Genomic DNA, 70673 nt, shown 5'->3' on the forward strand with positions numbered 1-70673 from the left:
ACCAAAACTCAAAATTCTTCCTCGTTTTGGAAGAAACAAGMCTGAAACCTTAAACAAAGACTGTTGACATCTAGTGGAAGCCATAGGAATTGCAATCTGGGAGCTAGAATTGCATAGGACCCATAGCTTTCCATTATAAGAGCCTGGGACCTCAAAGAAAAAAGATTCTGGTTGGTTTTCGCCTACCATATCAATTGTGTTATAGTCTCATACATTATTTTAACATTTCTACAAACTTCAAAGTGTTTTCTATCCAATGCTACCAATTATATGCATATCCTGGCTTCTGGGCCTGATTAACAGCCAGTTTACTTTGGGCACATCAGTCAGGCTGAAATTCAGGAAAATAGAGGTTTATTATTATTACATTTACGTCATTTAGCAGACGCTCTTATCCAGAGCGACTTACAAATTGGAAAGTTCATACATATTCATCCTGGTCCCCCCGTGGGGAAAGAACCCACAACCCTGGCGTTGCAAGCGCCATGCTCTACCAACTGAGCCACACGGGACCGTTATTGTTATTGTTATTATTGCTAAAGGTACTGCATAGATGTAAACATAATTTTTTAGCAAGAGATAGCACTTGTATAGCCTAAGAAAGTAGCAGAAATGTGCAGAAGGTAGTTTGAATACATTTTATTGAAGGGAAACCATAACAATATTTAACTTTTTTGGCAACATAGTGATAYATTCTTATATACTGTACAATGAGGAATTCAACTACAAAATACTAGTCTTCTCCCATTTTTTTTACCATTGCCCCCACCCAAAAGGTGTATAAACAACAATAATAAATAAGAATAAAATAAGATAATAGATACAAAACAAAAACGTGAAGAACATAAATCAATCACCTCTAATTAGCACATGTAGGACAGTATGCAAGTGTGTGTGCATGGACTTTGCAGATGTATTTCYCACAAGTGCCGCACATAGTATTTGTTTCACAGTCCTTCTTTTGGGGGGGCAGAATTGGCATCCCCTCCTCTTGCCTGCCCCAGCTGCAGCTTCAGGTGGATCAGGACAATATTCAGCTCCTGAACAGCTTTACAAGCGCTGCAGAGGCTGCTGTGCAGGGAAGGCACTCCCTTCTTTGAATATGTGGGGTTAAAAGTGCCTTTCCCAGCTGCTCCAGGAACACCCTCCTCTTGTTCCGCTTACCAGGCATCCAGGTAGGGTTGATCTGTTCCATATCACGAAGGCATTGTATGAGGACACATGAATGATGTTATGGAAGATGACCAGGGGCCAGCGGACAGTCATCCTCCTGCAGCTGTAAGTTCCAATCACCTTGTTCAGGTTGTCCACGCCTCTCTTTGTTTGTGATTGTAGTCCTGGATGATGGCTGGCTTCCTGTCCTCACGATTACTGATATCAGCCGTTTTGTGCAGTGTGCTCAGGAAGACACATTCTTGTTCCTCTTTGGGACTAAGAAACTAGAGGTGGTGGTGGGGGTGAAGACAAACTTTGATGAGAAGGCTCTCTCCCCTTTGTTGTGAGGAGTGCAGGGGGAGCTCAGCTTGTTCTTTCTAACTGTGCCACCATGGTGATCTTCCTCTTCAGGAGCTGCTGGCTAGTTCAATCAGTAGCACACACAATTTCTCATTGTGTGTGTGTGTGTGTGTGTGTGTGTGTGTGTGTGTGTGTGTGTGTTGTGTGTGTGGTTTTTGTGGTGTGTAAATGACCCTAAGACAATCGTTGTACCCTGGTGGTGTACAGCTTTCATGGAAATATGAACAAAGGAGATGTTTCACTTTTTCTAATGTTGGGGTCACTCTAGGAAAAGTCATCAAATTTCAAGTTGAAAAAATACAATTTGGGGGGTTTTCCCTGCTGTTAAACATAGTGACGGGTCATGTTTTACCCTTAAGACAACAYAAGGGTTAAGGTTTTGTCGCGTTTGGTGGCAACTCAGTTGTCACTAGTTTTGGTGTTACAAAGCCATAGCCGCGGAAAGTACTTTGAGGGTGGGGGTGCTGCAGCACCCTCAGCACGCCTACTTCCCACGGCTATGTACAAAGCACTTCATTTTAGCAACGTCAAATCAAAGCAAATCAAATTGTATTTGTCACATGTGCCGAACACAACAGGTGTACCGTGAACTGCTTACTTACAAGCCCTTAACCAACAATGCAGTTTTCAGAAAATAGATTTAAGAAAATATTTGCTAAATGAATTAGCGTGGGGGGTGGGGTGTCAATGTAAATAGTTCGGGTGGCGATTTGATTAATTGTTCAGCAGTCTTATGGCTTGGGGGTAGAAGCTGACTTTGAAGTCTGGTGCCGTGCGGTAGCAGAGAGGACAGTCTATGACTTGGGTGACTGGAGTCTTTGAAAATGTTTTGGGCCTTCCTCTGACACCGCCTACTATTTAGGTCCTGGATGGCAGGAAGCTTGGCCCCAGTGATGTAATGGGTTGTACATACYACCCTCTGTAGCGCCTTACGGTCGGATGCCGAGYAGTTGCCATGATGCAACCGGTCAGGATGCTTTCGATGGTGCAGCTGTGGAACYTTTTGAGGCTCTGMGGACCATTGCCAAATCTTTTCAGTCTCCCGAGGGGKAAAAGGTGTTGATGTGCCCTCTTCACGACTGTCTTGGTGTGTTTGGACCATGATAGTTTGTTGGTGATGTGGACACCAAGGAACTTGAAACTCTCGATGTTAATGGGGGCGTGTTTGGCCCTCAGTCTTGATCACGTTGCGAAGGAGGTTGTTGTCCTGGCACCACACTGCCAGGTCTCTGATGTCCTCCCTATAGGCTCTCTCATCGTTGTCGGTGATCAGGCCTACCACTGTTGTGTCGTCAGCAAATGTAATAATGGTGTTGGAGTCATGCTTAGCCACGCAGTCGTGGGTGAACAGGGAGTACAGGAGGGGACTAAGCACACACCCCTAAGGGGCCTCCGTGTTGAGGATCRGCGTGGCAGATGTGTTGTTGTCTACCCTTACCACTTGGGGGTGGCCCGTCAGGAAGTCCAGGATCCAGTTGCAGAGGGAGGTGTTTTAGTCCCAGGGTCCTTAGCTTAGTGATGAGCTTAGTGGGCACTGTGGTGTTTAACGCTGAGCTGTAGTCAATGAACAGCATTCTCACATAGGCGTTCCTTTTGTCTAGCTGGGAAAGGGCAGTGTGGAGTGCGATTGAAATTGAGTCATCTGTGGATCTGTTGGGGCGGTATRCGAATTGGAGAGGATCTAGGGTTTCCGGGATGATAGTGTTAATGTGAGCCATGACCAGCCTTTCAAAGAACTTCATGGYTACCGACGTGAGTGCTACAGGTCGGTAGTCATTTAGGCAGGTTACCTTTGCTTTCTTGGGCACTGCTGGTGATGTGATGGTCTGCTTGAAACATGTAGGTATGTTGAATCTCAAATATAAAATATATTTTGATTTGTTTAACACTTTTTTGGTTACTACATGATTTCATGTGTAGTTTCATAGTTTTGATGTCACTATTATTCTATAATGTGGAAAATAGTAAAAATAAAGAAAACCCTTGAATTAGTAGGTGTGTCCAAACTTTTGACTGGTACTGTCTGTTCAAATGTGAAATGTCACATTTTAAGTGTTCCAAAAACACGTTTTCACATGTGAAATATCACGTGAAGTGTTACAAAAAAACGTGTATGGTACTTGTTTAGATGCTGTGGTAGACCGTGGGGTGTTGGGTTGAGCRTGCAGAGATTGACACAGAGGTTTTAGTCCAAAAAACAACTTTACTAAGACAGAAAATAAATATATCAAAGAAATAACTTAGGTTTTGCTCGGTCGTCCTTCTCTCTCTTGCTCGGTCGTCCTTCTCTCTCTTGCTCGGTCGTCCTTCTCTCTCTTAACCGGTCGTCCTTCTCTCCCGCGGTGTGCCATCGTGCTCATTTTATTTAACCTCCACGGCTGGTTGGCACTTTCCTCTAATTACCTCCACTTAGCTGTCCGTGTCGGGGTGCCCAGCTCCCGTATTCCCAGCAGAGGGAGCCAACGTTGCCTCACGTACCTCCCCTCTATTACCATCCCCCGGGGTAGACCTCCTGGGATACCACAATGCGCTGATGGCTTAATATTTTTTACTTAAATCCTGTAATTTTATTGTAAGTTACCGGCTACTGAGTTATGGTGAAATAGTGTGAACAACTTTAATGTATTTCTACAGCTGAACTGTATTTTGAATATAATGTACAACAACTAACTGTATTCAGGAAGTTAACAGAAATTCTAATTCCACTTATTTTCAATTACCAGTTGTGAAGTCGTAAATACCAGTTGAATGCATTCAGGTGATTTGAACTCGTTGAGAAACACCAATTGGCTAATGGCCAACAAGCTGCGTCAACCATAAACTAAAAGTACAGCTATCACGCTTGTAAACACATGATAGAGTTCAAAAACCATAAATAAAATAATTTTGAAATGTACGTATGTGATCATTAGCATATTTGGGGGCATGGTAAAAAAAAACATCCGTGGAAATGTTTTTAAGCGTTTTTATCATTATTTTGATAATGGTTGAGCACCTCTTTTGACACTGTCAGTTATACAATCTGTGTACAAACTTGTGGCAATCAAGAGTTGCAATGTTAAGAGATTATTGTGCTTCTTCCAAAAGCTTAATGCCAGTTGGTTCACAGGWTGGTACCGTTTTATTCTCAGTAACTTAATAACAACTAGTTGCAAGTGGGTTATTGTAAAATTCACAGTAATTTACTGTAGGTAACCTGTCACAGTCACTGTGGTCTGGTAGGTAAGAAGTGTAACAATAACATGTTGGCTTCTATGAATGAAATATCATATGGCTCTTTAGTATAACATACACTTTACAAGGCTGCAGACCTGACAGTATGCAAGCTCAGTATTTTCTAACAGAATACAACAGACCAGATTAGCTGGGATGACATTCCCTTTTGTCCGTTTCCTGAAAAGTTTCTGTTCTGGAGATAAGAGGTTTTTGTCTGACAGCGATCTACAAGATGGCGCCGAAAGATATTCTCGCCCTGTTCCTAGCTCATAGCCAACTTGGCAGCATTTTATTTTTTTTGTGATATTTCTTACATTATTTGCTYAGAACGTTTCTTGCATTATTATCTACAGCCGAAAATAACTTTGGGATATTCGCTCGGCAGTCACTCACCAGCATTTTGACCAGAAATGTAACTTTCTTGAATTGAATCCTTTGTTCGTAGCCCCTAAGGGGCTGCTACAAGACGCCGCAAATGGAGAAGAGGAATACGGAGTGGGATTTTAGTCAGACTCAGGAGGCATGCACACCATCTACTGCTTCYGAGTATATTACTCACTAATGTTCAGTCCCTGGACTTTAAAATAGACGAGCTCAGGGCGAGGATCTCCTTCCAGAGAGACAGTCTGTTTCATGGAGTCATGGCTCTCTCCACATATACTGACCCCGTCAATACAGCTTCTCCATACATTCTGTGGACAGGAAGAAAGAACTCTCCGGGAAAAGGAAAGGCGGAGGTGTATGTTGCATGATTAACTACTCATGGTGTGATTGTGGTAATGAACAGGAACTCAAGTCCTTTTGTTCTCCCGGTCTGGAATATCTCACTATCAAATGCCGACAGCATTACCTCTCAAGAGAATTCTCTTCTGTCATCGACACTGCTGTGTATATTCCCCTTCAAACCGAATAAAGCGAAATTGATGAAAACACTACTGAAGTTTTATCAACACAACGCCTGCGCTACTTGCTCATCAACAATTTGGGACCATTTCCCCCTTCCGGGATGGCTATAAGGCCCTCCCTCGCCCTCCATTTGGCAAATCAGATCGCGCCTCCATTCTGCTCCTCCCTTCCTATAGACAGAAACTTAAACAGGAAGTACCTGTGGTAAGGACTATTCAACAACTTTGGTCTGACCAATCAGAATCTATCACATGGACTGGGACATGTTCAGGGTTGTCTCTGAGAAAAACATTGACGTACATATACACTGACTCGTGACTGAGTTCATCAGGAAGTGCATAGAGGATGTTGATCCCATTGTGACGATTAGAACTTATCCAAACCAAAAGGCGCYGATAGATGGCAGGATTTGCGCAAAACTGATGACGCATCTGGAATACTGTAAGAATGCTGTTCACCAGACTACAGCTCAGCCTTTAACCCCATAGTGCCCTCCAAGCTCATCACTAAGCTCGAGGTTCTGGGTATGAACCCCGCTCTGTGCAACTGGTTCCTGGACTTCCTGATGGGCCGACCCCAGGTGGTGAAGGTAGGCAACAACACCTCTGCTTTGCTGATCCTCAACACGGGGGCCCCACAAGGGTGCATGCTCAGCCCCCTCCTGTACTCCCAGTTCACCCATGACTTTATGGCCACGCACRTCTCCAACTCGATCATCAAGTTTGCAGACGACACAACAGTGGTAGGCCTGATTACCAACAACAACAATACAGCCTACAGGTAGGAGTGGTCCATCCACATGGACAGTGTGGAAGGCACAACAGYGCTTCTTTAACCTCAGGAGGCTGAAGGAATTTGGCTTGGCCCCTCAGACCCTCACAAACTTTTACAGATGCACCATTGAGAGAGCATCCTGTGGGCTGTGTCACTGYCTGGTACAGCAACTGCACCAYCTGCAACCGCAGGGCTCTCCAGAGGGTGGTGCGATCAGCCCAACGCATCACTAGGGGCACACTGTCATCCCTCCAGGACATCTATAGCACCCGGTGTCACAGGAAGGCCAAGAAGATCATCAAGGACCTCAGCCACTTGAGCCACGGCCTGTTCACCCCGCTACCATCTAGAAGGCGGAGACAGTACATGTGATTCAAAGCTGGGACCAAGACACTGAAAAACAGCTTCTTTCTCCAGGCCATCAGACTGTTAAATAGTCACTATTAGCTGGCCTCCACCCAGTACCCTGCCCTGAACTTTAGTCACTGTTACTAGCCAGCTACGAYCTGGTACTCAACCCTGCACCTTAGTACTGCCCTATGTACATAGTCACTGAACACTGGTCACTTTAATAATGTTTAYATAGTGTTTTACCCACTTCATATGTATATACTGTATTCTAGTCAAGGCTCATCCTATATAACTACTACTGTGCATCTTTTTTTTATTCATATACTGTCCATCATTTCTAAACAACCACAGGAGGTTGTGGCACCTTAATTGGAGAGGATGGGCACTTGGTAATGGMTGGAGCGGAATCAGTGGAATAGTATCAAATACATTAAACATATGGTTTCCATGTGTTTGACGCCATTCCATTGACTCCGTTCAAGCCATTATTATGAGACATCCTCCCCTCAACAGCCTCTACTGATACACACCATCATATACATATAAACTCAGCAAAAAAAGAAATTACCCTTTTTCAGGACCCTGTCTTTCAAAGATAATTCGTAATAATCAGAAAAACTTCACAGCTCTTCATTGTAAAGGATTTAAACACTGTTTCCCATGCTTGTTCAATGAAGACAGGACGGACAGCTGATTGTGCTCGCAGTTGCAGACCACGTGTAACAACACCTGCACAGGATCGGTACATCAGAACATCACACCTGCGGGACAGGTACAGGATGGCAACAACAACTGCCCAAGTTACACCAGGAACGCACAATCCCTCCATCAGTGCTCAGACTGTCCGCAATAGGCTGAGAGAGGCTGGACTGAGGGCTTGTAGGCCTGTTGTAAGGCAGGTCCTCACCAGACATCACCAGCAACAACGTCGCCTATGGGCACAAACCCACCGTCGCTGGACCAGACAGACTGGCAAAAAGTGCTCTTCACTGACGAGTCGCGGTTTTGTCTCACAAGGGTGATGTCAGATTTGCGTTATTGTCGAAGGAATGAGCGTTACACCGATGCCTGTACTCTGGAGCGGGATCGATTTGGAGTGGAGGGTCCGTCATGGTCTGGGGCGGTGTGTCACAGCATCATCGGACTGGGCTATTGCAGGCAATCTCAACGCTGTGCGTTACAGGGAAGACATCTTCCTCCCTCTTGTGGTACCCTTCCTGCAGGCTCGTCCTGACATGACACTCCAGCGTGACATGGCCACCAGCCATACTGCTCGTTCTGTGCGTGATTTCCTGCAAGACAGGCATGTCAGTGTTCTGCCATGGCCAGCGAAGAGCCCAGATCTCAATCCCATTGAGCACGTCTGGGACCTGTTGGATCGGAGGATGAGGGCTAGGGCCATTCCCCCAGAAATGTCTGGGAACTTGCAGGTGCCACGGTAGAAGAGTGGGGTAACATGTCACAGTAAGATCTGGCAAATCTGGTGCAGTCCTTGAGGAGACGCACTGCAGTACTTAATACAGCTGGTGGCCACAGCAGATACTGACTGTTACTTTTGCCTCCCCTCCCTTTGTTCAGGGACTTGTTCAGTTTATGTCTCAGTTGTCGAATCTTGTTATGTTCACACAAATATTTACACATATTACATTTTCTGAAAATAAACGTTTCTTTTTTTGCTGAGTTTATATTTATATTCCGGACTCTGACATTGCTTGTTCAAGTTTTTCTATATTTCTTCATTCGTTTATTTTTGGGGAGACCATTTGTGTGTATTGACAGGGAAAGGGCATACCTGAAATGTGTCTTCCGCATTAACCCAACCCCTCTGTTTTGTATTGTTAGGTGTTACTGCACTGTTGGCGCTAGGAACATAAGCATTTTGCTACACCGGCGCTAGGAACATAAGCATTTTGCTACACCAGCGATAACATTTGCAAAATATGTGTACGCGACCAATAAAATTGTATTTGACTTGTGTAAAAGACCAAAGACAAATAGGTATATGGCTCTGCATTCTAGTCTGTTGTCTCCATCTAGTGGTCTCAAGGAGGAAGTGCGTTTGCCAGCATAATGACATCTCATTGTGGCCACCAGACGGCGCTGTTTCACATGACTTGATACCAGTTTGTTCACGCAATGATGAAATAACACGTTGCAAAAAGCAGTCAGACTCCGTGTATGACAACGCTTTATGCTTTGTAGAACAACCACCAACTCTAGTSCAATAATAAATAAACTCATAACAATTATATCAACTTCATGTATTTTCATAAAGTACGTAATTGTCAATTATAAACCAACAAACAGGCCTTTACAGTGCTTCAAAKGACCTTCTGTACAATTTCCCTGACATCAGGTGAATAATTTATTTACAGATAGACAAACAGACTGGGAAGGTGCACTAAACACCATGATTGTCAGAAAAGCATCAGAAGAGAGAGAGAAAGAGAGAACAAAAKAAAGATAAGAGAGAGATGGATGTTCTGCACATTGTAAATATCATGTAGGTCTGTTTCAGACAGCAAACTCTTATAACATAACAAAAATAAATATGTCCATATGAATTCTCTGTGAAATCCAAGCCCCTTAGTAGCATGTATCCCGTTATCAATGGGCAGAGTTTCAGATGTCAGAGTCAGAGTCGCTGTCCATTACCGAGAGGATCATCTCCGGGCTGCATGCACTTCCGGTGGGGCTGCATTCTGTCCTGGCCAGAGCGAGCATGGCTCCCGGTCGCATCCCGTGGTGCGCGAGCCTGGRAAATAACACACAAATAGTTGTATTACCCATATCACAGTTCACCACCCAAATGTTTATAGACCTAGACACACACTTAGTGCAAATGTTGCAAAATAGGTAAMAGTTCTATACACATCAGTGCGTCTCATACAAGATGTTTATCCAGAACTCATGTAAAAGTCCAAAGCTTTCCATTTGGGTTCACTTTGCAGAATCAGATTTCCCGTCTATTTTTAAACAATAGCGTACATTCTCCCTGAACGGAAGTTGTGGATTATGATATAATCACGTTTATTTATGTATTTTATTAACCTGTTCTTGTTGGCGGCTGCGCGGTCTCTCTGTCTCCGGTTCTTGAACCAGTTCCCGACCTGTGTTGGAGTGAGCCCGGTGGCGCGCGCCAGCTCCCTTTTCCTCGCGGGGTCTGGGTAGGGGTCCTGGAGGTACCGTTCCCGCAGCAGGCCCCGCGTCCGCTCCTGGAAATKATCATCAACATCATAAACTGTAGGCTACTTATGGGAAAACAAATAATAATGTCATCCAAACAATACGTAAATCAATCGAAATTAAAATGTAGGCTATCCATAACAATTAAAGTGTAGAATTGGGCTACAACTCCAGAAAAGCCATAGCCTGATGAATATTAAACACCAATAAAACAAACAAAAAACCTTGAAGCAGTGTGTGTTCGTCTCGCCGTCCCAGATGGTTCTCGGCAAAGGGAACTTCTTCCTGATACGGTACTTGTCCACCGGGCCCAGCGACCGCCCGCGCAGCCTCTCAGCCTCCCGGTAGTGCGCCTCGAGCCACATGGCCTGTAGTTTACCGTGCGAGGCGCGGCGCATAAAGCTGTGGTTCTCCAGGATGCAGTAGAGTTCGCGGTAGTTCSCGGTGTGAAAGGCGACCACGGCACGCGCCCTCCAGACGGACTCATGCTCTGTAATGAAGCACGCACCACCTGGGGCCACCGGCAGGGACCACAGAAACCGCGCGAGCCGCTCGACGTCCCCGGTCTCCTCCAGAGTCTCACACACACCTGCCACCTGACAAGAACAACAACTGTCATCACCAAAAGTATGACACACACCACAAACAAATAAATAAACACACACACACACACACACACACCTGCGCTGCGGAGAAACGGAGCCCAGGGAGAGCAGAGGCAGGTGCGCAAGCAGGGGGTTCCTCCGGTAAGAGCATGCGGGGCAGGAGGAGATGGGCGGGAAAGAGCTCTAGCGGGGATCTGAACACCATCGGGTCAGAGTAGAGGAGAGAAGAAAAAAAKAGAAAAAAAAGCCAGTTGTCCGTTATGAACTCCGTTATGAGCTCGACAGTCTGGTGGAGTCTTTCTATAGCTCACCTGATGGGCGGGGTGGGACCCTAGGTCTGCATCTCCATTGGGTGCCCTGCTGAAAAGGGCGGGGCTGTGAAAGCAGCAATGCCCATCACAGCCTAGCAAGCRGCAGACCCTTTCCCCTCCGAAGGAGGACAAACACACATGAGGAGGAGGATGAGGAGTGGAGAGTGTTAGAAAAGGGTTAAAGTTTATCCAGAAAAAGTGTTCTGAATTCTACGACGTCAATGGAAAATCTCAATTGGATTTCCTTGATTCTTCTCATCCTCTCCTCACCTTTCTAAAAAGGTAATCGAGGAGAAGCAGCGAGGAGAGGGTGTGGATACAAACGTGCTTGTAAGAAATTAGACTCTCCTCCACTACCATGTCATCAGGCAAGTGATGTGTACAGAGGTGGAATCCCAAAATACATGTGTAAAGTGGTAAAAATATATGTAGCTAGTTATGCCATAGGTGAAATTGCCACTGGGGATRGGGGGAGGTGTAGAAYTTCAGGCAATTAGCTTTAAAAACAAAAACATTCACACCCCTTCCCATACTATTTTTACCCTTGTTGGCCCCCCATTCTCATTGGGTCATAGCACTGTCAATCTGGCTCAGACTGAAAAGGAGAAAGTGCATTCGTTCTGGTTTTCCTGTTGGCTGGGGGRAAAAATGTGGGCAGCACCCCTGGTMKGCTAATCCAATCACAYCCGACACTTCTGCGRGYTAAACCGAACACACCCAGCACGCMTGGCATGCTAAACCTAACGCACCAAAATAGTACCCCGTCATCATTGGCATTTCTGTCATTTGAAGAAAACTTTTCAGAATGACCGAGATGCTGACAGAATACGYGCAGGTTGACGTTTATTGGGACGATTCTCGTCCCTGAGATTCTGAGTGATTTCCACTAGATGGGCCAGCTGCAAAGTCAAATTTGTAAATCTCTTTTTGGTCTTCAGTTAAGGTTAGGCATTAAGGTTAACAGTGTGGTTAACATGAGGGTTTTTACAAAATGTCCTTTATTTAACTAGGCAAGTCAGTTAAGAACAAATTCTTATTTTTAATGATGGCCTGGGAACAGCGGGTTAACTGGCTTGTTCAGGGGCAGAACAACAGATGTTTACCTTGTCAGCTCGGGGATTTGATCTAGCAACCTTTTGGTTACTAGTCCAACGCTCTAACCACTAGGCTACCTGCCGCCGCGGTCTACCTTGGTGAGGCAGAGGTCCTGGGTTCCAGCCTCGGTATGACCTAGTGAGGCAGAGGTCCTGGGTTCCAGCCTCGGTATGACCTAGTGAGGCAGAGGTCCTGGGTTCCAGCCTCGGTATGACCTAGTGAGGCAGAGGTCCTGGGTTCCAGCCTCGGTATGACCTAGTGAGGCAGAGGTCCTGAGTTCCAGCCTCGGTATGACCTAGTGAGGCAGAGGTCCTGAGTTCCAGCCTCGGTATGACCTAGTGAGGCAGAGGTCCTGGGTTCCAGCCTCGGTATGAGCCGAATCAGGAGGACGTGGTACTCGGTAAGCAAGCAGCGCGGCCTCCTTTAAACAAGGAACGTCAACCCAAGTCCCTTTCATATTCTAGACATGACTACTTCTGAACCGAGTGCCTACACTCCAATGACATGGCTAAATGGGTCATCCATTCAAGCAGTCCCTGGGTACTATCCAGCTGTTACCTGTGTATGCTTTATGTTGAATGCACTGTAGCTGATCATACAAAGTGAATATACAGACAAGGGTCTACACACCAGGGCATGGGTGGACTTGAAAAGAAGTGCCAAAAATACTTTATTGTAAACATACAACCTGCAGAGGTGGTTTCATATTGAAAGTGGATCTCATCTCATTTTCCTCTGACACACTGGTTGAACCAATGTTGTTTCCACATCATTTCAATGAAATTAAAATGAACCAACGTGGAATAGAACGTTGAATTGACGTGTGTGCCCAGTGGGTCGATACTTACACCTCATTTGAGTGTCACTACAGTACCAGGCATTTTGTTGATGTGAATGAGAAAAAAGTTAACTCTAGCCAAGGCTGGAATTAATTGTTACATTCTTAGATTTGTGTTTAGGGGACATAGTTAGGTTAAATAAATTAATACCCTGGAWTCTGGAATGTATTAATGATCAATTATAATCTCATAGACCGACACAAACTGTAAATTGGGCTCCCGAGTGGCGCAGTGCTCTAAGGCACTGCATCTCAGTGCTTGAGACGTCATTACAGACACCCTGGTTTGAATACAGGCTGAATCACAACCGGCCGTGATTGGGAGTCCCATAGGGCGACGCACAATTTGCCCAGCGTCATCCGGGTTTGGCCGGTGTAGGCTGTCATTGTAAATAAGAATTTGTTCTTAACTGACTTGCCTAGTTAAATAAAAGGTTCAAATAAATAAAAGTTGCTCTGGATAAGAGCGTCTGCCAAATGAATAAACTGTCTATGTAAGATGATGTTTAGCCTTGGCTAGACCTGTGTTTTGTGCATCTCTTAGAAACGGGGTATTCTTATATGATTATCACATTCTTGATGAGAATGAATACCCATCTGTTCACTATTTGATGATGTACTGGCATTTCAATAGCRAAACAGCTCAACCGTCCATGTCCTTGTTCGTAAAAGCTTGTCCTGTTGTTATGTGACATGCATGCCCCCATTTTGAAACACCATTGTTACAGGATTAATTGTGTAAAGTCTCCCATTGGACCTTTGGCAGTAACATCAGCTGTCAAGGTCTGGGCTCTTCTTCCAGCCAGATACTCTGGTTACACCTGGCTCCTACTAAGTATGTGAAGACAGCCGTCTAGAAAACTAGCACCTTAAATGTAATATATATAGTTGAAGTCGGAAGTTTACATACACCTTAGCCAAATACATTTAAACTCAGTTTTTTCATAATTCCTGACATTTAATCCTAGTACAAATTCCTGTTTTAGGTCAGTTAGGATCAACACTTTATTTTAAGAATGTGGAATGTTAAAATAATAGTAGAGAATTATTTATTTCAGCTTTTTTTCTTTCATCACTTTCCCAGTGGGTCAGAAGTTTATATTCCATTAATTAGTATTTGGTAGCATTGCCTTTAATTTTTTTAACTTGGGTCAAACGTTTTGGTAGATTTCCACAAGCTTCCCACAATAATGTTGGTGAATTGTGGCCCATTCCTCCTGACAGAGCTGGTGTAACTGAGGCAGGTTTGTAGGCCTCCTTGTTCGCACACGCTTTCTCAGTTCTGCCCACAAATTTTCATTGGGATTGAGGTCAGGCTACGCCAATACCTTGACTTTGTTGTTCTTAAGCCATTTTGCAACAACTTTGGAAGTATGCTTGGGGTCATTGTCCAGTTGGGAGACCCATTTGAGACGAAGCTTTAACTTCCTGACTAATGTCTTGAGATGTTGCTTAAATATACACAATATTCCTGCCTCATGATGCCATCTATTTTGTGAAGTGCACCAGTCCCTCCTGCAGCAAAGCACCCCCACAACATGATGCTGCCACCCCCGTGCTTCACAGTTGGGATGGTGTTCTTCAGCTTGCAAGCCTACCCCTTTCTCCTCCAAACATAACGATGGTCATTATGGCCAAACAGTTATATTTTTGTTTCCTCAGACCAGAGGACATTTCTCCAAAAACTATGATCTTTGTCCCCATGTGCAGTTGCAAACCGTAGTCTGGCATTTTTATGGCAGTTTTGGAGCAGTGGCTTCTTCCTTGCTGAGCGGCCTTTCAGGTTATGTCGATATAGGACTCGTTTTACTGTGGATATAGATACTTTTGTACCCGTTTCCTCCAGCATCTTCACAAGGTCCTTTGCTGTTGTTCTGGGAATGATTTGCACTTTTCGCACAAAAGTACGTTCATCTTGGAGAGGGAACTCATCTCCTTCCTGAGCGGTATGACGGCTGCGTGGTCCCATGTGTTTATACTTGCATACTATTGTTTGAACAGATGAACTGGTACCTTCAGGCATTTGGAAATTGCCCCAAGGATGAACCAGACTTGTGGAGGTCCACCAATTTTTTTTCTGAGGTCTTGGCTGATTTCTTTTGATTTTCCCATGTTGTCAAGCAAGGAGGCACAGAGTTTGAAGGTAGGCCTTGAAATACATCCACAGGTAAACCTCCAATTGACTCAAATGATGTCAATTAGCCTATCAGAAGCTTCTAAAGCCATGACATCCTTTTCTGGAATTTTCCAAGCTGTTTAAAAGGCACAGTGAACTTAGTGTATGTAAACTTCTGACCTACTTGAATTGTGATAGTGAATTATAAGTGAAATAATCTGTCTGTAAACAATTGTTGGAATATTACTTGTGTCATGCACAAAGTAGATGTCCTAACTGACTTCCCAAAACTATAGTTTGTTAACAAGAAATTTGTGGAGTGGTTGAAAAACAAGTTAATGACTCCAACCTAAGTGTATGTAAACTTCTGACTTCAACTGTATATATACAGACCATTTATTTTAATATATGTATGTGTGTCTGTCTTTTAAAACAAGCGTATGTTCCATGGTTCAGGAAGCCTGACCTAGAGCATACTGCTGAGCCTAACTGGATCTGTGTTAATGCAGATTGAATGTGTTTATCAGACTAATGTTAGATATGATAATCTGACTATAATAGAATGGCTTAACACTCAAATGATGAATATGATAAAGCAGAACAGTGGTTAGAATAATGGCTTATATTAACGGCAGAACACAGAGTAACACTGTGGTCGAGGTGAGATTCTCCGCCACAATGCCCCCGTACCTGATGTTTGCCATTACCGGTATTAATGGGGCAAGCTGCTTAACGGTGATATAGTGGACAGAGGTCACACCCTGGACCTGCGGTTTATTTCATCATAATGATAATTGTCTGTGTGCATGTATCCAGTGTGTGTGTATGTCCACTACCTTGGGATGCAGACATCATACAGTGAGATTTGATTTCAGAGGGCTAGAGGAAATTCTATATATATCTACAGGAGTGCCCATGAGGTCTGGGGAGTTGATTTGGGATGAAGCCAGATTGTTGTGCCCTGTCCAAAAACAACCGTACACCAGAAAGGTGATTGACACATCTGATCACTTATGACACATCGTTGTTCTTCATGCTTCCAGATTAATCAAAAAACAAGAAAAAACACACACACAGGCCCATGCAGATGTGTCAGTGTGGACCGGGGGTGGGTCACTGCACGGCTCAAAGGGTTAATGCATATTACCCCCACATGCAGATGGAGCTGTCTGAGCCCTGTCAGTGTGTGTGTGTGTGTGTGTGTGTAGTGTTCTGCATTGTCTAGGAATGTGTTAATGGTTTATTCACTCAGGAGGATGCATCTGAACCAGGATATGTCAAGGCTGTATCCATTCAATCAATTCTCTAACGCTCTCGTCCTCTCATAAACACACACTACTTTAAATGTCTTAGCTATTGATCACAGTCTGTCAGATCCACTGTGGAGTCTAAAGCAGACGGGTGGATCTATAATAGAACTATACCACCAGGTAGGTGTGTGTCTACTTGACCCACACAAGGAGACACACAAAGGTACGCTGGTATCAATGTTCTGTCCGTATAAGCTGTATATCAGGCTGGTTCTATACTCAATACACATCTATTGTCCCCAATCTCCCCATAGAGAAATATGAACCATACATCACATTTAAACAGGAGGCCAAATATGAGGAGGAGAAGAGGAGTAGAGAAGGGGAGGAGGAGCAAAGGGAAGGAGAGGAGTTGCCTGATGACTCACTGAATTTAATAAAAAAACTTTAAAACAGTGAGAAGTAGGCATTGGTCTGAAGCCAAAAAAGAAAGGACATTCCCGAGCACCATGCGTTACTCCACCCATGCTCAACCCAGGTTTTCCAGCACACAGCTTTGACCCGCTACAGTAGCTATGTTGGTCTATTGTACTTCCAACAATGTGTAGGCAGGTTGCTTAGGATTCAAACCTTCTCAAAACAGCCCAATTCATACTCCGAGGAGGCTCTCCCACAATAATGTGATTTGTACCACATACAAGGTAATGTGTTGCATTCTTCCACCCCACACTAAGACATTCCAATACACTACATGACCAAAAGTATGTGGGAACCTGCTCGTCGAACATCTCATTTCAAAATCATGGGCATTAATATGGAGTTGGTCCCCTCTTTGCTGCTATAACAGCCTCCAAACTTCTGGGAAGGCTTTCCACTATATGTCGGAACATTGCTGCCACAAGAGCATTAGTGAGGTCGGGCATTGATGTTGGGCGATTAGGCCTGGCTCGCAGTCGGCTTTCCAATTCATCCCAAAGGTGTTCGATGGGGTTGAGGTCAGGGCTCTGTGCACGCCAGTCAAGATCTTCTACACCGATGTCGACAAAACATGTCTGTATGGACCTCGCTTTGTGCACGGTGGCATTGTCATGCTGAAACAGGAAAGGGCCTTCCCCAAACTCTTACCACAAAGTTCGAAGCACAGAATTGTCTAGAATGTCTTTGTATGCTGTAGCGTTAACATTTCCCTTCACTGGAACTAATGGGCGTAGTTCCAGACCATGATTCCTCCTCCACCAAACTTTACAGTTGGCACTATGCATTCGGTTAGGTARCGTTCTCCTGGTATCTGCCAAACCCAGATTAGTCCGTCAGACTGCCAGATGGTGAAGTGTGATTCATCATTCCAGAGAATGCGGCTAGATTTACACCACTTCAGCCGACGGTTGGCATTGCGCATTGTGATCTTAGGCTTGTGTGTGGCTGCTCGGCCATGGAAACCAATTTCATGAAGCTCCCGATGAACAGTAATTGTGCTGACTTTGCTTCCAGAGGCAGTTTGGAAGTCAGTGAGTGTTGCAACTGAGGACAGACGATTTTTTTACGCACTACGCGCTTCAGCGGTCCCGTTCTGTGAGCTTGTGTTGCCTACCACTTCGCGGCTGAGCCGTTGTTGCTCCTAGACATTTTCACTTCAAAAAACAGTACTTACAGTTGATCGGGACAACACTAGCAGGGCAGAAATTTGACCAACTGACTTGTTGGAAAGGTGGCATCCTTTGAAGGTGTTGAAAGTCACTGAGCTCTTCAGTAAGGCCATTTTATTGACAATGTTTGTCTATGGAGATTGCATGGCTGTGTGCTCGATTTTCTACACCTGTCAGCAACAGGTGTGGTTGAAATAGCCAAATCCACTAACTTGAAGGGGTGTCCACATACTCTTGTATATAAAGTGTACGTCAACTTGACACTTGAAATGGACAGTCTGGTGACGACAGCACACGTTAGTTACAAAATGGGTTTGTTCATTTACTCAGTTTATTTCGCTTGCTTGTCTGTCTAAAACAGTTGTGTTGGAAACAAGTTAGCAAGCATGGATGGCATTGTCTTTTGACTGCACACAGGTCGCGCAAGCAATTAACATTGTGATGTTTTACCTGGGTGCTTCGTGTGTAACCCACACCCCTGCTACTTTTTACTGGGTGGATGGCGACTTCAGGTTTTCAGGAACACATTGACAAGTAACTTGACACTGTACTGATCAGTCAGTGTAAAGTTGGATTATAATGACAAGAAGAAAATGTCATTGACAGAGGAAGGAGTGTACTGAATTAACGCGTAAGGGATAGAATTTAATGGATTTTCCAACAGCGGCACGTCTGTTCTGGTGTGTGCGTCTATTATACATTAGCAGCGTTGCAGTTTTTCTAAAGTTCCCAAAGTTTGGTGTATCTAACGTAAACTCGTACATCGCCTTGGTCAGTACAATTGCCCTTATTTTAGCGCCCCAAAAACGTAATACTTCCAGATCAACTGTAATGTCAATACCATTGTAAAGCACAATTTCTCCCCTTTCCGACAGAATCAATTACATGACCTAAACGCTGCCTGTTTCTGCATAATTCAAGCAGGCAATGAGCCCCGTCGGGTCGGGTCTTTTAAAAAATGGCAGGTGGGGAAGCGAAACTAATGCGTGATAGTGAGAAGGAGAGATGTTGTGTGGGAAAATTGCTTTATTACACTCGATCTGTCCAACTTACCACCTTATCACCTCTAAAATGTAAATAAAACACTATAAAGAGTTTATATAATGTGTCATTACATACCTATTTGAAGGTTTGTGTCAAATTTGAATCTGGTTTTTAGGGCGGTGCTAAAGTGATCTTAGAAGTAAACAGCGGCTCGGAGAATGATGATCGCATGCAATGATGACGCAAAAAATGACTAGGTATCCCCCCCTTACCCCTGTCACTGTCCATTTCTTGTTTTTAAACGATGRGAGAAGTGCTACACCAGGTGGAGAGAGATTGTAAGACAGAAATCGTTGCTTTATGCRTGCTGTACGTTACGACATGACACGTCACGATGTAACGGAGGGTCAGTTTTTCAACTTTTCTCCAATACTATAGAGCCATTACCGTGTCGATCAACGCTTGAATAGAAACCTAGTTCACACCGCCGATTTTGAAGTCAACACAGTCGCTACAGTCCCATTAGTTTTCTTTGTAGCCTCGTTTGAATGTTGCGGACATTTGTACGGAATGGGTTGAGTTTACGTTAACTGGCTCTGATAGCTGCCACGGACGTTCTCTAGCTTGTTTGTTTGTGCTCGGATTACGCAGAAGTGTCCAGGTCAGCAGTTAACACATTACTTCAGCCATATGAAAAACCTTCCATAGTCAAATATAGCTACCTTTTGCTTCTCATACAACTGGTGTTAGCTAGCTAGCTGCTACTATTGAGTAGCAACCGAGTTGCACCCGGTTTTAGAACTTGGCTGAAAGGATGTTAGCAGAAATGCTACATAAAAAGGTAGCACATCATTGGTTTGTATTGGGCAGAAATGTGCACGTGAGAGCCGTAAATCGGGATTTTTTTAACTGTTGCACCAAATCCAAATGTATCCAAATCTAAAGGTCACTTTATGGATGCTGTAGACTTGTTTTAATCTGACGTCTACAATTTGAGCAAAACTATTTCTGACGACCCTAATGCTAGCAAACCTGTATAAAAAAGTTATCGGTAACGATGGGACAGATCATGACGAGAGGCGGGGAGTGTGTTGCATACCTCCAATTAAGTTCATTTGTGAATTTTCATCGACATSTGTCATATTGGCTTAGATATGACGGTAGGAAAATGTGAATTCAACACGGAGCTTCAACCGGCACAACTATAACTAATCTCTCTCTACATACATTGTCAGACTGCCCTCGAAGTCCTTTCTGCTGATGTCCAAGTGAGGGGCGTTGTACTTAAGTCATCAGTGATTGGACCAATCAGAGTATCAAAGCCAATAACTATTTTCTAAACGCTGCTTTACTCACCTGTTYAGGCTCTGGCCCAACCCATCGGTTTCTGGGACCAATCAGAACGGTTTGAATGTGTTCACRTTCGAGAAGTCTTCAGGGAAGAAATTAAATCCAGCCTCACGGTGGAAAAGAAACATTAGTGGGCCTGGTGTTTGGACGGAGCAATGTGGATGAGTACCCACTCAATTAAACACAAACACCCATCACACACCCAAAAGCATAAACACTCACCTATTAACACAAAATTATGAGATTATAAATAGATCATATGTCCCAAAGTCCTCCTCTGGGTGTGTGTTAGGGTAGGTTGAACTGGGCAGATGTTAACTCTGTAATTAAATAATTATCCAGTAATATGGTGACATCACACTAACAAGGTTGTTTTTAATGACTGTGTGTGGACAAAAACACAAACAGCTGGAGGAACACACAGCTGTCTACAGCTATTTGTATTCAGTACTTTCAAATAGGCAAGAGACACTGTGGAAAAAAGAGAGGGCAGGAGACACTGTGGAAAAAGCGAGGGGACAGGAGACACTGTGGAAAAAGCGAGGGGACAGGAGACCACAGTGGAAAAGCGAGGGGACAGGAGACACGTGGAAAAAGCGAGGGGACAGGAGACACTGTGGAAAAAAGCGAGGGACAGGAGACACTGTGGAAAAAGCGAAGGGACAGGAGACACTGTGGAAAAAGCGAGGGGACAGGAGACACTGTGGAAAAAGCGAGGGGACAGGAGAAACTGTGGAAAAAGCGAGGGGACAGGAGAAACTGTGGAAAAAGCGAGGGGACAGGAGAAACTGGAAAAAGAGGGGGGGACAGGAGAAACTGTGGAAAAGGCGAGGGGACAGGAGAAACTGTGGAAAAGGCGAGGGGACAGGAGAAAACTGTGGAAAAAGAGGGGACAGGAGAAAAGGAAAGGGGCGAGAGAAGAGGGTAAGGAAAAAAGAGGGAGTTGTAATGTTTACTGTTTTGTACGTTTTTTTCTATCAACTTCACTTGCTTTGGCAATGTAAACATGCGTTTCCCATGCCAATAAAGCCCTTGAATAGAATTTAGTTGAAAACAAGGAGGGTCGGAAGAAAAATGGACAGAGATAGGAAGAGGAGGAAGGGACAAGGGACAGAGGGCACAGGAGTAAGGTAGGAGGGAGGCAGCAGGCAGGGGAGGGGCATGGCGTGTCTTTGTGCGTATAATAAATCTGCTCTAATCCAGAGCGTGTTAACCCATCTGAGCAGTCAAAGCAGATTATCCCTCTAACAATGGCCTGACCTCATCGGCTAAATGACTCCACTAGAAATCATATGCTGTCACACACACTTCTACTATCTATATGCAGAACCCTCCACAAAACAAAGAATCRCGGGACAATGTCCAGTCATACCTCTGCCCAAGGAGAGGAGCTGGTGTGTGTTACCATGAGAAACAGATGAATAAAAAAGGAAGATGTAGAAAATATGAATAACTGAAGATCCTCTGACCCCGGGGGTTAGAGTAACCCATCACAAAATTAAACAACTCCCCCACAAAAAAGACACAAACGGCCCATAATCCCCTAATCCAGCTCAGATTAAGAACACCTTAAAAGATGTGATTTCAATTGGAGATTATGGTGAAATGATGATTGAGAAACAGAGGGTATTTGGGGGGGGGGGGGGGGGGGTCTGCAGTTTGATTCTCCCTGAAGTGTACACTCCATTCATTGTCCCTCCATGAGGAGGCGTGAGTGTCCACTTCCAGAAAAATAAGTGAAAATTGGAACGCACATAAATAGGGTAAAGTAAACACACTACCCAGAGACTGTGGCCACTGGTCCTTGGCAGGTATTTTATTTCATATATAGACGCTTTCTGTAATCAAATGTGAGTGCAATCAAACAGCAAAAACAAAACATTACCGATGTAGTCCGAACCAGGAACACAGGGTTAACACTGGGACTCTACCTGGGTTAAAAGGTACATGCCACAATTTGACTTCGTCATACAGTGAGGGCAGCACTCTGCTTTAAAGAGAACAGCAACAGAATATTAAGTGTCAGGTTTGGCAGATTTTAATTGTGTAACCAGGAAGTTGCCCTGCAGTGTATGGTGACGTCACATTGTAGGGTGCACCTTTAAAACTAGAAGCCTGGGKGCCAACTGAGTCTACCAGAGGGTATGTCGTCACAAAGCAGGATCAAATGTTTAGGTAACGTTCCTAAATATTCTCTAAATCCATATTTCCTAGTTTAAAAAAAGACAGATTTGAATTCAACTTCAGCTTTTGTAATAATTTGTCAAATAAACAGCTACGTGTGACTGTTGATCAAAGTGACCAGGTTAACTATTGATCCTGCTTTGATCAGGGGGCGGGGAAGAGCGGCAGGGCTGGGAGGTGGTGAGACAGCGGGGTCTAGGAGAGGTCTGTTTTAGACACAGCAGGTCCAACAGTGACAGCCCTACTCCCGCCCTCCCTCAGTCCAGCCAGTGACATCACACAGGATGATATCTTCACACAAAACCCACCCCCTCAGAATCCACCATTGTGAGCCCATTCCCACCCGAGAGAAGAGAGCCTTATAGTCCTCTGYTGAATCCCAAACCAGTCCCTTGCCTCTACCAACTCACTGAGGTCCCTCCATTGTCACACTTGCTGACAAAACAGAGGCTGATTTTCAGCACAACGAAGTGATCAATGAACCCCATCACACATGACTTGCATGATATTCTAATTGAGAAATGTCCCATTGTTTCAATATAGTGTGAATCGTAGTAAATTGAACATTTAATTTGGAAGGTATTATAATTCATTACGTCAGACCAACAAATGTATGTGCCATAAATTGTGAAAATGCGTGCCTAATTATGAAATTACACTAACTCCAAAACATGTCGTGGTGGGTGTCGGTATACTACTTTTCTGTGAAGTATCAAAGTGTAACAGAGGGTCGAATTAGCCCCTAATCCCACAATATTTTCACTCCCTCAGCTTTGGGAAACTTGTGCACATGGCTGGCACGAACGCGCAAATCTAGTGCCGAGGGGGAAGGAACTGGTTTGGGATTCCACTTTCTCTCCTCCTTCCTTTATCTGACAGCAAACAAGAGGAAAAAAACATCACAAATCTCCATCCATCAGCAGGAGCCAATCAGAGGCAGTCAGGTGGGATCAGTTTTAACCAATAACTGTCCAGTAGCGGTGGAGTTTTGCAGAGGGGGTAGTATAACCATCAACATGTAGCACGTGGACCCTCCTCTGAGTGTGTGTGTGTGTGTGTGTGTGTGGTACATGCATGTGCAGGGTGTGGTGTGTAAGGTTGAAGGGTGTGTGTGTGTGTTCGGGTCCAAGACAAGAGCCAGATTGAACCAGTCTGGTTCCTGGTCCCCACCTCAAAGCTTTCTTTCACACACATACACAAATACACCTCAGGTCCTCATGTCCGTGTGTAGTCGGGTGATCAATGTCAACAACATCAACAAAAAAAAGAATAAAACACCAGAAAACCTGGAAGGTAAAAACCATCTTCTACCCTCCTGACGTTTCATCAGTCCTTAAAACCGCCTCCAAAAACACACTCCTCCCAGGTAACAGCAGAGCGTGTGTGTGGGTTCGTCCTCACACACATGCACGTCGTCCACTGGGCGTGTGGAGGAGGCAACTCCCCCTCTGGGTGGCTAGACCAATCACAGGAGGAGACMGGGGTCGCCGTTACCACGACTACCAGTGGTCCTCCAGATCACACTGAGAGAAAGAGGGGGACAGAGAGAAGGTGTTTATGAGGTGGCATAGGAAATACAATATAAATCTGATGTTATTTACGTACTGATGTTGAGAAGTGTGTGTGTGTGTGTGTGTGTGCATCAGGAGCTAAGAATATGAGGGGTCGAAATGTGGGTCAATAGGTGGGATGAGTCGATCTTGGACTCATCTGACGGTGGCCTACTGAAAGGCCGGCTGTGTCTCAATTCTCATACTAGGCTACATCCCATTTAATAGGATTTTTGTCAAGAATATAACATTTGTACTGAGTATGCTAGAAATGCCAGGATGCCATGTAATAGGAAATCACTGTACACTATTCAGCACGTGAAGAGCCATTTGACCCACAATGGAATGTTTACAGGAAAAAGTGTTTCTATAAATCAGAACAGAAAGACTGTCAGACACCGACCAAATCTGACAGACAAGAGACAAACCAAATCAGATACAGATCTTATTATGATGATTAAAATCAAATCACTTTTATTATTTTATTTGTTCACAAATCGCTGTATGGAACAGATTCAGCCCCCCCATAATAGCCTTTTTACAAGTGAGGACTGGCAAAATGTCCTCAGTTCTCTCAATTTGAGTTAGTTTACGATTCTTGTGAGGACTTCTGGTACTCAGACGTATAGTAAAACGTGGATACACACATCATTTTGTGCCTTGTTGCCCTCATGTACTAAGTGCCATATTCTGAGATAAATACAACTCAGTATTTAGAAATACAACAATGATARGGGACACACTTTTTGAAAAGCAAGTATCTTAAAAACTTCTATATTTTGAACTTTGCATTCTTTTAGAACATTGTATTTTCCTGAATTTTGAAGTAGAACAGGACCTTACAGTACTGAAGTGGACACACACATCTCAACACACATTCTACCAAATACACACACTGGCACGCACGGCCGACCAGACAGACAGGCAAGACAGACACAGACAGGTGGTTTATGGGAACTTGTGCTTTTATAAATGCCAGTCCAGTAGAGGAGCGAACTCCTCTCACTCAGTCGGGTAGAGGTCCATACATGATCGGCCCCTAGACTTAGACCAATCATCTTTCTATCTGTCCCATTATGGTGTCTGAGAGCGCGGATGSGGGGGGCTGGTTGGTCGAGGTCTGCAGCTAGAGGATCTAGTTGGACKAACTCTTTCGGAGCCGCCGGAGGATCTGGTTGGTCGATGTCTGCCAGAGCTGCTGGAGGGGCCGTGTCTTTGGTTCTCTCTGCGTCCCGGGGGGGTCTGGCGTCTCGACGACGGCGGGTTAAGGTCGGGGAGGGCGATGGGGAGTCAGGGAGGTCATCTGCGGTAAAGGAGGAGGATTCCTCACGTGTGGGCTGTATTTCCTCCAGCACCGAGCGATACTGCTCCCGGTGGTGCAGGCGGAAATGACGCGCACTTACGCACGCACACTTACACGAACGCTTCTCACACCATACTAGCCCTACCCCTGTGGCCAGCTACCCATAGTGACATCGTCTTTGTCCAGTGAGGAGAGAAGCCACCAGTGCCTTCCAATCCCCCACTACGAGTCCCAACTCCCAAAACAGACACAGTATGGACAGACTAGACTACGCCATATAGCTAGTTCCCGTTCTTAAGACGTCCTGGACTTTGGTGGTATTTTCTAAAAGGTTTGGACATGGCAGGAACATCAGGGAGCAGTTCTCATGTCATGTGAAACAAAGTCTTGACTCTAGATCAAATACTCCATTTTGATCACGCTTGGTAATCGAAGGTCCTCGAAGCCCATTCACACTCCGGCCCAGAGGGTGGCGCTGTTGTGACTGGGCTGGGTAATTGTGGAGGTGGGAGGTCATGGGTCAAAGGAGAGTTACTCACCCCTTCCTCTTCTCTGTGTGGGTTCAGCCTGCTGTACACCGCCTCGATCACACTGCGTCTGAATACACACACAGATTATACATTATCGTTTGTGTGCATTAGTGAAGATTGATCTGAAAAGAAAATGGACAATGAAGTACATTTCTTCAGTGTGCGTGTGTGTAATATTTACTTGCTGGCCAGGCCTCCTCCAGGAGGTAGGTTGGGGATGTTCTCAGAGGCGATGTACCTCAGAACAGACACCAGGTCAGGAACCCCCTCTTCTCCACAGCCACCCAGCAAGTCTATGGACAGACACAGGGTTAAAGTGGAAACAGAAAGATGGACAGCCGGTTGCCTTTGAACAGATTCTACATGTTGAATCGGCGCAAACAGCCATTGCTCGTGGCTCGCTAAAACACACCGCAGCGACAGCTAGCGATAGGGCGGCTGGCTAAAACACACCGCAGCGACAGCTAGCGATAGGGCGGCTAGCTAAAACACACCGCAGCGACAGCTAGCGATAGGGCGGCTGGCTAAAACACACCGCAGCGACAGCTAGCGATAGGGCGGCTGGCTAAAAAACACACCGCACGAACTCGGTGGGGCATGGTTAAAACACACGCAGCGAGCAGCCTAGAGCCCGATTAGGGCGGCTGGCTAAACACACCGCAGCGACAGCTAGCGATAGGGCGGCTGGCTAAACACACCGCAGCGACAGCTAGCGATAGGGGGCTGGCTAAAACACACGCAAAGACAGCTAGCGATAGGGCGCTGGCTAAAAACACGCAGAGACCGTAGCGATAGGGCGGCTGGCTAAAACACACCGCAGCGACAGCTAGCGATAGGGCGGCTGGCTAAAACACACCGCAGCGACAGCTAGCGATAGGGGCTGGCTAAAACACACTGCAAAGACAGCTAGCGATAGGGCGGCTGGCTAAAACACACGCAGCGACAGCTAGCGATAGGGCGGCTGGCTAAAACACACAGCAGAGACGAGCGATAGGGAGGCTGGCTAAAACACACGCAAAGACAGCTGGATAGGGCTGGTAAAACACACCGCAGCGACAGCTAGCGATAGGGCGGCTGGCAAAACACACGCAGAGACAGCTAGCGATAGGGGCTGGCTAAAACACCACTGCAGGACAGCTAGCGATAGGGCGCTGGCTAAAAACAGAGCAAGGACGGATGCATAGCGATAGGGGGCTGGCTAAAACACACCGCAGCGACAGCTAGCGATAGGGCGGCTGGCTAAAACACACCGCAGCGACAGCTAGCGATAGGGCGGCTGGCTAAAACACACCGCAGAGACAGCTAGCGATAGCTGGTCTTCGGTGCAGTGTGTCCAAGCTCTGAGAGGATGTGCGTGTTCTCACCCTCTACACGTGTCTCCAGGTATTTGTCCAATTCCTCCTCTTTCTTCAGAGCTTGTTCAGACACCTTGGGAGCTCCCGGTAAAGTCACCAACACCACACTCATGTTATCCCTACTGCCCTGGACACACACACACACACAGAGAGACAGAGGGTTAGAACGTCAATTAAAATCGTATAGGTCACATGTGCTGTATACAACAGGTGATGATCTTACTGTGAAACGCTTACTTACAAGCCCTTTACCAACAATGCAGAAAATAAAAATAATGAAGAAAATATTTACTAAGTAAAAAGAAAGTACAATAATAACAATAACGAGGCTATATACAGGGGGTACTGAGTCAATGTGCGGGGTACAGATTAGTCAAGCTAATTGAGGTAATATGTACAATTGAAGTGAAGTTTACATACACTTAGATTGGAGTCATTAAAACTCGTTTCTCAACCACTCCACAAATTTGTTAACTTCTATGGCGGCAAGTGAGTATTGAGTAGCTTGGATGAAAGGTGCAGAGGTGCCCAGAGTAAACGGCTGCTCCTCAGTCATGTTGCTAATATACTATTATTATTAGTATTGGATAGAAAACTCTCTGAAGTTTCTAAAACTGTTTGAATGATGTCTGTGAGATAAACAGAACTCATATGGCAAAAACCTGAGAAAAATCCAAACAGGAAGTGGAAATTCTGAGGCTGTCAGTTTTTCAACCAGATCCTATTGACATCACAGCGAGATATGGATGAGTTTGCACTTCCTAGCGGCTTCCACTAGATGTCAACAGTCTGTAGAACCTTGTCTGATGCCTCTACTGTGAAGGGGGGCCGAATGAGAGGGGAATTAGTCAGGTCTGCCATGACCTGACCATTCTTTGACCATGCGCGTTCACATGAGGGAGATCTGATTCATCGCTCATCTAAGTCAATGTAATTCTCCGGTTGGAACGTTATTCAAGATTTGTTAAAACATTCAATACTACATCTTTTGACGTGTTTCATCTGACTGTTACGGAATTTTTGGACATTGTCAGGTTTAAGTGAACGCGCTTCCTGACTTGGATTTTGTTAACCAAACACGCTACAAAAGTACCTATTTAGAACAAATGGACATTACCGAACAAAAACATTTCTTGTGGAAGTGGGAGTCCTGGGAGTGTATTCCGACGAGATCAGCAAAGGTAGTGAGATTTATAATGCTTTTTATGAGTTTGTTAAGTGCACAATTTGGCGGTAACTGTAGGCTTGCTTTTGTGGCTGAACGCTGTTCTCAGATTATTGAATATTGTGTTTTGCCGTAAAGCTTTTTGAAATCTGACAGCGGTTGCATTAAGACAAAGTGTATCTGTAATTCTATGTAAAACATGTATCTTTCATCAAAGTTTATATGAGTATTTATGTTATTTGACGTGGTTCTCTGCAATTTCTCCGGATATTTTGAGGCATTTCTGAACATGGCCCAATGTACACAGTTTTTTGTATATAATATTAACTTTATCAAACAAAACATTGTATTGTGTAACATGAAGTCCTATGAGTGTCATGACTGATGAGATCAAAGGTTAGTGATATTTTTATCTCTATTTTTGCTTTTTCGACCCTCTCTTTGGCTGGAAAATTGCTGAATTTTTCTGTGAGTTGGTGGTGACACATAACTGGTTTGTGGTGCTTTCGCTGAAAAGCCTATTTGAAATCAACACTTGAGGGATTAACAACAAGATTACCTTTAAAATGGTATAAGATACATGTATGTTTTCAACTGTTCAACTGTTCTGCTGCGGCTATGGAACCCTGACCTGTTCACCGGACGTGCTACCTGTCCAGACTCTGCTGTTTTCAACTCTCTAGAGACAGCAGGAGGGTAGGATACTCATAATGATCGGCTATGAAAAGCCAACTGACATTTACTCCTGAGGTGCTGATTTGGTGCAACTACTGTGATTATTATTATTTGACCATGCTGGTCATTTATGAACATCTTGGCCATGTTCTGTTATAATCTCACCGGGCACAGCCAGAAGAGGATGGCCACCCTCATAGCCTGGTTCCCTAGTTTTCTTCTATAGGTTTTGGCCTTTCTAGGGTTTTTCCTAGCCACCTCTTCACCTGCATTGCTTGCTGTTTGGGGTTTAGGCTGGGTTTCTGTACAGCACTTTGAGATATCTGCTGATGTAAGAAGGTATATAAAATACACTGCTCAAAAAAAAAGGGAACACTTAAACAACACAATGTAACTCCAAGTCAATCACACTTCTGTGAAATCAAACTGTCACTTAGGAAGCAACACTGATTGACAATACATTTCACATCTGTTGTGCAAGGAATAGACAACAGGTGGAAATTATAGGCAATGGCAAATGGAGGTTCTGCAGGTGTGACCACAGACCACTTCTCAGTTCCTATGCTTCCTGGTGATGTTTTGTCACTTTTGAATGCTGGCGGTGCTTCACTCTAGTGGTAGCATGAGACGGAGTCTATACAACCACACAAGTGGCTCAGGTAGTGCAGCTCATCCAGGATGGCACATCAACGAAGCTGTGGCAAGAAGGTTTGCTGTGTCTGTCAGGTAGTGTCCAGAGCATGGAGCGCTACCAGGAGACAGGCCAGTACATCAGGGACGTGGAGGAGGCCGTAGGAGGGCAACAACCCAGCAGCAGGCCTACCTCCGCTTTGGCAAGGAGGAGCACTGCCAGAGCCCTGCAAAATGACCTCCAGCAGGCCAAAAAGTGTATGTGTCTGCTCAAACGGTCAAACAGACTCATGAGGGTGGTATGAGGGCCGACGTCACAGGTGGGGGTTGTGCTTACAGCCCAACACCGTGCAGGACGTTTGGCTTTTGGTGTTCTCTGGCAGATTGGCAAATTCGCCACTGGCGCCTGTGCTCTTCACAGATGAAAGCAGGTTCAACTGAGCGACAGCATGTGACAGACGTGACAGAGTCTGGAGAGCCGGTGGAGAACTTCTGCTGCCTGCAACATCCTCAGCATGACCGGTTTGGCGGTGGGTCAGTCATGGTGTGGGTGGCATTTTTTGGGGGCCGCAGAGCTCTCATGTGCTCGCCAGAGGTAGCCTGACTGCCATTGGTGAGAGAAGAGCCTACAGCCTTGTGAGACCATATGCTGGTGCGGTTGGCCCTGGGTTCCTCCTATGCAAGACAATGCTAGACCTCATGTGGCTGGAGTGTGTCAGCAGTTCCTGCAAGGGAAGGCATTGATGCTATGGACTGGCCCGCCCATTCCCCAGACCTGAATCCAATTGAGCACATCTGGGACATCATGTCTCGCTCCACCACCAACCCACGTTGCACCACAGACTGTAAGGAGTTGGCGGATGCTTTAGTCCAGGTCTGGAGAGATGCCTCAGGAGACCATCGCACCTTCATCAGGAGCATGCCCAGGCGTTGTAGGGAGGTCATACAGGCACGTGGAGGCACACACACACACACACACTACTGAGCTCCATTTGACTTATTTAAGGACTATTACTCAAAGTTGGATCAGCCTGTAGTGTGGTTTTCCACTTTAATTTTGAGTGTGACTCCAAATCCAGACCTCCATGGTTGATAAATTTGTTTTCCATTGATAATTTGTGTGATTTTGTTGTCAGCACATCTAATTATGTAAAGAAAAAGTATTTAATAAGAATATTTCATTCATTCAGATTAGGATGTGTTATTTTAGTGTTCCTTTATTTTTTTGAGCAGTGTACATTTGATTTGATTTGTTTGAGGAATTTTAATTTGAGATTTCTGTTTTGAATTTGGCGCCTGCACTTTCACTGGCTGTTGTCATATCATCCCGTTAACGGATTGCAGCCATAATTAAAACTATAGTTTTGGCAAGTCTGTTAGAACATCTACTTTTTGACAATCATTGACACAAGTCATTTTTCCAACAATTGTTTACAGACAGATTATTCACATACAGCATACATTCCAGTGGGTCAGAGTTTACATACACTAAGTTGACTGTGCCTTTACACAGCTTGGAAAATTACAGAAAATATGTATGGCTTTAGAAGCCTCTGATAGGCTAATTGACATCATTTGACTCATTTTGGAGGTGTACCTGTGGATGTATTTCAGGCCTACTCTAAACTCAGTGCCTCTTTGCTTGCATCACTGGAAAAATCAAAGAAATCAGCAAAGACTCAGAAAAAAGATTACGACCTCCAACCTTGGGAGCAATTTCAAACGCCTGAAGGTAATGTTCATCTGTACAAACAATAGTAGCAAGTATAAACACCATGGGACCGCAGCAATCATACGCATGCAAAGGAGACGCGTTCTGTCTCCTAGAGATGAACGGACTTTGGTGCAAAAGTGTAAATCAATCCCAGAACAACAGCAAAGGACCTTGTGAAGATGCTGGAGGAAACACGTACAAAAGTATCTATATCCACAGTTAAACAAGTCTTTATTGACATAACTGGGACTGGTGCACTTCACAAATAGATGGCACATGAGGCAGGAAAATTATGTGGATATATGAAGCAACATCTCAAGACATCAGTCAGGAAGTTAAAGCTTGGTCGCAAATGGGTCTTCCAAATGGACATGACCCCAAGCATACTTCCATTTGTGGCAAAATGGCTTTAAGGACACAAAGTCAAGGTATTGGAGTGGCCATCACAAAGCCCTGACCTAATCATGTAGAAATTTATGGGCAGAATGAAAAAGCGGTGCGAGCAAGGAGGCCTACAAACCTGACTCCGTTACACCAGCTCTGTCAGAATTCCAAAATTCCACAATTATTGTGGGAAGCTTGTGGAAGGCTACCCAAAACAATTGACTCAAGTAAAAAATAATAAGGCAATGCTACCAAATACTAAATGAGTGAATATAAACTTCTGACCACTGGGAATGTGATGAAAGAATAAAGCTTAAATAAATCTACTATTATTTCACATTTTTAAAATAAAGGTGTGATCCTCACTGACCTAAGACAGTACATTTTTACTAGGATTAAATGTCAGGAATTGTATTTTTTTATAAGAACTACGTTAAATGTATTTGGCTAAGGTGTATGTAAACTTATGACTTCAACTGTACATGTAGGTAGAAGTATGAATACGCATTGAATAAAACAAGTAGCGTAAAAGAAAGGGGGGGGGGGGGGGTATTTGATTACTGTTAAGCAGTCTTATGGCTTGGGGTAGAAAGGACCTGTTTAGGACTTTTTTGGACCTATACTTGGCACTCCAGTACCACTTCCCATGCGGTAGCAGAGAGAAGTCTGACTTGCGTGGCTGGAGACTCACAATTTTTAGGGCCTTCCTCTGACACCGCCTGGTATAGAGGTCCTGGATGGCAGGAAGCTTGGCCAAAGTGAAGTACTGGGCCGTGCGCACTACCCTCTGTAGGGCTTTGCGGTCGGATGCTGAGCAGTTGCCATACCAAGCGTTAATGCAACCAGTCAGGATGCTCTCGATTGTGCAGCTATATAACAACTTTTGAGGATCCATGCCAAATCTTTTCAGTCTCCTGAGGGGGAATGGGCGTTGTCGTGCCCTCTTCATGACTGTCTTGGTGTGTTTGGACCATGATAGCTTGTTGGTGATGTGGACACCAAGCTCTAGACTTGCTCCACCACAGCCCCATTGTGCTTGGCCACGCAGTCGCGGGTGAACAGGGACTACAGGAGGGGCCCCAACGTTGAGGATCAGCATGGCAGATGTGTAGCCTACCCTTACCACCTGGGGGTGGGCCCATCAAGAAGTCCAGGATCCAGTTGCAGAGTGAGATTTTCTGTCGCGGGGGCCTTAGCTTATTGATGAGCTTTGAGGGCACTATGGTGTTGAACGCTGAACTGTAGTCAATGAACAGCATTCTCACCTAGGTGTTCCTTTTGTCCAGGTGGGAAAGGGCAGTGTGGAGTGCAATAGAGATTGCATCATCTGTGGATCTGTTGKGGSAGTATGTGAATAGGAGTGGGTCTAGGGTTTCTGGGATGATTGTGTTGATGTGAGCCATGACCAGCCTTTCAAAGCACTTCATGGCTACAGACATGAGTGCTACAGGTCGGTAGTCATTTAGGCAGGTTACCTTAGCGTTCTTGGGCACAGGGACAATGGTGGTCTACTTGAAACATGTAGGTATTATAGACTCGGTCAGGGACAGTTTGAAAACGTCAGTGAAGACACTTTCCAGTTGGTCAACACATGCTCCGAGTACACGTCCTGGTAATCCATKTGGCCCTGCAGCCTTGTGAATATTGACCTGTTTCAAGGTCTTACTCACATCGGYTATGGAGCGCTTGATCACACAGTCGTCCGCACCAGCTGGTGCTCTAATGCATGCTTCGGTTTCACTTGGCTCAAAGCGCACATAGAAATMATTTAAGTCGTCTGGTAGTCTCGTGTCACAGGGCAGCTCACGGCTGGGCTTCTCATTGTAGTCCATAATAGTTTGCAAGCCCTGCCACATCCGACTAGTGTCAGAGCCGGTGTAGTAGGATTCAATCTTAGCCTGTTTGATGGTTCGTCGGCGGGCATAGCAGGATTTCTTTGAAGCGTCCGGGTTAGAGTCCCGCTCCATGAAAGCGGCAGCTCTACCCTTTAGCTCAGTGCGGATGTTGCCTGTAATCCATGGCTTCTGGTTGGGGTATGTCCGTACGGTCACTGTGGGTGCAACGTCACCAATGTACTGATTGATGAAGCCGTGACTGATGTGGTATACTCAATGCCATTGGATGAATCCTGGGGGATTCCGAGGCTGGAACTCAGGACCTCTGCCTCACTAGGTCATACCGAGGCTGGAACTCAGGACCTCTGCCTCACCAAGGTAGACCGGGGCGGCAGGTAGCCTAGTGGTTAGAGCGTTGGACTTGTAACCGAAAGGTAAACTTAAAAAGGTAAAAATCTGTCRTTCTGCCCCTGAACAAGGCAGTTAACCCACTGTTCCTAGGCCATCATTGAAAATAAGTAATTGTTCTTAACGGACTTGCCTAGTTAAATAAAGGTAAAGTAAATATTCCAGTCTGTGCAAGCAAAACAGTCCTGTTTAGCATCTGCGTCATCGGACCCCTTTCATATGGAGCGAGTCAACGGTATTTCCGGATTCAGTTTTTGTTCGTAAGCAGGAGGGTAGACTTATGGTCATTTGCCAAATGGAGGGCGAAGGAGAGCTTTGTATGCATCTCTGTGTGTGGAGTAAAGGTGGTCTACTGATTTTTTTATCCTCTAGTTGCACATGTTACATGCTGGCAGAAATTAGGTAAAACAGATTTGTTTTCCTGCATTAAAGTCCCCGGCCACTAGGAGCGCCGCCTCTGGATGAGCATTTTCTTGTTTGCTTATGGCCTTACACAGCTCGTTGAGTGGGGTCTTAGTGCCAGCATCGCTTTGTGGTGGTAAATAGACAGACACGAAAAACATAGATAAACTCTCTTGGTAAATAGTGTGGTCTACAGCTTATCATGAGGTACTCTATTTCAGGCAAGCAAAACCTCAAATATGAGATTTCGCGCACCAGCTGTTATTGACAAATAGACACAAACCACCACCTCTCATTTTACCAGAGGTAGCTAGCCTGTCTTGCCAATGCACGGAAAACCCAGCCAACTGTATATTATCCATGTCGTCGTTCAGCCACGACTTGGTGAAACATAAGAGATTACAATTTTGRTTGGATAATCTCGAACGGAGCTCATCCAGTTTATTCTCCAATGATTTCATGTTGGCCTATATAATGGAAGAGGCGGGTTACCCACTCGCCAACGAATTCTCACAAGGTACCCGGATCTGTATSCCCTGTATCAGTGCCATCTCTTCATGCGAATGACGAGGATTTGGGCCTGGTCCAATTGCAGTAATAAATCCTTTGCGTCWGACTCATTAAAGAAAAACATCTTTGTCCAGTTSGAGGTGAGTAATCGCTGTTCTGATRTCCAGACGCTCTTTTCTGTCGTAAGAAACAGTGGCAGAAACATTGTGTGGTGTGTACCTTGTGCAGGCAGGTGTCCACCACAGCATTGCAGACTCTCTCCAGGTCGTCAAACACCTGTAGCCGGGACCTGACGAAGTCGCACAGCTCCTCGTTAGACATCACATCCCAGATCCCATCGCACGCCAGCACCACAAACTCATCCCCCTCCGCAGCACGCTCCAACACACACACCTGGGGGAGGAACACACACCTCAGCCTGAGAGATCACACACACACACACACCTCAACAAGGACAAAGAACTATAAGCTGTTCCAATCAACATGCTACAGTAATAAAGGCTTTTTAAAAACACACCTCTGGCTCTGGGCTAACCAGCTGTTCTGTGGGACCCTTCCCATCCACACACTTGTAGTCATAGTCCCCCAGGGCTCTGGACACGGCCAGGGAACCATTCACCCTCTGGATCATCACTGACCCCCCTGCGTTCTGGATACGCTCCTTCTCTCTGGGGTTACACGGCTTGTGGTCCTAAAAGGGGGGGGGGGGGTCATATGTGCATCCCAAATAACTACTCATGACATGATCAAGATTAGAGATTCTGCACCTCACCCAGCTCAAACTGATCCCCTAAAAATATATGATTAATGTTACTATCGCTCAGTCTCTTCATCAATCCCACCCTCTCCCCTTACTCACCCTCAGTATTGTACCTGTGTAGTGTGTGTGTGTGTACAGTATTGGACCATTATATATCTGGAGAGCTACTCTTCTGTAGGTTCACTCCAACCCCAGTTGTAACTAACCTGGTTAGGCACATCAACCAGCTAACTATTAGAGTCAGGTGCTCTAGACTAGAGTTTGAGTGATAACCTCCAGGACGGTTGCTATCCAGGAATAGGGTTGGAGAGTCCTGGTCTAGTGCGTAGTATTGTACCTGTGTAGAGAATCCAACTCGCCCTTCTCGGCTCAGCACGGCCCGGGAGTCGCCACAGTTTATGAAGTAGAGGTGGGAGGGGCTTAGCAGCACACCCACTGCCGTGGAGCCGCTGCGATCCAACCCATGCCGCAGGTCCGAGAAGTTGCGCATGTACTCGTCGATCCTCAGGAAGCCGGCGCGGATCCCATCCTTAACGCCCTCCACTGAGCCCATCCCCGGGGTGAACTCTGCCCCCCCTAACAGGATGTGCTCCAGCAGGTGGGCAGAGCAGTAGTTGGCGACGCGGGAGCCGGCGTGCCCGTCATAGACGGCAAAGAAGGACCAGTCGTTGAGGCCTTGGGGAAGGCCCACCATGGCAGTGTGGGCATCCTCCATCTCCACCCGCCAGCCCTGCATGCTACTCAGCCCATAGTGCAGCCCGTTGCCCTGGCCATGGGCCGTGTGCTTCTCGGTCTTAGGCTTGTCCAGGAACGCCCCCATACCTACACACTGCTGACAGACAGAGTACATAAGGTACATTATCAACATAGTCATACGTTAATATGTCAATGTTACCTTTAGGAAGTCTAGACACTTCGCCTTTATGTCCATGAGGTACAGGTTTTAGACTAACTTTTCCCACTGGTGCTACCATTTCCACTGGTGCTACAATTTCCACTGGTGCTACAATTTCCACATGTGCTACTATTTCCACATGTGCTACATTTCCACTTGGGCTTCATTTCCATGTGTGCGTCATTTCTCCACTGGTGCTACCATTTCATGGTGCTACGGTGCTAATTATTTCCATGTGCTACACGTGCTAATATTCCACTGTCTACAGTGCTAATAGTCACTTCTACTGGTGCTACCATTTCCACTGGTGCTTAATCATCACGCTAATTCACTGGTGCTACCATTCTCACTGTGCTACCAGTTTCACTGGTCTACCATTTCCACTGGTCTACTTTCCACTGGTCTACACTCCACTGGTGCTACCATTCACTGGGCTACATTTCCACTGGTGCACATGCTAATATCACTGTTGCTACAGGTGCTAATATTTCCACTGGTTGCTATGGTGCTTACCATTTCCACTGTGCTACCATTTCCACTTGGTGCTACCATCCCATGTGCACCATTTCCACTGGTTGCTACCATTTCCACTGGTGCTACCAATTCTCCACTGGTGCTACCATTTCCACTGTTGGCAATAATGACCTGACGTTTGGTTCATACAATTACTTTGTTCCTAGTAATCATTTATTTGAACAGTAAATCTATTGATAAACTGCGTAAATCAAGATGTAGCCTAGGCCTATTCACAATGCAGGTGAATAGGCTGATTTCATGGGGCTACAGATGAAAAACAATTTTCCCTTTCATTTGTGACTTATTTTATTGTTGTGATCAACAACATTTGCATAGAAGAAGCAATGTCTTCTTTTGTACACAGTGAGAGAGAAGAGACGCGAGGGAGACTTAAGGTGTCCGCGTGCTTCCCAGCCGAAACAGTTCGGTGGAGTTCGTGGATATATTATGATGTTTTGGACTTTGGCAAGGTTTTTTTTTGGTTGTTCGGGCACGCAAAAAATATTCTGGAGGCAATCCGAAATTCTGAGGATAAATCTACACCCCTTCGTGGGTGATTGGTCAACAGTAAGGATTATTCAATAAAGTCTGTTGTCATTCAACGAGAGACGACTCGTTTTCATGCACGTTTTTTCATGGCGAAATACTGCAAACATCTTAGTTAGATGTAAAATTGCACGACTAAGATCTCCTAAGCAAAAACATAAAAACTCATGAAATCTGTCATTTTGACGAAGTTCATACTAGCTACGGCGTCTCAAAATGTTAATATTGATTTAGATTTCCCTCTGAAATKTAATTTAGGTGAGGCTGCTATTGGGTCAATGTAGGGCTGCACGATTAATCMAATTTTGATAAAAATTGCGATATTGATATGTGCCATATCCATATGGCAAGAGGCCGTGATATTTTGAAGGGAGTGGCTCCTAATCCGTTAACAGATTTAATACTTCTGGGGCTCCGTATCCATGAGCACACAAATTCTTGCAGTATTTTGTGGGAATTTGGGACTTTGGGACACCCATTCTCATACCGAAACCAGATTAGATACATAGCTAATTAAATCAGAGTTAAATTCCCAAAAGATGATATTCGCAATGTCACTAACCAAAAAACTAACCAAACAGCAATAGCGCCACTACAATGTCCAACATGATTGTCATGCGTTCAAAACCATTTGTTTGATTTTGCAGACCCACGACTCTGGTGTGTAGTCATTTGCTAGCGATGCTAACATAGCTAGCTAGCCAGCGTTTGCTACCTAGCAAAGAGGCACTGAGTTTGAAGGTAGGCCTTGAAATACATCCACAGTACACCTCCAATGACTCAAATGATGGCAAATTAGCCTATCAGAAGCTTCTAAAGCCATGACATTTTCTGAAATTTCCTCAGTGTTTAAAAGCAGTCAACTGTCGTATGTAAACTTCTGACCCACTGGAATTATGATACAGTGAATTATAAGTGAAATAACTGTCTGTAAACAATTATTGGAAAAATGACTTGTGTCCTGCAAAGTAGATGTCCTAACCGACTTGCCAAAACTATATTGTTAACAAGAAATTTGTGGAGTGGTTGAAAAACGAGTTCTAATGACTCCAACCTAAGTGTATGTAAACTTCTGATTTCAACTGAATGTGAAATACATAATAATAATAAACATAATAAAGAAATAAGATGAGGTTGGTAACTCATAATATAATACTTACACCAACCTAATACGTACAGTTCAAGTCGGACATTTACATACACTAAATTGACTGTGCCTTTACACAGCTTGAAAATGACAAAAATTGTGTATCTCTTTAGAAGCTTCTGATAGGCTAATTGACATCATTTGAGTCATTGGAGGTGTACCTGTGGATGTACTTCAAGGCCTACCTTCTAACTTCGTGCCTCTTTGCTTGACATCTGGGAAAATCAAAAGAATCAGCCAAGACCTCAGAAGAAAAAGTAGACCACAAGTCTGGTTCATCCTGAGAGCAATCCAAACGCTCACAAAATAGATGGCATCATGAGGCAGGAAATATATGTGGATAATTGAAGCAACATCTCAAGACATCAGTCAGGAAGTTAAAGCTTGGTCGCAAATGGGTCTTCCAAATGGACAATGACCAAAAGCATACTTCCAAAGTTGTGACAAAATGGCTTAAGGACGACACAGTCAAGGTATTGGAGGGCCATCACAAAGCCCGACCTCAATCCTATACAAAATGTGTGGCAGAACTGAAGAAGCGTTGCAGGCAAGGAGGCCTACAAAACCTGACTAAGTTACAGCAGCTCTGTCAGGGGGAATGGGCCAAAATTCCACCAACTTATTGTGGAAGCTGTGGGAAGGCTACCCAAAATATTGACCCAAGTTAAACAATTTAAAGGCAATGCTACCAAATACTAATTGAGTGTATGTAAACTTCTGACCCACTGGGAATGTGATGAAAAAATCACTCTATATACTATTATTCTGACATGTTCACAGTCCCTTAAAATAAAGTGGTGATCCTAAGACAGAGAATTTTTACAAGGATTAAATGTCAGAAATTGTGAAACACTTTAGTCAAATACATTTAAACTCCAACTTCAACTGTMTATTTCTTAGAAGAATGTATTTTCTTCAGGATTGCTCTGTCTTTGGCCAGCTTGTCCATGAACTCCTGGCAGGGGAGGTAGAAGTTTGTCTTCACAATAAACATGGCCTTGATGGTAGGAACAGTGAACCTATTTCTTGCTGCTGTCCATATATCATTAAATTTGGGAGAACACTCTCTCGACTGGTGCATTACTTCCAGGTAAGCACATGACAACAGATGCTAATCTAGCCAAGTTAGTGTGTGGGATGTCATTCCCTTTGTAGTGGGTAACCACCGTGCTCCATCTCTGACTAAGCGGTGTCTCAGATGTTTTCCATTCTTCAATCGATCTCCCCTTCAGGAACTCTTGCAGGCCAGTAACCTTGTCAAACAATGCATCCACATTGCTGGTCACATTGGGGTATTTGTCCTGCAGTCTCCTGGATCTCTTCACATTGTCTCCTTTTAAAAAGGCAACCTCAATGTAAATCTTTTAGATTATCTGTGTGCTTTCCCCATGCTTGCAAGTAGTTCACAGCCATAGTGAAGAATAATTGGGATGTTTTGAGAAAGCTCTCTTTAGACATGGCTCCATTTTCCTCTAGCTCTCTCAGAAGTCCTCATCAGTCTTGCAGTMAATTTTGCCTCAACGTTTCTCACAATTGCAGCTGGCCTTCAAGCATCTTGATCATGTCATTGAATACAGTCAAGTTTCCATGGACAAAGGCCAGCCAAAGTTCAGTCAGTGGCTTTTCGAACATTGTTCGCAGGACAACAGGGCATTTGTCTTAAGAAAAAAKGATTTAAATCGCACATACATTTTCAGCACTATCTAGAGCAGGGAGCATGGACAGCTAGCGAACATTGCTGTGTCCTAAAATGTTATGGTACTCCTGTCCAACACACTCACAAAAGCTCTTCTGTCTTTCTACTCTGACGTGAAAATATGAAAATATCTTTGTGAGCAGGTACTYAACATCATATCCAAAGCTGTTCTGGCCGTGTTATGAATTGTGTGCAGGACAACCTAAGCCAATCCCCTCCCGCTGCAGAGCATTTTTAACTTTGGTATGGACATTGACCCTCCCCAGCCTATTCAGTCCACCAAAGTTGGTATTTGTGTTGTCGGCAGAGAATGTYTTCCAGGTTCCATTTTTGGATGACCAACAGGACCTCAGCTGCAATTTCCCCTGCTGTTTCTCCATTCAATTCAACAAAATCAAGCAGTTTTGTTTCCACAGATGTGCTGCCATCAWATATCTKACTACTATTGGCAGCAGCTTTACATGTCCATGATTGGACGCATCAATGGACAGGGACACRCATTCAACCTGGTCTAGGTCCTGTGTTTGCCAAAGAAGWTGCCCATGGTGCTAACACGTTACTCACTGTGGCGTCACATTTTGTCCTAGCACATGTAMACTTTGACTCATAAAGCTTCCGTGTCAGTTGTGCTGTACAGTCCATAGATCATTAACTATGATTATGTATCATAGTGTGGTATACAAAGACACCCTCCTGCACAGCTAAATCATATTCTTCTTGGGAAGGCTCTRCCTTCTTGAAGAATGTGGTGACAGAGGGCATACCAACACGGGCAATCAGAGAGGCTTTATGCTTTTTCGTCTGTTGATGTTCTACCACTGCCGTTCTTCCCCGGCTGTCAAATGAAAGAGGAATTACAAAGGGTGCAGAGAGGAATTACAAAGGGTGCAGTGAACAACTATTGTCTGGACCYRAGAGTATAAATGGAAAKTCTCTCATGTCATAAAAAGTGCATTTCTRTTTCKTGGAAAGAGCCATTGTACCTTCGTCTGCTCTTCTTCACTCTCCTTGYGTCACTCTTCATACTCTTAACTTTTTATTCTCCTCTTTTCTTCACTCGTCTTACTTCTCTTTACCACCTCACTCTTCTACACTCGCTTCACTCTTTTTACTCCCTTAATTTTTCCTTCTCCTTCCTTTCCAATCTTGAATAATAAGTAGTACACTATTAGATAAAACAGATTCCCATTGCTTGCCTCATTTTTGTATTTATCTCAAAAACATTGTTTGGAATAATAAATTGGCAGGCTCTAATCATATCTTTAACTTTCCTCCTCTATCTCTTTCACCCTTCTTCCTCTCCACTGCTAATGTTATCCATGAAAACACCCTCCATCCAGCCATCATCCCTCTCCACCCACTAGCCCATCCATCCCTCCACTAACCCCTGCATCCATCCCTCCCTCCCTCCTCCCCAAGCCCCTGCATCCATCCCTCTCTCCACAAGCCCCTGCATCCATCCCTCCACATCCACCCCCCCTATCCCCTGCATCGATCCCATCCCTCCCTCCACAAGCCCCTGCATCATCCATCCCTCCCTCCACAAGCCCCTGCATCATCCATCCCTCCCTCCACTGTGTTGTCCTTAAGCCATTTTGCCACAACTTTGGAAGTATGCTTGGGGTCATTGTCCACTTGGAAGACCCATTTGCGACCAAGCTTTAACTTCCTGACCGATGTCTTGAGATGTTGCTTCAAAATATCCACATAATTTTCCTGCCTCATGATGCCATCTATTTTGTGAAGTGCACCAGTCCCTCCTGCAGCAAAGTACCCCCACAACATGATGCTGCCACCCTCATGCTTCACGGTTGGGATGGTGTTCTTCGGCTTGCAAGCCTTTGAAGGTTGGCCTTAAAGTACATCCACAGTTACACCTCCAATTGACTCAAATGATGTCAATTAGCCTATCAGAAGCTTCTAAACCTATGACATCATTTTCTGGAATTTTCCAAGCTGTTTAAAGGCACAGTCAACTTCGTGTAACTTCTGACCCACTGGAATTGTGATAGTGAATTATAAGTGAAATAATCTGTCTGTAAACAATTGAAAAATGACTTGTGTCATGTACAAAGTAGATGTCCTAACCAACTTTCCAAAACTATAGTTTGTTAACAAGAAACTTGTGGAGTGGTTAAAAAACGAGTTAATGACTCCAACCTAAGTGTATGTAAACTTCCGACTTCAACTATACATTCCTCCCTCTACTAGCCTCTCCATCCATCCCTCCCTACTAGCCCCTCCATCCATCCACTAGCCCCTCCATATCCATCCACTAGCCCCTTCCTCCATCCCTCCCACTATCTATCCATCCATCCCTCCCCTATGCAGCCATCCCTACGCATTCATCCACTAGCCCCTCCAACCATCCACTAGCCCCATAACTCAATCACCTTTACCTCTAGGCTACCTCTTCCTCATTTGGGTGTGCTTTGTGGTCCACCAGCCACAGCCCAAATTTCACCAGCCACTCACATTTTGTCCAATCCAAGAAATCACATGCACATGGTTTTGTAATGTTAAAACAATATATCACAGTGTATTCTATCCCTTTTCCAGCAGGCAAGGTCTCCATCTTTCTGTCTATTGTATGAACCCACGCAGTACCCCACCCTGCTTTCACCACTGCAGCTTTGAGACTCTCTTCCAGCACTGACATACGCACAGAACTATGAAAAAATATATATATATACACAAACGCTCCCAAATGCTGTGACCACCCGCCAATGTGGCTAGTAAGAATATACATTCTTACCAGACAATCTAGCATTTTGMTGGTGGCTGGTGTTGATTTCCCACYCCGTCAGTGTCTCMCTGTCATGTTAGGCAGCAGTACTACTCTAAAAATAAAACACTCACTATGCAGTTTAGGCTTCATTCAGCTACCTCAGTTCATACAATCTCGCAAAATGGGAGCAGTGTGTGTACTGTGTAAGAGGTAGTCGCATAGCCCAGCCTGAAACGACAGGGAAACACCTTTTAGAACCCCCTTTACTCTCCTGTGTCATTTAAGATGGACTGCCACACACACGTGACATAGGTATAGCTGTTGAGACACATACACCCCCTCACTTGGACGAAAGCACAAACTCGACCATTCAACCCTCAGACCGAAAGCAGATTTCCCACAGAGGCTTTTTTCTGCATTACAAAAGTAGAAAAGTGATCAAAAGGGGTGGCAAAACATTTTCYGTGGAAATTTCAAGTTAGTCAGCGGACGTTGCACAAGCTGCACGGCAAATATTGCGATGAGCGAGATACAAGACTTCACTCTCACAGTCAAACACAGCCGTGCACATGCACCGATACTTCGCTTCACACACAAACAATGTGAGAGCCAGGGGACCTAGACAGCGTCGAAGTTAAGACTCGCACTCCAACGCTCTTAGTTGTTGCTGAAATGTACCCACTATGCGGTTTACTTTGCGCATCCACGTCATATCGCTGAGTCCACCTTTAAAACGACTAAATCCAGATATAAACCATGTAGGAAAGAAAATGAACCTATAACTTGTTGATAATAGCACTAAGATGACAAAAATGTTTCCCCCCTCGTTTTTTTTAAGGCCCCATTGATTTTGTTATGTTTGAGTCACTCAGATAGGATAAGAAAATGGCATGAACCATGGCAAAATGTGTAGAATTGCAGGAAATTTGCTTTAAAAACGGCAACATTTGGTCTCTGYGGCCAAGAGGGGCTCAAAAATGTACAGTCGGCGACCGCGCCATTGGCCAAGCCCACTGMCCCGGCCCGGTCACGCCCACCACCTAAGCCCCATTTTGATCCTGAAAAATCCCTGACATGGCTGCCAAGATCCACTGGCTCTGCAGAGGGAATGAGCTCCGAGTTCAGCTCTGTTGTCACACACAAATACACTTTTTTTAAACTGTTCACAGATCCATTTAGAATCTTCCAATATACTGATTCTTGTCTATAGGCTCCACTCACTTAATCACCCAGTCAACACACACACACCCACCCACCAAACCACATTCTGGGTTTGAGTCATTCTGGCCAACACCCAGACACACCCATCTCATGGCATATAATGTACACACACAACCTTCTGCAGAAATTGCTCATCTTGCCCAGACCCCTCTGKCCTCAAGCCCAGCCAAGGAGCGAGAGTTAGCATCTCACCTTTAGGACATCTGCCTGTCTCCCAGTCCATACTAACTGGGCCCATCTAATATATCAACTCTGCCTAACCTGGTTCTAGACCCTACACACTAGGGATGGTTAATCGAATATACGAAAGGACATTAGTATTCGATTACTTGATGWGTTCAGTTTGAGAAAGAAAATGGTATGCCTATTTTAACAATGAAAAAGCCTTGTCTAAATGTAAGTATACTTGASATTGGCATGACATCTGAGATTCTTAATTTTATTTATAAAACAAACTTTTGAATATAGTGTTTACAAAGGTGCGCTGCGCATAGCCCTCCAGGCTACCCTGACAGTATGCTATTTTCMCCATTTCAAATAGCAATTACAGGTGAGTTTCCAAAAGACATGTAACAGAGCAATGTAAAACACTTACCATAAAACCCTTTTGTAACAGAATTAGGTCTATCAGGGCGAAAATCAGACTTCTCTTTCGCTGTTGACAACTTCACGAAGAAAAGCACACTGTTTTACCTCTGCGTCATTCGGACCGGAATTTTTTTTTTTTGAATGACAATTGCTATTTTAGTTTTTTTTAAAGCATAGAAAGTCTTGGGCAGACCACCTAAGTGTTTATCCGGGCCGCCTATGTCCAAACAGTAAAAAAAAAAAACATATATTATTCGGGGTGAAAAAAAAGATTAATGTGAAAACTTAAAAACGATTAAAACCAGGGAGATTCTAAAACTCTAAAAAATTATGCATTTGAGTTTTTTTGTCATTGATTTTGTTATAATTTAACCTTTAGCTACGCAACTCAGTTAAGAACAAATTCTTATTTATAATGACGGCCTCGCCCGGCCAAAACCCTAACGATGCTGGGCCAATTGTGTGCTGCCCTATGAGACTCCCAATCACGGCCGGTTGTGATACAGTCTGGAATCGAACCAGGGTCTGTAATGACACCTCTAGCACTGAGATGCAGTGCCTTAGACCGCTGCGCCACTCGGGAGAACCCGGTGTCAGATAAGCAATGGCAAAATGTGTAGAATTGCAGGAAATTTGCTTTAAAACAGCAAAATGTCACTGTGGCCAACAGGAGGGCCTGTACATTTTTGGGTTGACAGCCCCACCATTGGCCCCGTCCTTGACACAYCCTGCTGACAGCAGGAATGTCCACGAGAGTTTTTGCCAGAGATTTTAATCTTAATTTCTCTACCATAAACCACCTCTAATCTCGTTTTAGAGAATTTGGAAGTACGTCCAACCGGACTCACAACCGCAGACCACATGTAACCACGTCAGCCTGGGACCTCCACATCCGGCTTCTTCACCTGCGGGATGGTCTGAGACGAGCCACCCAGACAGCTGATGAAACTGGGTTTGCAAAACTGAAGAATGTTTGCACAAACTTCCAGAAACAGTCTCACCGGGGTCTTCACCAGACTGTAGTTCGGCATCGTAACAGAGTTCAGTGGGAAAATGCTCACCTTCGATGGCCACTGGCACGCTGGAGAAGTGGCAGACGTGTGGGTGAGCGGTTTGCTGATGTCAACGTTGTGAGCAGAGTGACACATGGTGGTGGCCGGAGTTATGGTATGGGCAGGCATAAGCTACAAACAACCAACACATTTGATCTAWGGCAATTTGAATGCACAGAGATACCGTGACAAGATCCTGAGGCCCATTGTCGTGCCACTCATCTGCCACTGTCACCTCATGTTTCAGCATGATAATGCACAGCCCCATGTCACAAGGATTTGTACACAATTCCTGGAAGGTGAAAATGGCCTGCTTACCATTGAGCATGTTTGGGATGCTCTGGGTCGACTTGTATGACAGCGTGTCGYAGTTCAYRCMAATATCATGYAACTTCGCACAGCCATTGAAGAAGAGTGGGACAACATTCCACAGGCCACAATCTAGTATGATCAACTCGATGCGAAGGAGGTGTGTCGCGCTGCGTGAGGCAAATGATGGTCACACTAGATACTGACTGATTTTCTGATCCATGGCCCCACCTTTTAAGGTATCCATGACCAACAGATGTATAAATGTATTCCCAGTCATGTGGAATCCATAGATTTGGGCCTAATGACTGATTTCCCTATATGAACTGTAACTCAGTCAAATCTATGTAATTGTTGCATGTTGCATTTATATTTTWGTTCAGGAAACATTTGACCGTCGTGCTTATCGGTCTATTTGCATAATATAGTGGAATTAAATTGGCGTGTGTGTATTCATTAGTCATCGTGTAGCCTTGTGGTTAGAGCATTGGACCAGTACCCGAAAGGTTGCTAAAACAAATCACCGAGCTGACAASGTAAAAATCTGTCATTCTGCCCCTGAACAAGGAAGTTAACCCACTGTTCCTAGGTCATCATTGTAAATAAGAATTTGTTCTTAACTCACTTGCATAGTTAAATAAAGGTAAAATAAAAAATGACTTATACAACTATGACACGCGCACATCATACGCAGCCCGCTTTTGTGCAGGATTTCTCCTGCAGCTGCTGATTGGCTGCTGGACTAAAACCTGCTTTTATAAGCCCATTTATTGAGCAACAATTGTAAATGCAAACGTGTTWAAAACWGTTTTKTTGCATGATTAAAAAYAGCTACTATTTTMATTTCTCAACTGGAAGCCTAATTGAAGCGCACCTCCCATTCACCATTCAAGTGCWGTCAACAGGCTCTCGGCGCATCACCATCACTTTACAAAAGGGAGCTGGAGGCAGTATGCATTTTGAAAACATAGGCCTGCTTAATTATCTGAAACCTGAATGTTTTAATACATATTACGAGGCATGTCTTACCTTGCTTCAAATTAGCCTATAGGCAAATACGACCATGGAAACACGGAGGCAAATATTTTATAAAGAACTTCATAGTCGGCGTGTGAGTTTCAAGCTTGGGGAAGCTTACAATKTATCCTACCATGTCTACTGATCTGCATGCCAGTTATCATTTTCTATATGTACATTTTCATGGAACAGTTATTTCATTACTTATTTCAAGATAATTGTCACGTGGTTAATACACCGTGATCACCAGCCTCTGCCATATGGACACATTAATACACCGTGATCACCAGCCTCTGCCATATGGACACATTATTACACGTGATCTATTGGCGGCTAAATGAGCGCATGAAACTCAGCCTATAGGCCAATGTAGCAGTAGGCCAAAAACTTCCATTGTCAAATAAGTCAAAACACAAAGCCGACAAAAAGTTTTAAAAAATGATAAATTCATGTTCTTTCAAATGTAATTAATCTCTACTCAGCCTGTCTGCCTCACTTCTCTATGTCTTGAGCTGCTCTTTTTTATCAATTCCCCATTACATACGTTTACTACCAGTGACAAATGTAATGTGGAATTGATCAAAACAAACAAAAGGGCAAACAATTCACACAACGAAACGATGAATGTGCCAGAATTGGCAGGAGACAGCTGAGCCATTCTGGCGAGAAACGCGCCTATATCTTCGTCCCCCCCCACGTCTCAATTTTTAATTATACTCTAGACACATCTTCACCAATATTTCAGATGTTTTCCACTGATGGCCGCAACTCAATAATCAGCTAGGCCTATTGTCACGTGGGGGGGGGTGGACAACGAATGATTACACCAACAAAAAAATATATATCCGCTTTGTACGTATACGCTGTACCAGTCAAAAGTATGGACACACCTACTCATTCAAGGGTAGTTTTTTTTTTTTTTTTTCACTTGTAGAATAATAGTGAAGACATCAAAACAATGAAATAACATATGGAATCATGTAGTAGCCAAAAAAAGTTATTTTTTCAAATATATTTTATATTTGAGATTCTTCAAATAGCCACCCTTTGCCTTGATGACAACTTCGCACACTCTTGGCATTCTCTCAACCAGCTTCATGAGATAGTCACCTGGAATGCATTTCAATAAACAGGCGTGCCTTGTTAAAAGTARGTGTGGAATTTCTTTCCTTCTTAATGCGTTTGAGTCAATCAGTTTTGTTGTGACMTGGTAGGTGTGGTATACAGAAGATAGCMCTATTTGGTAAAAGACCAARTCCATATTATGGCAAGGACAGCTTAAATAAGCAAAGAGAAACGACAGTCCATCACTACCAAGATATGAAGGTCAGTCAATCTGAAAAATTCCAAGAAGTTTGAAAGTTTCTCCAAGTGCTACGATGAAACTGGCTCTCATGAGGACCGCCACAGGAAAGGAAGACCCAGAGGTACCTCTGCTACAGAGCATCATTTTATTCGAGTTAATTGCACCTTAGATTGCAGCCCAAATAAATGCCACAAAGTTAAAGTAACAGACACATCAAGATCAACTGTTCATAATAGACTGCTTGAATCAGGCCTTCATGGTCAAATTGCTGCAAAGAAACCACTACTAAAGGACACCAGTAAAAAGAAGGGACTTGCCAAGAAACACAAGCAATGGACATTAGACTGGTGGAAATCTGTCCTTTGGTCTGATGAGTCCAACCGCCGTGTCTTTGTGAGACGCAGAGTAGGTGAACGAATTATCTCCACATGTGGTTCCCACCGTGAAGCATGGAGGAAGTGTGATGGTGCTTTGCTGGTGACACTGTCKGTGATTTATTTWGAATTCAAGGCACACTTAACCAGCATGGCTACCACAGCATTCTGYAGCRATACACCATCCCATCTGGTTTGTGCTTATCGTGACTATTGTTTGTTTTTCAACMGGACAATGACCCAACAAACCTCCAGGCTGTGTAAGGTATATTTGACCAAGAAGGAGAGTGATGGAGTGCTGCATCAGATGACATGGCCTCCACAATCACTCGACCTCAACCCAGTTGAGATGGTTTGGGATGATTTGGAACTCAGAGTGAAGGAAAATCAGGAAACAAGTGCTCAGCATATGTGAGAACTCCTTCAAGACTGGTTGAGAGATTTCCAAGACTGTGCAAAGCTGTCATCAAGGCAAAGGGTGGCTACTTTGAAGAATCTCAAATGTATTTTGATTTGTTTAAGATTTTTTTGGTAACTACATGATTCCATCTGTGTTATTTCATAGTTTTGATGTCTTCACTATTATTCCACAATGTAGAAAAGAGTAAAAAAAAAAAAAAGAATAAACCTGGAATGAGTAGGTGTGTCCAAACTGTTGACTGGTTCATCTTACTCTCAGAATGGGTGGAAACCTATCCAGTCGAATTAGATCTACAGCCCAGCACCAACACACCTGATACAGCTAACCGAGATCTTGCTGGGAGTTGATTAGTGGAACCAATCATGTCTGTTAGTGCTGGTCTGGAACTAATACCTGCACACCCTATATCTCTCCAGGACCAGGGGAGAAGATCAGTGTCTGTTCAGAGTCTAACACTTTGGTTTCAGAACATTTAGAGTTACATTCAGCCTGAACACGACCCTGTACAGAACCTTTCATCCTCTCACTCCATTTCCCTGCCTTGTCTCTTCTCCCTATATTCTCCATCTTAGTTCCAGTAGTGATAAAGATAGGGCTGTGTCAATGCTAAAGGGCTGTGTCAATGCTAAAGGGCTGTGTCAATGCTAAAGGGCTGTGTCAATGCTAAAGGGCTGTCCAAGTTAACATAACACTCATCCATCCTAGAGTCACTGCATATTTCTTGTGTTTTTATCTTATTTAACTCTGCATCATTGGGAAAGAGCTTATAAGTAAGCATTTCACTGTAAGGTCTACACCTGTTGTATTCGGTGCATGTGACAAATACATTTTTATTTGAGTCACTACTCTGTGTATATCTTTATATACCTGAAGAATAGATAGGGGGTCAGAGTCTAGGTGACCTTACACAATCTGGGTCAGCAGGTGACAGACCTCGCCCACTGCTCCTCTCAAGGGTCACCCCAGAATGCCAAACACACCCCACCTGGCCCACTGCTACACCGACGCCAAACCATAGAGGCCCTGCTCTAACTGTGCAGTAGCAGGGGTTTGTAGCATGGTGAATGGACCAGTCCTAGGTTAAGATTCTACCATGGCTGGGTCACAAACTATAAAGCTACATTTATGGTAGTATTCTAAAATCACCCAGACTGGCCATCACAGACCACCAGCATTGCATTAGTTAACTAGTTGGATAGTTATCTAACTGTAGTCAATGGTTAACGTCAGTTAGCCAAATGCATGYATGTGTCTGACTGAGTTATAAAATATGCGATGCTAATTTAACGCAGTTGAGGAGAAAGCGMAGCAAAATGTGGAGTGGGGGAGGCGATTATATAATTAACTGTGCTAATAATATTAAATTTGATCCGATTAGGTTAAACGCGTTAAACACAACTGCCAACAAACCAAACGATACAGTTAACTGGCAAGGTGTCACCTGAAAAATAGATGGCTAACGTTAGCTAACTAGCTAGCTAAATTGTTGGCAAAACAATGACATTTCCCAGCCCACGCACGGAATTGGAAAACAATTGATGCACCTTTTAGACGACGTTGACAGTCAAACGCAAGTAGCCAAAGCAGCTAACTTGCTAGCTAATGTTAGCTGCTACCCAAACTAACGTTACACAACAGCATGCGAGAATCAATAGAGTAGCTATCTCTGCGATAACGTCAGATAGCTAAATGCTAATAGGCCATGCTAGGCTAACTTTAGCAAGTTAGCCAACAACGATTGACCCACCAGCTAAACCTCTTCACTTATACTTACGTTTCCAACTGTAAAACGAATGTAGATGTTTTTGAGGTCCCTGTGTAGTGGGTATTTTCGTGGTGATGTGTCGAGCTAGCTGACGTTATCTTGTTTTGTTTCCTTATTTGACAAAACAAAATCGGCGAGTTTGGCCTCAGATGAGTGGCGATAATTCCTTTCTCGGCGGTTCCCTGTTCGGATGGCGTAGATTTTTACGCATGTTTGACACTAACTAAGTTTGTCACATCAAGCAAAAAAATATATATATTCTGTACGTTTCTACACATATATGGGCAGTCAATAATAGTTAGCTAGCTATAATAGACAACACAGACGAATCTCGCACTTTCGTCCTTTGGGTGCTGAACAAGAGGAGGTGCTATTTTCAATATTCGTTCGCTGATTGGTCAAAAATTCTCGAGGACGCTAACATTGATTTGTTGAAATCACTTTCAATCAGTTCTGCCCCCCCGTTCAAATCTGCCGTTTCATTGGTTGTTGTGTGTTCCTCTAACAGTCTGACGTTTCGCAAAGTTGCGCTCGTTTTCCCCGATGGCATGTCCTGAGATCCGTAGATGAGTTTAGGGGTCAGTTACAACAAAACATTGGTTTTTAGTTAGACGAGATTAACAACTATATGATTAAAAAAAAACACAACTCCACACTACAAATTCTCCAGTGTTAAAAAAACWACCAAATTAAAACTGAGAGTGTTAAATCAACACTGAACGTGTGGAGTCTGTGGACCCATAGATACCGGAACAGTGTTAAATGAACAAACTGCTTAGTGTAAAGCCTTATTCAAATACTTCCCAGAGTGCCTTGCCTTTGTGGACCCAAGAAGAGTAGCTGTTGCATGTGCAGAGGCTAATGGGATCCAAGAAGATTTAAGAAGATTTTAAGAAGAACTGTAGAAATAGATGGGGGGGGTTTATGGCTTTGTGACTGTGGTAGTTAGTGACGACCAGTTACCACCCAGAACCATATTTGTTAGTGACAGAGCCATGGTTATTACATTAATTCATTTTCAGTCCTATGAACTTCACCAAGTGAGATCCCAAGCGAAAATATTATCATAAAAATGTTTAACGTAATACCATATATATTTCATGAGGCCTTATTTTGAGGGCCKAGTTTTTATGTATGTATTTAACTAGTCAAGTCTGTTATGAACAAATTATTATTTACAATGACAGCCTACCCCAGCCAAACCCTAACAACACTGGAACAATTGTGCACCGCCCTATGGGACTCCCAATCACAGCCAGTTGTGATACAGCCTGGAATTGAACCTGGGAATCAAACCAGGGTTTGTAGTGATSCCTCTAGCACTGAGATGCAGTGCGCCATTCTAATCCAGGGGCCTGAAACGCATACACATCACTTTAAACCAAAACCACACCCATCGTTATCATATTTCCCAGCATGCTCTATTGCAGGTAGATTTTTTWWWAATTGTTTGTTCCAATATCTATGTTAAATCTTATCTAATTAATCTTACGCTACTCAAATATAAATTACAACAATTTTCTAAACTAATTCAATATGTTACTGGGATTTATGTTACTGAAATGTTTGTTCCAGTTCAGATRGTTTARGTAGTCTCATAATTGAATCTTGCGCCCGGAGGGGGTTTGAATATGGAGGATGAGRACAGGAGGTTGATAGGCGTCAAGTACAAAAGTGGAAATTCGTAGCTCRTAAGAAAGCAGAAAAGTTGAAGAAACAAAAAAAACCTGTGACAAGAGAAGTTATTGAGAAAGAGAAGTAAAAAAAAATGAAATTGCGCTACAGCAGTTCGGATGGTGAAACTGACAAGAGGAAGGTGGTGGCAGGGTGGAGGGAACAAGGAAAGAACCTGGGCAAATCAAATGTATTTACAAAGCCCTTTTTACATCAGTAGATGTCACAAAGTGCTTATACAGAAAGAGATGTTGGGTGTCAAGTACAAAAATGGAAAACTGTACTTTAGTAGCTCAGAGCATGAATCTGATGAGAGTGACATGGAGTTTGAAGGAGTTGAAGAGAGACAGGTTGACAAAAAAAAATTATGGAGGAACAAATTTGGATTCGGCGCAGCAAGGTGTGGAGGTTGATATGTCTGTCAAGAGTGGGAAGAAACGAAAGGATGGCAAAGATGATTTTGGCCCAGTGGAAGTGAGATTTTGGGGAGAAAATGGATCCTTGCCTTCTGGCTGGTCCATATCTGGTGTCCTGTTGGGTGGAGAAGAGGTTTGGGGACTGTTGAGTCGGTGAAAGTACCTCGAAGTGGACTCAGTATTATTTTTTGCATTCCTTCCATCCAGAGAGAGCGGGCGCTCCTTACCACGTGCGTAGGGATAAGAACTGTGACTTGCTTTGCTCTCCGGAGCAGGGCTCCGTTGAAAGGAATGATAACTGGGGTGACGTTAAGTGTTGGAGAGGATCAACCGGAAGTTGATGATTCCCGGTGTCTGTGACACCCGCTGTTTGGTGCAAAGCAGACCATCCTGCTGAGTTTGATACAGAGTCTTTACCCAACAAAGTCAAGTTAGGATGTGTCAGTTGTCCCGTGAGAGCTTTTGTCCCGAACTCCTTACGGTGTTTTAGGTGCCAAGCTTMTGGTCATGTTGCAGGAGGTTRATTCCTAGATGTTAGAAATGTACCGGAGGGCATGAAACAAAATAATGTGTAGTATCGGTGGGATAAGTTGTGTGTATTTATATTTGTATTTATTATGGATATCCATTAGCTGGGGTCCCCATCTTACATTTACATTTAAGTCATTTAGCAGACGCTCTTATCCAGAGCGACTTACAAATTGGTGCATTCACCTTATGATATCCAGTGGAACAACCACTTTACAATAGTGCATCTAACTCTTTTAAGGTGGGGTGGGGGGGTTAGAAGGATTACTTTATCCTATCCTAGGTATTCCTTAAAGAGGTGGGGTTTCAGGTGTCTCCGGAAGGTGGTGATTGACTCCGCTGACCTGGCGTCGTGAGGGAGTTTGTTCCACCATTGGGGTGCCAGAGCAGCGAACAGTTTTGACTGGGCTGAGCGGGAACTGTACTTCCTCAGAGGTAGGGAGGCGAGCAGGCCAGAGGTGGATGAACGCAGTGCCCTTGTTTGGGTGTAGGGCCTGATCAGAGCCTGAAGGTACGGAGGTGCCGTTCCCCTCACAGCTCCGTAGGCAGGGTCCAGCAAAATTGAGGCAGTTACAGTGCATTCGGAAAGTACTCAAACCGCTTCCCTTTTTCCACATTTTGTTACGTTACAGCCTAATTTAAAACTTTTTTCTTTTACATTTATTTAACTAGGCAAGTCAGTTCACTGACTTATGGTACTTATGGTACTGTAAGCACCTGTTGTATTTGGCGCATGTGACAAATAAAATTTGATTTGAAGAACAAATTCTTATTTACAATGAYGGYCTACCCCTAATTTCGGGAAAGTTATCAGAATTTTGCAGCCCTACCTGTAAATCACATTATGCTGAGGAGACTACCCAATGCGTTTAAACTGGAACCATTATTCAGTAACTGGTCCAAAAATTCATACTAACTGATTGGATTAGTTTATACAAAAGTATGTTATTTATATTTGTGTAGCATAAGATTAATCTATCAATCAATGCACAAACATAGATATTAAAACAAACATTTWAAAAAATCAACCTGCAGTAGAGCATGCTGGGAAATATGACAATGATGGCCGTGGTTTTGGTTCAACGTGATGTGTATGAGTGTCAGGACCCTGTGTTAGGGTAAAACTAGGCCTTATGAAATACTTATGGTACTATGTTAAATATATATTTTTTATGATAAGATGTTTGCTTAGGATCTCACYTGGKGAACTCCATAGGACTGAAAATGAATGAACGCAATAACCATGTGTCTGTCACCATTGGAGGCTGGTGGGATGAGCTATAGGAGGAGGGGCTCAATGTAATGTCTGGAATGGAATTTATGGAACGGTATCAAACATATAAAACCAACTCCTATATCTTCTCTCACCAGCCTCCTCTGTCCATCACTAACAAATAAAGTCAYGGGTGGTAACTCTACAATTTACTCGAAAGGCAAGGCACTCTGGGAAATATTTAAATAATGCCTTACTCTAAGCAGTGTGTTAATTTAACACTGTTCCGATGTCTATATGGGTCCACAGACAACACTTTCAGTGTTGATTTAATACTCTGTGTTAATTTGGGTTTTTTAACACAGGAGAATTTGCTGTGTACCCTAAACCTAACCCCTAAGCTTAAAATAGCCTTTATCCTCATGGGGATGTGGGAAATGTCCCCACAAGGCAGAWTTTTCCTTGTCTTACTATCCTTGTGGGGACTTTTGGRGATTTTAGGTCCCCACAAGGACAGAAGAACCAACCCACACACACAAATCCAATCAAATCAAACTTTATTTGTCACATGCGCCGAATACAACAAGTGTGTACCTCACCATGAAATGCTTACTTACAAGCCCTTAACCAACAGTGCAGTTCAAGAAGAGTTAAGAAAATATTTACCAAATAAACTAAACTAAAAAATAATAAAAAGTAACACAATAACATAACAATAAACAGGGTACCGGTACCAAGTCAGTGTGAGGGGATACAGGTTAGTTGAGGTAATTTGTACATGTAGGTGGGGGTTAAGTGACTATGCATAGATAATAAACAGCGAGTAGCAGCAGTGTACCAAACAAATGGAGGGGGGGTGGGTCAATGTAGTAGTCCGGTGGCCATTTGATTAATTGTTCAGCAGTCTTGCTTGGGGGTARAAGCTGTTAAGGAGCCTTTTGGTCCTAGACTTGGCTCATCCGGTACCGCTTGCCGTGCGGTAGCAGAGAAAACAGTCTATGACTTGGGTGACTGGAGTCTCTGACAATTTGATGGGTTTTCCTCTGACACCACCTATTATAAAGGTCCTGGATGGCAGGAAGCTTGGCACCAGTGATGTACTGGGCCGTACGCATTACCCTCTGTAGTGCCTTACGGTCAGATGCCGAGCAGTTGCCATACCAGGATGCAAYCAGGATGTTCTCGAGGGTGCAGCTGTATGATAGGCAGTGCAGATAGACAGTCTGAGGTCTTTAGGATTAATATCAGAGATTACCCCTCCGTGTAAGACTCAGGGGAGCCTGTTGTCATGTAGTGTTTCTTGGTGTTTCCCAGCAGGATTAATATCAGTCTTATTATGAACAACTCATCAGATACCACAGCAGCTTTTGCCGAGGCCAACAAGCGTTGTGACACACAGCCACAGGCCAGTGTGGAGTGGGTATTTCATTTGCTGAAATGTAGGATTATCATTGGTAGAATTCGATCATTCTTCTCTGATCTCAGGATGTTCAATCTCAGYTTACCCCCCAAACAGACACAGACAAACACACACACACACAAGCTCCGGGTCAGCTGTGGGGTTAGGGGTGTGTGTGTGTGTATGTCTGTACAGTGCATTCGGAAAGTATTCAGACTAATTTTGTAACATTATGTCCTTATTCTAAATTTGATTAAATAGTTTTTCCCCCCTCATCAATCTACACACAATACCCAATAATGACAAAGCAAAAACTGAATATCACTTTTAAATAAGTATTCAGACCATGGTCTGAGAGTCTTTAGGTGCCTTTTTGCAAACTCCAAATGGGATGTCGTGTGCCTTTTACTGAGGAGTGGCTTCTGTCTGGCCACTCTACCTTAAAGGCCTGATTGGTGGAGAGCTGCAGATATGGTTGTCCATCTGGAATGTTCTTCCATCTCCACAGAGGAACTCTAGAGCTCTGTTAGAGTGACCATCGAGTTCATGGTCACCTCCTTGACCAAGGCCCTTCTCCCCCGATTGTTTCGTTTGGCAGGGCAGCCAGCTCTAGGGAGAGTCTTGGTGGTTCCAAAACTTCTTCCATTTCAGACTGATGGAGGCCAGTGTGTTCTTAGGGACTGTTTTGGTACCCTTCCTCAGATCAGTGCGAGACAATCCTGTCTCGGAGCTCTACGGACAATTCCTTTAACCTCRTGGCTTGGTTTTTGCTCTGATATGCACTGTCAACTGTGGGACCTTATATATACAGTTGTGTGCCTTTCCAAATCATATCCAATCAATTGAATTTACCACAAGTGGACACCAATCAAGTTTTAGAAACATCTCAAGATGATCAATGGAAACAAGATGCACCTGGGCTCAATTTCGAGTCTCATAGCAAAGGGTCTGAATTCTTGTGTAAATAAGGTATTTCTGTTTTTTAGTTTGAATACATTTCTAAAAATTTCTAAAAAACTGTTTTTGCTTTGTCATTATGGGGTATTGTGTGTAGACTGCTGAGGAAAAGGTTTTATTTAATCAATTTTAGAATAAGGCTGTAACGTAACAAAATGTGGAAAAAGTCAAGGAGTATGAATACTTTCCGATGGCACTGTATGTATTTATGTATGTAAGTACAGTACCAGGCAAAAGTTTTAGAACACCTACTCATTCAAGATTATTCCTTTATTTTTACTATTTTCTACATTGTTGAATAATAGTGAAGACATGCCAAGAGTGTGCAAAGCTGTCATCAAGGCAAAGGGTGGCTACTTGGAAGAAAGCCAAATATTAAATATATTTTGATTTGTTACATGATTCCATATGTGTTATTTCATAGTTTTGATGTCTTCACTATTATTCTACACTGTAGAAAATAGTACAAATAAAGAAAAACCCTTAAATTAGTAGGTGTGCCCTAACTTTTGACTGGTACTGTATGTATGAGAGAAACAAGGGGTCAGGCAGAGGCTGTGTTGCGCTGAACCCTATAGGGGATTTAGAGTCTTATAGCAGCGGCTCAGAATCCTAAATTAAAAACTGTTCTGTCTAATCTGCAAGGGAGAGAACCAGTGTCACACACACACACACACACACACACACACACACACACACACACACACACACACACACACACACACACACACACACACACACACACACACACACACACACACACACACACACCCTGAAATCTGAGCACTAATCCATTATGTTTTCATGGCTCAGGGTACACACACACACAGATAAAGACACACTGATTGTGTCCTGGGCCGGATGAAAGAAAGGATAGAGGGGGAGAGGAAGGGAAGGAGGAAGGAGAGGTAAGGGACACAGATTTACACTCTCATTTTCAGTTCAGAGATCAAAGACATCTAGGTCACATCATTATTACAATCTTCTGCATGTTCATTCCCAGTTTACACAGCTTACAGAGCTATACATATATGTAAACACACACACACAAACATTTGAATGCACAATGAAACATTGTTAATAGAAAGAACACACATATTTAATAAGTCATACTTGGTGGTTCTCCCCCTTAACAATGTTGTTAGCTTTACATTAGCTTTACATTGTGGCTACATTGTGGCTACATTGTGGCCGGCCTCAGCCATGAAAACACAAAAGTTTGCCTTTCAATTTAAATATATTTATAGAAAATACTGGTCAGTTTAAGTCATTAATTACATTTTTATTCATTTCCTGAATCGTCTGAATATACCTATTTTGTAATGGCCCTAACTCAGGTTTAAGAAGCTGTAACCATGAGAAGTTGATACTGGAAAATACTGGGACAAGATATGTAGGCCTATACCACAGATGAAAGGGGTTATGAATATCTTTGCCTGTACTGTGGCACTGGGACAAAGGTTTGGGAAGACTGGGTGTGGAATAGACGGGGGAGGGGGGAGGGGTTAGAGTAGTGCTGCCCTCTGGTGGAGAAGGACAGATCATACTAGGTTTGCATTGTTATGATTATGTAACAGGCGTTTCATTTATTTTATTTGTATTTATTTAACCTTCATTTAACTAGGCAAGTTATACTTTCATTACGACAGAATGATATATTCACAATGGAAAAAAATCCCTACCTTCTGCAGCAGTAAATCAATGTTTCCTTTTACCTTTAAAGTAATATATTTCCAACCGGTAGAGAGACCATCTATAAATCTCAGTTGCAACAATCCTAATATAAACAGAAAATGTTCAGCGTTTTCTCTCCTGTTTACAAGTAGGGTGTGCTGTTGAGCAGCAATTGAAGAGGTATTTGGTATTAATGTCTATAATTTGAACACGGACAGATGAGTATTTACAAACAATAGATCAGTCCGTATTGATATGACAGAGCAGCAGTTGTGTATTCTACAGATGAGATGAGCACTTACAAATTGAATTAACCCTTAAAAATAAAGATAGCCGTTTTGAAACTCCTGTATTTGCAACATACTACACTCGTTTTCAGTACGGGAAAGTCCAGTTGCAGCTACGCCGAATCCCGCAGCATAATTTTTTTAATTTTACTCATTTATTTAACCAGGTAGGCCAGTTGAGAACAAGTTCTCATTTACAACTGTGACCTGGCACAAGATAAGGCAAAGCAGTGCGACAAAAACAACAACACAGAGTTACACATGGGATAAACAAACGTACAGTCGATAACACAATAGAAAAATCTGTATACAGTGTGTGCAAATGAAGTAAGGAGGTAAGGCAATAAATAGGCCATAGTGGCGAAGTAATTACAATTTAACAATTAACACTGGAGTGATAGATGTGCAGWTGAGGGTGTGCAAGTAAAAATACTGGTGTGCAAAAGAGCAAATGATACACCGTTGTAGCGTGTACTTTTTCACCTTTTAACAACTTCTTCTCTGCGGTTCAGTAACCGAGCACCGTTAAAAACGCTCAGTTCCAGGTGAGGATCGAACTCACAACCCCGGCATAGTTCTACTGAATACTGYTGTATACGTACCACACGTTAACTAACAGAAACACTCTTTAAGAATGTCACGTCTGTTCTTTGGGGGAAACGTAGCCTAAGCAGCTGCCTAGCCTAGGGGAAATGTCGACGTTTTCTGTCATTTTTCCTTTTCTACCGTTTTTTTCTACTTGTAACAACTTGGTAGCTTGCAGCTAATTGTATCGATATGTACGAATGACTGGGACGTATGTAGTGAACTTACTGCAGAGGGGAGAGAAAAACGTTACCAAGATGAGTATACAGAATAGAGAATGCTGGTTCAGAAAAGAGGTTAATGGGGATTAAAAGCTAAAAACGATTTTCTAATAATATGTTTGCTCGTTCTTTCTAAATACCTAATGTCCTCTGTAATAACAGGGACCGATGGTGCGCCACCGTGGGGCTTGATGGATCAGCCCTACCACCCACTAAGCACACTGTAGAGACAGGGTGCATTTAGTGTATTAGGCTACTGTTCATTTACCAGTATGCTGAGGCCAAGATGATTCTCATACCCCATTTCCTGTATTCGTCTGTGGTTGAGGGTTTTTTATTGAAATGCCTCTGTTAACAATAGGTCTTGTATTGTATGCCCACCGTCTGTGTCCCGTATTGTGTAGTATCATTCACTGGCCGTCGGTATGGAGTTTCTTTATGTGTGATAATGAGACTGGAACAGACTGCCATTAAATCTGTGTTGAAGGCTGRGAGGCAGAATATGAGAAATCACCCTCCATGAAATAACACATAAACCAATGGGAGGGGAGGGGAGGGGGAAAGGGAGGTGGTGTATTTGTTTTATGTTATGGTCTCACCCAAACAACCCAAGCATAACACACCGAAACATTAGTTCCATCTTTCTCATACGAACAGACACACACCTATACTTGTAGTCCGTTCAAATCGCTAACACACACAGACACATCCCTGCGGTGTGCTGTAATCTTCAGCGTGTGATTGGTGGTGCTCTGAGCAGAGTCTTCAGTCTTCTCTGGTAGTGTTTATTACTGTGTTTCCATGGGATATTGACAACGTCATTCCGATATCAAATACCCAAACCTGAAAACCCAGCCCCCATCCATCATAACAAACAGTCACACACACGCACACACATACATACTGATCCCTGGCCCTGGGACTTGGAGTGTTGAATTAAATTAAGCTTCAGGCCCTCTGAAGGAAAGGAYACAAGGAGATACGGAGAGAAGATGAGAAGACATAAAGGAGACAAGTAGAGGAAACTGTTGTTTTTAATCAGCATATTTCGACACGTGACATTCATGAACACCAACATAAACAAATCAGGAGGCTTGACCTCAGTGGCATGCTACTGCAGGGGACGTCCTAAATAGCCCCTTATTCCCTTGGGCACTAGATGGCTCTGGCCAAAAGTTGTGCCCTACACAGGGAATAGAATACCAAATCAGATTAGATCTGTCATGACAGTCCCAGGTTCCGTTGAGGAGAGAGGAAGTGTTCTGCCTATAGCAGTGCTAGGTAGAGCATAAAACAGAATGTCTAGACTGTACAGAGTTGCAATCGGTATAGTAATATACAATGGCTCAGATGCAGAGGAGCGTATTTCTATGTTGTTGACTCAGAAGTTAGCAGTGTCGTGGAACTGTAGGATGCAGTTATCTAGTTAGTGATCCAATCCCTTTAACCATCTAGTTTGTGATCAAACCATCCCTTTAAATTCAGCCGATCTGGTTAGTTGATATCAGKTTAGATCTCTCTGACAAACCGAGGAGAGCTCACAACCACCAGTCACTGACATGCAGTAGGTACTGAAGAAGAAAAAACATAATCAAGTTCACACACTCACTGGTTTTCTGTCCCAGGGGAGTTGGATCTGTACAGGTGGGAACCCCWTTATGTCTGTCTCCACGGCAACGAAGCACATCACTTCCTGCCGAGGTGAAGGGTCAGATTCCGAAGAGTCCAGAGGTTCACCGTTTTATTTTATTTAAAGGGGGGCGTTTGGGGAGGGCGGGGCTGGGTGAAACTAGGATTGGGGTCTTGCATGTCGAGCTGAGCATAGGCAGGGTACAGGCATGGGAGGGAGATAGGGTCAGAGGTCAGGGGTCAGTCGTGGATGACAATGGGTCCCCTCATCCGGAGGCTGGGGTGGGGGTGTGGAGGGGCGAGGAGCGGCCCCTGTGGTGGTGCCTGGGATGCCCTGCGCAGGGTGATCTGCTCACAGGGCTGTCGACAGGCGCGCCTCAGCTGGGACCGAGACAGCAGCCGCCTGACCCTCCTGGAGAGACAGGACACGACATCAGGTAGACAGGACATGACATCAGAGGGGAACTCAACAGAACATTAGAACACTGTTAAAACATTGGGATAGACAGAGAGAGAAATTAAGTAAAGGGCTGTTGTTCGAGGGAGTCGATTACTACAGCAGCAGCAGCAGCATCTCTCTCTCTCGTTCTCTCTCTCTCTTTCTCTGTTTATCATTTCTCTGAACAGAAAAACACATCAATTACCTCCAGTACAACGCTGGGATTGAATTAGTGCGGACTAATATAGACACTGTGTGTGAGAGTGTATCACAGGAGGTTGGTGGCACTTTAGTTGGGGTGGATGGGCTGTTGGTAATGGCTAGAGCGGAATCAGTGGAATGGTATCAAATACATCACATGGTTTCATTGTGTTTGATGCCATTCCATTCGCTCCGTTCCAGCCGTTACTATGAGCSGTCCTGCCCTCAGCAGCCTCATGTGGCGTGTACGTGCATATTGTGTTGTTTAGGCCATTGTGTTTTACCGCATCAAGAAAAGAGAGCGAGAGGSAGATGGAGAGAGAGATGGGTCCTGAGGGCTGTCCTGTGAATGACTGAGTGTTTATTATAAAGAGTGATGACTGTAATAGAGCTTCTCTGCGTGATATAATCTGTAATATTGATCACTCCATCTAGTGAGGCAGGACCAGTCACAGAGTCATGGAAAATGTATGAGTGTGAAAGTACCTTTTGCTGAATATATTATTTCATAGTCTCGGAAGTTCCAGACCTAGGGCAACAGAAATAGTTCTATGGAACATGGTGGATTTTCTCGGTGACTTCGAAAAGGGAGATTTTTTGGGGGCGGGCATAAAATGTGAGCGGGAATTGTGCTCAAAAATGATCTCGGTAACATGACAGAGGCGGACCAAAGGCCGACGCAGTAGCTAGGCTAATTATAGTGGTTGTAAGCTTGTACCACTAACGTTAGCTGTCATGGCGCAAACTACTCACTTGAGATATACACTAATTGAAAATATTATCCGCGAGCTCCATCTAGCTAGCTACCAATTTTGCGTMCGGTGGGGAAGTTTACGCCAGGGCACTAACGCATAAGGCTCTGGATGGATTTTACCAGTCCATTTCTGCCTAGCCCAACCGATGCTTCTACCTGTGCAGGCGTGTATGTTGGAACATTATTAATGGAGACTAATGTCTACCTGCTTAGAAACACACACGCATAGCCATGGGAAGTAGTTTTGGGGTGCTGCGTTTTTTTTGCCCGCACTACAGACACTGTAGGTCTACTAATACAGCATTATTAAAGGGTCATTGCACTCATTTTGTGAAAATATTTATTTGGGGAAAATTGGTATTTATTATTATTTTTATGTATTTTTTTATCTTTCAGGGGTTCCACCCCTACTTCCCACAGCTATGGTCACACACCAACAACCTGACCTCTAGCTGAGCTCTGATTGGTTCTAATAAAGAATAGAGCATCTACATCATCTGTCATTAGTGTCAGTCAGCCAAAGTGATGAGACTCATTAGCATATTCTATTCCTGTGATTCTGGGAAGATGAGGTCTCCTGACACACACACACACACACACACGGATGATGTAAGTGGATGCTCCAGTAATGCAGTAATGATATTTCCACTGAAACCTGGTCAATCTCAGACAGTTAGTCTGAAATAACCCTTCATCCCGGGAAGCCGGGGGGGCGATGCGGGTGGCAATGGTTCATGGACACAGTGAGTGTGTGTATGTTTGTGTGTGAGTGCATTATCAAGTTGACTGGACTGTATGCTGCACAAGTGAGAAAACAGACTCCACAGGTAACCCAGGGCACGTGTGTGTATGCATGTGTGTATGTGTGTGCATGTGAGCGTGCATGTGTGTGCGGGGTGGGGGGCTTACCGTGAGCAGTTGTGTAACGGCTGCAGCACTGAAATGAGACAAGCAGCCAGTCACTGACAGGAAGGGAAACACACGCCGACCCACGATGCAACAGGGCACAAGAGGTCAGGGGTCAGGGTCTGTATTCCCAAAAGAGTCTCAGAGTAGGAGTGATAATGCAAGATTTTATGGAACTGATCCTGGATCAGCACTTCTACTCTGAGACACTTATTGAATACAGACCCAGGTGTTGTGCACATTAAGAGTCATTACATCATGTGAGTGTGTTTTGTATGAGATGAGAATATTTGGTTACCTGTGGAGTCCCATTCATCAGCTTGGCAGTGGCCTCAGTCTCAATCCTGTTTAGAACCCTGCAGTTGTCTCCTTGTTAGTCCCCTATAAAATATGTTCAACTAACTATCCACTAACCCTTACCCTAGCAAGTTGTTGCATAGAAAAACTATATCTGAAGACTAATTTGGCCCAGTTTGCTCACTCAACTCCTGATGAATCTCAACCAACAGCAGTGATCTGCTTATTAATTACATTTCTACACGCTGATCTCTGGAATTCTATTTCTGTGCTTGGTGAGTCAGGGTTGTTGAAGCTTGTTAGGAYACAGCTGCTTCAGTCCAGTCAGCTGTCAGTCACAGGCATAATAAGCCGTCACTCTCCAATCACACGCAAGACGGTCTCACGCATCATCAGGCCAGTTGCCAATCAAAGGCCACCCCTACCTGGTCTCCCGGGAGACAAAGAAGAAGCTGTCATCGGGGGCATCGATCAAGTTTGGGCGTCTCTTCCTAATCATGACTCCACCCCTAGCACTGCCCCTCGTCCCCCCGCCTCCACTGCTACGGCCGTTCTGCTGGGAAGAGCCAATCACAAACAATTACTCCAGAACGAGACAATCAAATACGAGCAACTCCTGATTATCCAATAAAAAAAAAACTGCCATGCTTAATGATGTAATATTGTAGAGTCAACCTTAAATGTCTGTATTTGAAGTCTATGGTTGGTCTACGGGCAGATTGGTATAATATGTGATGTGGTCAGCTGACATGTTAAACACCTATCCAGGCGATTTGAGMTCTGCGTCTGCAATGTAGTCAGGCGGGAACACCACATATTTAAAGTCCTGTGTTTAGTAAAAGAGAAACTGTTACTCACCACTGGTACCGTTGTCTGGCCTGGGTTTTCTACAGAAGGACACAGGAGACAACATGATAGAGATTAGTTGGAGTGTGTGTGATTGTAGGTGTGTGTGCAAGTGTGTGTGTGTTTGTGTACCTGGGCGTTTCTCTGGCTCGGCTCTGGTGTGGTGGTGGAAGCTGCGTTTACCCAGAAGGCCATGKGGACCGTGAGGKAGAGAAGAGAGGAGGCGGCGAGGGGGTGGGGCTTGCAGGCCAAGGGTTCGGYGAGAACGGGGGGCGTGTATCGCGGGGCGGGACTCTGGAACACATAGCATCACATGTTTGACCACCCATATTACTCMGTTTTTTTCTATTTGTTGTCATAAGAGAATGTCATTCCTTAGAGACTACTCTTATGTCATACAAACACGTATTGGTCCATTGTTTAGACATTGCGTGTGTTACCCAGGAACTGCAGGACGCTGGTCAGGGTGCTCCTCTGGGCGGTCCGGATTCTGGGCGGTCGCCCGACTTGTCCCTCCGACAGCCGCAACATATCTAGACCAATCACCACACAGCAGCTCTACTACTGACCAATCACCAAACAGCGCCAGTGACAGACAAAGCAGCTGTACTATGTCATTCAGTCAAGAATACGGAGAATGTTTCAGACAGAGAAAAGATATGAACATTGCTTCATCTACTGGTGCCTGTGGCATGCTGTGTAGTTGTTTTGAATTGGTGAACCTCTAATAACGAATTTATCTGAAAGCTCTGAAACTAACTGTTACCAACTAATAGTAACTGCTAATAAAACTGTAAATACCTGCAGTATGAGTTGAAAGCAGTTTGAGAGTGAAACACTGTGTTAGATGACTTACTGTATGAGGTGGTTATGGGTAGATGTAGCAGTGTGTTAGATGACTTACTGTATGAGGTGGTTATGGGTAGATGTAGCAGTGTGTTAGAAATGATTACTGTATGAAGGTGGTATGGGTAGAATGTAGCATTTCTCTGTATGGTTGGTGATGTAGAGCATGTAGATGACTTATGTATGAGGTGGTTATGGGTAGATGGTAGCAGCTTGTTTAGATTGACTTACTGTATGAGGTGGTTTATGGGTAGATGTAAGCAGTGGGTAAGATGACTACATGTATAAAGGTGGATTATGGGTAGATGTAGCAGTGTGGTTAGATGACTACTGTATGAGGTTGGTTTATGGTAGTATGTTACAGCAGGTGTGTTAGGATGAGCTTAACTGTATGAGGTGATTATGGGTAAGATGTAGCAGTGTGTTAGATACTTACTGTATGAGGTGGTTATGGGGTAGATGTAGCAGAGTGTGTTAGATGACTTACTGTATGAGGTGGTTATGGGTAGATGTGTAGCAGTGTGTTAGATGACTTACTGTATGAGGGTGGTTATGGGTAGATGTAGCAGCAGTGTGTTGATGACTTACTGTATGAGTGGTTGGGGTAGATGTAGCAGTGTGTTAGATGACTTACTGTATGAGGTGGTTATGGGTAGATGTAGCAGTGTGTAGAATGACTTACTGTATGAGGTGGTTATGGGTAGAAGTAGCAGTGTGTTAGATGACTTACTGTTGAGTGTGTTATGGGTAGAGTAGCAGCAGTTGGTTAATGACTTACTGTATGAGGTGGTTTATGGGTAGATTAGCAGTGTGTTAGATGACTTACTTATGAGGTGGTTATGGTAGATGTAGCAGCAGTGTGGGTTAGATGACTTTTACTGTAAATGAGGTGGTTATGGGTAGATTGTAGCAGTGTGTTAGATGACTTACTGTATGAGGTGGTTATGGGTAGCATGTAGCAGGGTGTGTAGATGACTTAACTGTATGAGGTGGTTATGGTAGATGTAGCAGCAGTGTGTTAGATGACTTACTGTATGAGGTGGTTATGGGTAGATGTAGCGACAGTGTGTTAGATGACTTAACTGTATGAGGTGGTTATGGTAGATGTAGCAGTGTGTTAGATGACTTACTGTATGAGGTGGTTCATGGTAGATGTAGCAGTGTGTTAGATGACTTACTGTATGAGGTGGTTATGGGTAGATGTAGCAGCAGTGTGTTAGATGACTTACTGTAGAGGTGGTTATGGGTAGATGTAGCAGAGTGTGGTTAGAGACCTTACTGTATGAGGTGGCTTATGGGTAGTGTATGTAGAAGCAGTGTGTTAGATGACTTACTGTATGAGGTGGTTTATGGTAGATGTAGCAGCAGTGTGTTAGATGACTATGCTGTATGAGGTGGTTATGGGTAGATGGTAGAGCAGTGTGGTTAGATGACTTCTCGTATGAGGTGGGTTATGGTATAGATGTGCAGCAGTGTGTAGTATGACTTACTGTATGAAGGTGGTTTGGGTGATGTAGCAGTGTGTTATAATGATTACTGTAATGAGGTTGGTTTATGGGTAGATGTAGGCCAGCAGTGTTAGGATGACTTACTGTATGAGGTGGTTATGGGGTAGAGCATTGTGACTAGTTGGCGTAGGGTAGTGGTGGCTGTTAGATGACTTACTTGTATGAGGTTGGTTATGGGGTAGATTGGAGCAGCAGTGTGTTAGATGACTTACTGTAATGGGAGGTGGTTATGGTAACTGTAAGCAGCAGTGTGTTAGATGACTTACTGTATGAGGTGGTTAGGGTAGATGTAGGCAGTGTGTTAGATGACTTACTGCTATGAGGTGGTTATGGGTAGATGTAGCAGCAGTGTGTTAGATGACTTTACTGTATGGAGGTGGTGATGGGTAGATGTAGCAGTGTGTTTAGATGACTTCTTAATGAGAGTGGTTATGGGTAGAGTAGCAGCATGTGGTTAGATGACTTACTGTATGAGGTGGTTATGGGTAGATGTAGCAGCAGTGGGTGTTAGAATGACTTACTGTATGAGGTGGTTATCGGGTAGATTGTAGCAGCAGTTGTTAAGATGACTTTGCTAGTATGAGGGGTTATGGGTAGATGTAGCAGCAGTGTGTTAGATGGACTTACTGTATGAGGTGGTTATGGGTAGATGTCGCAGTGTGTTAGATGACTTTACTGTATGAGGTGGTTTATGGGTAGATGTAAGCAGTGTGTTAGATGACTTACTGTATGAGGGTTGGTTATGGGTAAATGTAGCAGCAGTTTAGAATGACTTACTGTATGAGGGGTTATGGGTAGATGCAAGCCAGTGGGTAGATGACTTACTGTATGAGCGTGGTTATGGGTACATCTGTAGCAAGTGTGTTAGAATGAACTTACTGTATGAGGTGGTTTATGGGTAAGATGTAGCACAGTGTGTTAGATGACTTATGTATAGGTGGTTGATGGGTAGATGTAAGCAGTGTGTTAGATGAACTTACTGTATGAGGTGGTTATGGGTAGATGTGCAGCAGTGTTTAGATGACTTACTGTATGAGGTGGTTAGGGTAGATGTAGCAGCAGTGTGTTAGATGCTTACTGTATGAGGTGGTTATGGGTAGATGTAGCAGTGTGTTAGATTGACTTACTGTATGAGGTGGTTATGGGTTAGATGTAGCAGCAAGTGTTAAGATGACTTACTGTATTGAGGTGGTTATGGGTAAGTGTACGCAGGTGTTAGCATACTTACTGTATGATGGTGGTTATGGGTAAAGATGTAGCAGCAGTGTTTTTAGATGACTTACTGTAATGAGGTGGCTTATGGTAGATGTAGCAGCAGTGTGTTAGATGGACTTACTGTATGAAAGGTGGTTATGGGTAAAGATGTAGCAGCAGTGTTAGATGACTTACTGTAATGAGGGGGTTATGGGAGATGTAGCAGTGGTGTTAGATGACTGACTGTAGTGAGGTGGTTATGGGAGAGTGCAGTAGTGTGTTAGATGATCTTACCTATATGAGGTGGTTATGGTGTAGATGTAGCAGTAGTGTGTTAGATGACTTACTGTATGAGTGTTATGGGTAGAGTGTAGCAGTGTGTGTTAGATATGATTACTGTATGAGGTGGATGTATGGGTAGATGTGGCAGCGTGTGTTAGATGACTTTACTGTATGAGTGGTTATGGGTAGATGTGCAGTGTTAGATGACTACTGTATGAGGCTGGTTATGGGTTAGATGTAGCAGCAGGTGTGTTCAGATGACTTGACTGTATTGAGGTGGTTATCGGGTAGATGTAGCAGTGTGGTTAGATGACTTACGTATGAGGTGGGTTATGGGGTAGATGTAAGCCAGTGTGTTTACATGATTGCTGCATGAGGGTTTTTGCGTTTTATGGGTAAGAGGTAGCAGTGTGTTAGATGATTACTGTATGAGGTGGTTATGGGTAGATGTAGCATGCAGTGTGTTAGATGACTTACTGTTGAGGTTGTGATGGGTAGATGTAAGCGTGTGTTAGATGACTTACTGTATGAGGTGGTTATGGGTAGAATGTAGCAGTGTGTTAGATGACTTACCTGATATGGGTGGTTATGGGTAGATGTAAGCAGTGTGTTAGTGACTTACTGTATGAGGTGGTTATGGGTAGATGTAGCAGCAGTGTGTTAGATGACTACTGTTATGAGGTGAGTTATGGGTAGATGTGCAAGCAGTGTGTTAGATGACTTACTGTATGAGGTGTTATGGGGTAGAATGTAGCAGTGTGTTAGATACTTAACTGTATGAGGTGGTTATGGGTAGATGTAGCAGTGTGTTTAGATGACTACTGTATGAGCGGGTTATGGGTAGATGTAGCAGTGGTGTAGATGACTTACTGTATGAGTGTCGTTATGGGTAGATTGTATGCGGCAGTGTGTTAGCTATGACTTACTGTATGAGGTGGTTATGGGTAAGTGTAGCAGTGTGTTAGATGACTTACTGGTATGAGGTGGTTATGGGTAGATGTAGCAGCAGTGTGTTAAAGATGACTTACTGTATTGAGGTGGTTTATGGTCAGATTTAGCAGCAGTGTGTTTAGATGACTTACTGTATGAGGTGGTTATGGTAGATGTAGCAGTGTGTTAGATGACTTACGTATGAAGGTGGTTATGGGTAGATTAGCCAGCAGTGGTTTAGATGACTTACTTGTATGAGGTCGGTTATGGGTAGATCTGTAGCAAGTGTGTTAGATGACTTTACTGTATGCCGATGGTTATGGTAGATGAGCAGCAGTGTGTTAGATGACTTACTGTATGAGGTTGGTTATGGGTAGATCGTAGCAGTGTGTTAGAGACTTACTGTATGATGGTGGTTATGGTGTAGATGTAGCAGCAGTGTTGTTAGATGACTTACTGTATGAGGTGGTTTTAGGGGTAGATGCAGCAGTGTGTTAATGACTTACTGCTATGAGGTGGTTATTGGTACATGTAGGCAGTGTGTTAGATTACTTACTGTATGAGGTGGTTATGGGTAGATGTAGCAGCAGTGTGTTAGATGACTTACTGTATGAGGTGGTTATGGGTAGATGTAGCAGTGTTGGTTAGATGACTTATCTGTATGAGGTGGTTATGGGTTAGATTGTAAGCACGCAGTTGAAGATGATTACTGGTATGAGTTGGTTATGGTAGAGTAGCAGCAGTGTGTTAGATGACTT

The 70673-nt window shown here is 44.0% G+C and overlaps 3 protein-coding genes across 9 annotated transcripts; all 3 read right to left on the reverse strand.

The window, feature by feature from the left end:
* Positions 1 to 8959: 8959 nt before the first annotated feature.
* LOC112073775 (homeobox protein SIX3) lies at positions 8960 to 10805 on the reverse strand. Its single transcript, XM_024141010.2, has 4 exons — positions 10630 to 10805; positions 10173 to 10544; positions 9814 to 9977; positions 8960 to 9517 (listed from the first exon to the last, which is right to left on the reverse strand). Exons 1-4 carry the CDS (start codon positions 10756 to 10758, stop codon positions 9385 to 9387), a joined length of 798 nt encoding a protein of 265 aa, XP_023996778.1. The 5' UTR covers positions 10759 to 10805; the 3' UTR covers positions 8960 to 9384.
* A 12713-nt stretch (positions 10806 to 23518) lies between these two features.
* Positions 23519 to 51477, reverse strand: LOC112073773 (protein phosphatase 1B). Of its 2 annotated transcripts, none has more exons than XM_024141002.2 (8): positions 51139 to 51477; positions 35886 to 36377; positions 35306 to 35479; positions 35008 to 35181; positions 27075 to 27192; positions 25892 to 26003; positions 25720 to 25777; positions 23519 to 23850 (listed from the first exon to the last, which is right to left on the reverse strand). In XM_024141002.2, exons 2-8 carry the CDS (start codon positions 36366 to 36368, stop codon positions 23827 to 23829), a joined length of 1143 nt encoding a protein of 380 aa, XP_023996770.1. In that variant the 5' UTR covers positions 36369 to 36377; positions 51139 to 51477; the 3' UTR covers positions 23519 to 23826. The 2 variants fall into 2 exon arrangements, with proteins under 2 accessions (XP_023996770.1, XP_023996771.1); XM_024141003.2 differs by having other exon boundaries at positions 35886 to 36380; positions 51139 to 51228.
* A 9622-nt stretch (positions 51478 to 61099) lies between these two features.
* On the reverse strand, positions 61100 to 66091 carry LOC112073774 (metastasis-associated protein MTA1-like). Of its 6 annotated transcripts, none has more exons than XM_024141006.2 (7): positions 65596 to 66091; positions 65288 to 65449; positions 65168 to 65196; positions 64735 to 64865; positions 64016 to 64043; positions 62839 to 62881; positions 62001 to 62124 (listed from the first exon to the last, which is right to left on the reverse strand). In XM_024141006.2, exons 1-7 carry the CDS (start codon positions 65684 to 65686, stop codon positions 62090 to 62092), a joined length of 519 nt encoding a protein of 172 aa, XP_023996774.1. In that variant the 5' UTR covers positions 65687 to 66091; the 3' UTR covers positions 62001 to 62089. The 6 variants fall into 6 exon arrangements, with proteins under 6 accessions (XP_023996773.1, XP_023996772.1, XP_023996775.1 ...); XM_024141009.2 differs by having other exon boundaries at positions 62036 to 62124; positions 64016 to 64068; XM_024141007.2 differs by lacking the exon at positions 62839 to 62881 and having other exon boundaries at positions 61982 to 62124.
* Positions 66092 to 70673: the final 4582 nt, after the last annotated feature.

This window comes from Salvelinus sp. IW2-2015, unplaced genomic scaffold (assembly GCF_002910315.2).
Source record: "Salvelinus sp. IW2-2015 unplaced genomic scaffold, ASM291031v2 Un_scaffold2359, whole genome shotgun sequence".
In the NCBI taxonomy this organism is placed as follows: domain Eukaryota; kingdom Metazoa; phylum Chordata; class Actinopteri; order Salmoniformes; family Salmonidae; genus Salvelinus; species Salvelinus sp. IW2-2015.

Coding starts and splice junctions, on each gene's coding strand:
- LOC112073773 (XM_024141002.2), bottom strand. CDS start 36,368: ATGGGGGCGTTCCTGGACAAGCCTAAGACCGAGAAGCACACGGCCCAT. Junction 25,778..25,891: donor GGAGGAGGCCTGGCCAGCAA/GTAAATATTACA, acceptor GTGTGTATTCAG/ACGCAGTGTGATCGAGGCGG. Junction 23,851..25,719: donor CACACAGAGAAGAGGAAGGG/GTGAGTAACTCT, acceptor TCTTTCTCTCAG/TGTGATCTGGAGGACCACTG.